The 72,089-nt window shown below is 42.3% G+C and overlaps 2 protein-coding genes across 3 annotated transcripts; one reads left to right on the forward strand and one right to left on the reverse strand.

Annotated features, from left to right (window-relative positions):
* Positions 1-1,356: 1,356 nt before the first annotated feature.
* POMP (proteasome maturation protein) lies at positions 1,357-13,376 on the forward strand. 2 transcript variants are annotated; one of them, XM_006138920.5, is made up of 6 exons: positions 1,357-1,483; positions 5,177-5,274; positions 8,987-9,047; positions 10,555-10,656; positions 11,946-12,039; positions 12,840-13,376. In XM_006138920.5, exons 1-6 carry the CDS (start codon positions 1,481-1,483, stop codon positions 12,905-12,907), a joined length of 426 nt encoding a protein of 141 aa, XP_006138982.2. In that variant the 5' UTR covers positions 1,357-1,480; the 3' UTR covers positions 12,908-13,376. The 2 variants fall into 2 exon arrangements, with proteins under 2 accessions (XP_006138982.2, XP_089631650.1); XM_089775524.1 differs by lacking the exon at positions 1,357-1,483 and adding an exon at positions 2,220-2,286.
* A 584-nt stretch (positions 13,377-13,960) lies between these two features.
* On the reverse strand, positions 13,961-46,840 carry SLC46A3 (solute carrier family 46 member 3). Its single transcript, XM_075919212.2, has 6 exons — positions 46,693-46,840; positions 45,237-45,450; positions 31,038-31,911; positions 29,337-29,420; positions 26,723-26,879; positions 13,961-24,024 (listed from the first exon to the last, which is right to left on the reverse strand). Exons 2-6 carry the CDS (start codon positions 45,426-45,428, stop codon positions 23,937-23,939), a joined length of 1,395 nt encoding a protein of 464 aa, XP_075775327.1. The 5' UTR covers positions 45,429-45,450; positions 46,693-46,840; the 3' UTR covers positions 13,961-23,936.
* Positions 46,841-72,089: the final 25,249 nt, after the last annotated feature.

Consider the following 72,089-nt stretch of genomic DNA (forward strand, 5'->3'; position numbering starts at 1 on the left):
GAGTTCCTAAAGATGTGTACATCTTAGTTGGAACTGGTCCTGCCTAGAGCAGGGGGCTGGACTTGATGACCTTCTGAGGTCTCTTCCAGTTCTATGATTCTATGAACCTTTCCTGACCATCCCACATTGATATCGGTAAAATGGCCCTTGTAATCCACCAGTGCCTGTAGCACCATGGAGAAGTACCCCATGCAGTTGAGGTACTGCCTGGCAAGATGGTCGGGGACCAAGATGGGGATGTGTGTTCCATCTAGCGCTCCACCAGTTAGGGAACCCCATAGTGGCAAAGCCCTCCACCATGGTATCCACGTTTCCCAGTGTCACAACTCTCTGTAGCAGAGTAGTATTGATCACCTTGGCTACTTGTATGTCTGCCTGTACTATAGATTTCTCCACTCTGAATTAATTCCCTACTGAATGGTAGCAGTCCAGCACTGTAAACTTTGAGAGCTATTGCCACACACTTCCCCAGGGTCAGTGGGGGGCCTCATTCACACATTCTGGCGCCTCAGGGCAGGGGCAAGCCATTCCCAAAGTTCAAGGAATGACCCGTATTCAGAAGTTCTGCAGCCACTACTGATCATCCCATCTCTGCATCACAGTGCAGTCCCACCAGTCTATGCTTGTCCCACAGGGCCAGAACCGGCCTTCCACTATGTCCATAAGATTGACTGGCAGCTGAGCTTCTGAGTGCTACGGCTTGCATGAGCAGCAACGCCACACTGAGCCAAGATTCATACTTCTCCTGGAGGAGCAACATGTGCATGCTCTCAGAGTACTGTGCATGAGGCTCACCATGGCACACATCAGCATCACTCTGGGTTGCTGCAAACCAGGATCCATGCTTGCACTGCTCTGGCATCTTCACGGCAATGAGGGCACAAAAAAGGCACAAACACACTGCTTCCCCTCGAGCTCATCCAAGGGGGGGACGGACTAGATGACGGCATTATCGGACACCGACCGCATGAGTCCATAACCGTCTGCTGCACAGTCCCGGTCCCAGCGCGCACTGGGAGCAAAGCTACCTGCGGGGCCTGGCTCTGGGGGAGGGGGCCACGCGCTAGTGCGCCCTGTATTCCAAGCTTCCCCGCAATGAGGCCACGGACCTTTGCAAAATCGGGTGGCCAGGAATCGACCCTATTAGATTTCACCTGCTCTCCTAGCGTAGGCAGGGCCTCTGGCCCCGGCACCCACAGGGCGGCGCCAACAGCTCCCAGCATAGAGCTTAGGCGGCTGCGTGGCTCTCCCCGCCCCGGGGCCGGCCACCGGCGCTCTGCCGGCTCCCCCCGCCACCGCTCGCCGCCACGGCCGTTAGCGCGCGCGACGCTCCCAACAGGCGCAGAGCGTCTAGGGCACAGCCGCGCGCACCCAACACCACCGTCCTGGCCCCGCCCTGCTCTCCCGCGGATTCTTGGGAGCGGAAGTGAGGTCATAGCGCAGGCGGAAGTAGTGGTGGCTCGTGGGTGAGGGGGTCGAGATGGTAAGTTGAGGGCCGGAGGACGTTGGGGGCTGCGTCCGGGACCCGGTCGGGGGAGGGGGGAATGTTGGGGCCCGCGCTGAGTTATGGGGGCGTCCGGGCCTCGTTTTCGCGGCGGGGGCTGGGGGAGAGGCGGCTTGTGCCCGGCGGTTCTGTGCCGCGGGGGGAGGGGGAATGAATCAGCAGCACGAAGCGACCCCGCTTGCCTCGCCGCCCCCGTAGTGCCACGGCCCCCGTGGCTCCTGAACGCCCCTCCCCCCCATACTCACACCCCCGGTGGGGTGAGTGTCCTAGGCGCGGAGTGTGTCATTCTGGCTCCCCTCCCCCGCTGCCTGTGGATCGTTTCCTGCTCAGCATCGCTAAGCACCGGCTGGGACACGAGTGCGGCTTCACGTCGTTAGTGCTTCCTTGCCGGGGGGAGGGATTTTTCTCAGCTTGTAGGGTACATTTGAGGGCATTTTAAAGCTTGGCTCTGCTGTCGTGGGGACTGGGTAATTACTTCCAGAAAACCGAAACCTGAGGTTAAGTTGGGGCTTGAAGGAGGACGCCTAATATTGCAAGGCTTGAGGCAGAAGTTGATAATGCTGCTGCTCTCCCTTTTCCTGGACTTTACAAAGATTCACATTAGGTATTTGGGCTTGCCATTTGTTCAAGGTCATGTGGCTTGGGGACTAACAACAGGAATTTGGGTTGAAAATTGGAGATGACAGAAAAAGATGATTATGTTGATCTATCACAGGATGACTATGAGCTGCATGCAGGATATGGGTCTGAAAAAGGGCTCCTGCAATCGTAGGATGTATCAGGCAAGTTATTTCTAGAAGAAGTAGGAAAGTGTTATTACCTTTGTAGGAGGGCTCTCGTGAGATCTGGAATACTGTGTTAGTTCTGCCATCCCTCCCATCTTCAAGTTTGAATTTATTTTCCTTAAACAAGTGCAGAGAATGGTCTTAGAGAGTCAGTAAAGTAGAGCACAGGGTGAAGCAAGTTGTCAATATTCCAGTCGACTACCCAATAAGCAAAGGACTGGTTGACTACTTGCTTACATCCTTAATCTGTTAACTATTCCTCCTGTATTTTCATATTCCACATATGTGTGATAGTAGTGCACGGATATTCCATTGTGCTAAACACTGTGGCTGCGTCTAGACTGGCAAGTTTATCCGCAAAAGCAACTGCTTTTGTGGGAAAACTTGCCAGCTGTCTACACAAAAACACTGACATTCTACTGTCCGAAATCAGTGCTTCTTGCGCATATGCTTTGACGTTCCCGTTCGGGCAAAAGCCCTTTTCCGGAAATGTTTTTGTGCAAGAGGGCCAGTGTAGACCGCTAAAAACTGTTTTGCGCAAAAAAGCCCCAATGGCAAAAATGGTGATCAGGGCTTTCTTGCACAAAACCGCGTCTAGATTGGCACAGATGCTTTTCTGCAAAAAGTGCTTTTGTGGAAAAGCGTCCGTGCCAATCTAGACGCTCTTTTCCACAAATGCTTTTAACGGAAAAACTTTTCTGTTAAAAGCATTTGCGGAAAATCATGCCAGTCTAGACGTAGCCTGTATGTTCTCATAGTAGGAAATAGTCTCTGTCCAAACCACTGACTGTTTAAATAGACAAGAAAGGAAGCATGAGAGAGAGAGAGGGGAAACTGAGGCAGAGAGAGATGAAGTGGCTTATCCAAGGTCTCTGTAGCTGAATGGCACAGCTGGAAATAGAGCCCAGATCTCCTGAGTGCTGTCCAGTTCTCTCCAAACATTCATTTGACTGTTTTATGTTTCCTGAAAAATCAGTGCCTTTAATCCCATTCCAGTAAATAAATAAAAATGTACATACATTTTGTCGATCTTCCCGGAGCTCTCTGTAATTTGTCATTCTGTTTCTGAGGTATGAAAATGTTCAAAACTGAATTAAATACAAAAATCTGCAGACAGCTGTCCTAGTCAAGCCCTATGAAGTGAAAATATCTTCTTTATTACTCTGGCTTTGCATATAGAAAAAATCACAATTGCCATGTCAGATCAATAGTCCAGTTTCCTCCGTCTGATTGGCTAGTACCAGATGCTTCAGAGAAGCGTGTGAGGAACTTTGTAGAGGACAATTGTGGAATAATCTACTCGAAGTTTCTTGCTAAACCCTAGTTCAGTGTTTCTCAAACTGCGCTCCGTAAGGTTGACAAAGTGGAAACATCGATAGGTACAACACATACAATCAGTGGACCGCTGGGGCTCTACATACATTTTTATGCATGTAAAGGGCTCCAGAGTCCAGAAAGTTTGAGAACTGCTGCCCTAGTTGATTGTATGTGTTATAATAATGCCCAGAAACCCCAGTCAGGATTGGGACCCAGTTTTTGTAAGTACTACCATACACATAGTAAAAGACAATTAAGTTCTTTTTGTTCTGCCGTAGCAAGTTTTAGAGGAGAAGACAGCAGACTGCACTTTTCCAAGCGGTCTAAGCACTGCTAAATCATCTCAAGCTAAGTTTTCTGTAGTCTGTGAGGCCACACAGCTGCCTAGTTAGTGTCATGCAGTCTGTCCTGGCTGGGGAAGAGTTGACCTGAACCTTGTGCCCCCCCACCCCCCATGCAAATGTGGCTGAAGCAGCTCAGCCGCAGAGCTGCCCCCTCTCCCACCTTTACTGCAGCTGGAACGACCTGGCTCTGGAACTGCCACCACCCCCACCATGTCTGGAGTGGCTCAGCCCCTGAGGCCTCCCCGATTTGCTGTAGTTGCCCTCCTCGAGTTCCAGCTGGCCACACCCTAGAGCTTGGAACCTGCCGGCACCAGGGGAGGACCACCTGTTATACAACCCCAGTCGTGGAGCTGCCTTAGAGAGGAGAGGTGATTTTCCCTCCTAGCCCAAGTGTTGCTGTGAGGGGAGAAAGATGGGACGAGTTCTCTCCTTGCTGCAGTAGCTCTGGAGCACCCTCCTTCGTGCCAAATCTTTCAGCCTGGCTTCACCCCAGAGTCTGCACTTCTACCCAGAGCCTTCACACTCCTACATCCCAACCCTTTACCCTAGACCTGAGCCCCCTCCTTTACTCTGTAGCCCTTGGTGCCACCCCCACCACATGAATTTTGTAATATACCCCAATATGAAGTAGGGATGTGAAAGTGTAACTGTATACCTGGGCTCATCGGTTAATGTGAATGGTTACACACAGCCTCCCTGTATGTGCTGATGCAGCAGCACTCAGAGGAGGAAGGAGCCAGTGTGTGCAGAGAGCATGGAGCAGCCTGAATTCCTCCCTCCATGCTCCTGTAGCCAGCTTAAAAACTGGCTTTCCACATAAGTCTCTGGGGAGCTGCCTGCCCCTGCATGTAATTTTCACTGGTTACACAATTACTTAATTATTAAATGCATTTTAGCATCCCTAATATAAAGGTAATGTATCAAACATCACCCCCATCTTGGTGCACATAACAAAATTCATTTCACTGAGGGGTGGGAAAAATTAGAGGGAATGCTGGTCTCAAGGTGTCCTAATTAAATGGCATTTATAGTCTCAGTTAAAAAGCCTTCATTCTGAAGATTAAGGTTTGTGCATATGTAATTTTAAAGAGACATGAAACAACTCATTGGTTAACTGTTTTTTGGTATAAAGGGCCAAGAGATTAATCTAAATTTCCATTTATCATTTAACAGAAGCACTGAATGGGACCTAATTCTGTAAAAGTAATCCTTACTTTTTGTTTCAGAATTCCAGAGGAGTTGGCTCTCAGCTGAAGGATAGTATCCCAATTGCTGAATTTTCAGCTAGTGGAGCATTTGGAGGTCATGATATTCTACGCAAAGGGTATGTATGCCTTGTCTGCTTGCTAATATACTAACAGCCACATTGAAATTCGAAAGGACGTAGGAAGAAAGTTTATATGTATTATGAACCTATTGTAGAATATATACTTCTTGGGTAATTTACTTTATACCAAAAGATATGCCTAGTCCAATGATTCTCAGCCTATTTACCAGTGAGGGCTACATAAGCAGCTTTCTGAGTGGTAAGTGGGTCACATCCAAACAATATATATATAACCAGTAAATCTACATCGGACACAGCTATGTGCTTATTGGGCTGTGGGTTGAGAAGCACAAAGTGACTAGACCAGTGAATAGTTATAGTAGGAGCATTATGTGTCAAGAGCTTATTTCCTATGAAACTTACTCTTAGAAGAAAATAATAAATACAGCCATGTAATTAGTGGTCTGTAAAGAATGCACCTTAATTTACATCCCATGAACTTTGTCTTTAAAAAATGTAGTTGCTTGTGCTATTTTAACATTGGCCAAAATGATAGACTTCACCTGTGAATGGCACATTTAATAGTATTAATAATGTGGAAAATGGTTTAATATACATCTAGAATCTAAGCGTGAATACTTTGGTTGAAATTTTAAAATGTTTATCAAATGCTGGCCACCACAAACAGACTCTGCTGTGGCACCAGCCCCTGTTCGTGGCAGCCAGGGCTGGCCATGCACAGGGGCCACTGCAAACAGGGGCTGCTTGGTGGCAACAGCCTCTCATAGAGGCAGCAGGGGGGCGGCACCAAAGAGAGCACAGGGTGAGTAGGGACTGAAGCGGTCCCCATTTGTGCCGTTTGTTTGCTATCCCTCTGTCCCCCATGGAGATAGTGCTGGGAGGAACCAGCTCCTGCTCCCCCTCTTGCTTAGTTGAGTTTCTATTCGACTGTCCGATAAGCATTTGTTATCAATCAACTAGTCGCTAACGTCCCAAAGTCTGACCCCAATACTTTCCCAGTCCTGAATTTCCAGAGAACCACCTACTATTAAGACAATCTGCTGAGGTCCAGAATTGTAAGTTACTATGTTACTCCTTTCAGCCTCAGCAAATTGTTTTGCTACTCCTAAGATGTACCACAACTCCCTGTACACCTGCTTGTCTGCCTTGCCAGCTAACTCTTCAGGCCTCTGTTTCCAAACCTTGCTTTGCCGGGGAAAAAAAAAGCAGTGAATTTCCAAGTTCCCCAGAAACATCACTCTGCTGTGTCCAGCCCTCTGAAACATTTGCAGAAGTAGTTCTTTGTTACTTCTTTAAAGAGACAATACACTACAATTCATTAATACAGGGGACATGGGGTTTGATAAAAGTTCTTATTTCAATCACAGCACTGAATTGATTTACTGTAAAATTAAAACAAGGTGATTTAAGCAAAACACCATGGCTGCGTCTAGACTGGCAAGTTTTTCCTCAAAAGCAGCTGCTTTTGCAGAAAAACTTGCCAACTGTCTACACTGGCCGCTTGAATTTCCGCAAGAACACTGACGATTTCATGTAAGATTGTCAGTGTTCTTGCGGAAATACTATGCTGCTCCCGTTCGGGCAAAAGCCGTCTTGCGCAAAAGCTTTTGCGCAACATGGCCAGTGTAGACAACGTGGTATTGTTTTGCGCAAAAAAGCCCCAATCGTGAAAATGGCGATCGGGGCTTTCTTGCGCAAAACCACGTCTAGATTGGCACGGACGCTTTTCCGCAAAAAGTGCTTTTGCAGAAAAGCGTCCGTGCCAATCTAGACGCTGTTTTCCGCAAATGCTTTTAACGGAAAAACTTTTCTGTGAAAAGCATTTACGGAAAATCATGCTAGTCTAGACGTAGCCCATAGGTTTAAGTGATTTCAAGAATAAGGAATAAAGATAGAAAGGATTACAAGGAAATAAAAGTGAAAACCCTTCTAAGAATAAAATTTTGTTTAAGTGTCTTGTTCAAAGAAGTGTTTTTCACCAAAGATATGTTTACACTTCAGTGTGTATTCAGTGTTTGCACTAACACACAACTTACAGTACTAGTTCTGGGGGAGTTCAAATGCAACAATTGCAGGAGTCATAGTAAAAATTGTAGCACTCCCCCAGAACTAACTAACTAAGGGCTCAGGCCCAGGGTCCCAAAACCAGACTAGGGTGCAAAGTCTGAGTCTGAGTCAAGTTGTGACCCAGAGTTCAAGTTCTATTGCTTTGCAGCATAGCTGTAGGCCAAGTGGACTTGTGCTCTGGGAGTCTTCCAGAAGTATCCCACAGACAGACTTTTTTATCCTTCAAACAGTCAAGTTGAGTGATCAGTCAAATTTTCCCATGCTGCACCATAAACAAAGGGCTATAGTGGCCACATTTTGGGAAGGTGCTAAGGATATAGGTGGTTGGACTTGGACCTGTATAATGCAGTGTAAACACAGGAACCCCAGGTTAAGGCCCAGGGTTCAACAATTTTTAACCTGTGATTATAAATGTGCATAGGTGCTCAAGTTAAGGTTAACAAATTCTTGTAATTCTGGGTTTACATTGTAGTGTGGACGTACTCAATATGGACAAGCAGACTTTAAATTCCATGAAGAGTCCTCACCAAAAAATGCTTGGTTCCTTTGCTTCCTCAACTGAAAGTTAATTTAGGGGTTTGCACGCACCTGTCCCCGCCCCCCCCCCCCCCCCCCCCCCCCCCAATAGTCTGGTAAAATTTTGAAATGTATTCTTCTCAAGTGTATCCCGAGATAAATTTCCTTTTCCCCTGCTGAGTGTGGATGCCATGCTGTAGTCTCTGTGCTGTGTTCTCCTCCACTGGTGACTTTTACAGTGTAAATGATCTCTTCCTGCTGTTTCTCATACAAATGAATATCCCATTGAATTTGTCCACACCTGGTCTTTTTCTGTTGTTTGGGGAAAGCTGTTTACAGCCAGGCTAGAAAAACATGACTAAAAGGTGCTTATCAAACCCTCTTACATGACTGGTTTAAAGTTCTTCATGTACACATATAACACACAAATATTAATGATAAGTGAAAGATTGATTAGTTTTTCAATGACATACCACATTAGATCCTTTAGATACTGACTGTAATTTAGTGAGTGGGGGTACACTGAGTTGGTCAGGGCAGGTGAAACTCATTGTTGGATACTAAGCAGGCCCCTGTCCTTTGGAACAAGGATCATACTTGTTGGGAACCACTGATCTACCTTTTCCAGCATATGGACCCCTATTCAATCTGTTAACATTGTGCAGACCCCTCCTCCCAAACAGTATAGCTGTGCCTGCAGCCTGCACTGATTCCCAAGCTGTGTCCCTCAGCCCGCTTAGGAAGCAGTGCGGGCTGAGGGACTTGCTGGCTGCTGGCACGGAGCCTCTCAGTTCCCAACTTTCTGCAGACCCCCTACAGTACCGTCTCGGACCACCAGGGGTCTGCAGACCACAGGTTGGGAACCACTAGTGTAATTATCCATAAGTGAACCAATAATAGCAAGAAATAGTCAAGTATTCAAGCTTAAGGTGTCTTGTCATTGGGAGCTAGAACTAGGGGAAGAGAAACTATGACTGTTTTTATGTGAAGCTTGAAACTGAAGCAGAAAAAAGCTGAAGTCCTTTACAGGTTTTTCCTTGTTCTAAATGAGAAATAATTATAGTGGCTTGATGTTTGTATCTAGAATTAGTGTCATCCTAGAAATGGATGGATTAATTTTTGGTTCTCATGTGACTATTTTAAAAACTTTGGTTTGCATTTCTAGCTTTACAAGTGTGAAAAATGAACTTCTGCCCAGCCATCCATTGGAACTGTCAGAAAAAAATGTAAGTGCAGTGCTCATTTTGGGAACCTCTTAATGCTTTCTTACCAGCAGCCAGTTACAAAGTTTAATTATAGGCCATTGTTACTGTTAACTTCTTGACAAGTACATTTTCAGTGCATCTCAGTGGTTAATAGGATCCTAACATTAATGGAATGAAAGTGCCTCACAGCTGTATTGTTTTGATATCATGCTAATAGTATTTCATTATGAATTTTTGGTAGGTGGCACTTGGATAATAGTTGAAAGAACAGGTAGGGCTTATTTCAGCACAGGAGATTTGATGCGGTAGAACTAAACATTTTCAGGAGATATATTTTTGAGTTCATTCTAATAATATTCCAAAATATGATTCCTGTATTATGCTGAAATTATTGTTCTTTTTGCTGTAGAAGGTTATAAATTGTACAAAAAGCATTGATAGCAAAGAAACCTAAGTATCTGTGTATGATATTGATGTATAATAAGACCCACTTTTAAATAGCAAAAGATACTGACAAGACTAATGTAAGCTATGAGAAGTTAATATTTTTCTTCTGAACTTATGATGAAAATTACAGAGACTGACTAAACCTTTGATGCTTTGCTTAGAGAGGATTTCCTGCCCGGTAACATATATTTCTGCTTACTCGTGTTAAATATCTTTTTTGGAAACATAACTGGCTACTACATCAGTGTATTGTTATCATACGCATTATCGATATAACTTCTAAATATTACAAATTTTTTTAAAAATGAGGCAAAACACTATCTTTTGTCACTGTATGTGCTGCTGTCAGTAGCATCAGGGCAAATATGGAGCCAAAAAATACGTGCAAAATGTATACTGCAAATACGTGCAAAATGATTTTTTAGTTGATGCTTGAAAAGTTTATTTAACAAAAAAAGCATTTTGACTGGATATCTGAAACCAGTACCTGTTACACATATGCTGTATTTTTTATTATAGCTTAGTGCCAGAGTACCCCATAAGGAGTCAAGACTCAACACTTGCTTTCCTAAATGTTTTAAAACATTAGAACTTGTGTATAAGGTATTTAACAAAAATAAATATCTGCTGAAATCATATAAAGTGATTTCATTATATTAGAGATAGGAGAAGTTTGCCAAACACGAACTTCTTACTTTTTTCAATGATGGCGATGATGACTCTTCCTGTCCGTTCAAAAGACCTACCATGGCTTCTTTTAGACCAGGTTTTATTGAAATTGCTTAGTGATACACAACTATACCACTTGGTGGAGTCCAATGTATCCTGCTTGCCAAAAATAACCAAGTGCTGTTTTAGCCAGTAGCAAGCAGCATGTATAGTAATGCATGATTTTAAAATTAGATTTTCTTTCTCAGTTGCTTAAAACAATTGCACAAAGGTTAATAAAGCTAGCAATCTAGCAACCTATTTACTGCTTCGTCTTTTTTCCTGAGGATTTAGCTGTTCTTTGAAGTATATATTTTTTACAAATATATGTTCTATAGGTGTAACTAAATGCAGTTTTTTAATTTTTTGATAGTTTCAGCTAAACCAAGATAAAATGAATTTATCGACTCTGAGAAATATTCAAGGACTCCATGCTCCTCTGAAGTTGCAAATGGAATTCAAAGCAGCAAAGCAGGTAGGTAATTTTTACCTATTCTAGTAATATGAATTGCCTTACCTAAGTTATAGACATACACATAAACATGCTTTTTTAAAAGCATTTGTTTATTTCAAAATACATTAGATAATATCATCTTCAATACATTTTTCAAGCAAACTCTAAGCAGAACTGGCTTTACTGCATATGATAAAACCTAATGCTGCTTATTTGAAACATTCAGAGTTCTGTTGTTTCAGAAAATTCCAGGTGAAATGATGCTGACCCTCTTAAGTCATATGTGGAATTCTTGCATCCTTCAGGCCTTGGGAAGAGGGCTGCAGAATTGAAGTAATGGCCCTGATTTCTTTCTGCAAAACCTCTTGAGAAACACAGGAAAGGAGCTCTGCTCCTGCAGCCTAAAAGTGTTTGGTGGACTGGAGTGAACAAGGAGGTGGGAAAGAGATCAGGACATTGAAACTCTACGTACATCTCCTCTTTATTCCCTCATCTCCCATCAGCCCTTTTTTGTAAGCCAGGGAAGTTAACTGTGAGTCAGCCCCCCAAATCAAGTTATTTGGGAGATTGAGGCCACCACCCCATTCTGAGTTCACTGGGGATAATCTTTATATTATGGATAATTATAAATTCAGTATGTCCACAGGCATACTTTGTTATATACAAACAAGTATTATAAGTAACTTACCAGCTAAGTGTTTCTATGTCAAAGACAGTTACGAATACAGGTATGCTGCTGGCTGTTACGCATCTGGTGATCTGATTTTTTTACATGCCATTTTAATCAGTTTCCTTACTACAGGTTGGACCTCCCTGGTTCAGCACCCTTGGGACCTAACCAGTCCCACATGAGGGATTTTGCCAAAATCAGTGGAGGTCGTTTCTGGCCCCCCAGCCACCAGCTCCCATCTCGGCTGTCTCCGGCTGCCCTACCAGGCAGCCTCACCACCTCCGTGTGCTGGGCTGCTGTGCCTTGCTCCTGATGCCGTGCTGGGTAGCTCTGCTGCCTTCACATACTGGGCTCCCGCTGCCTTACTGGACAGCCCCACTACCGCGCATTAGGATCCCACTGTCCTGCCAGGAAGTTCTGCTGTCCTGCCAGCCTGCATGGCTCCCAGTTGCTAGCCTTCCACTGGGACTCTCTGATCCTAGAACCAGACCATAAATGTTGCCAGATTAAAGAGTCCTGGTTTAGTGAGTTTCAACCTGTACAAACTCAGTGACATGCACAGACCTTTTCTTTTTTCCCCAATCAAGCCTGAATATGGAGAAACCTGCATTTATTTCTCACTCTTGCTGTGTTTTCATAGATCCAACGCCTTCCGTTTCTGCATAGCTCAAATATAGCATTGGATACACTGAGAGGAAATGATGAATGCATTGGTTTTGAGGATATTCTTAATGGTAAATATATTTTCTTTCAAAGGTTTTCTGAGCTGTCAAAACTTTCTCAAGACTATTAGGGGAAGGTGAGATTTGGAAGCTCTCAAATTCTCTCTGTCCCCAAAAGTTAGGTTTTTTACATTATTATTTTTTTAATTAATGTAAGTTTAGAGGCTAGAAAGGGGATGTATCAGGAAAAAAATAAATATAGTGAAGCCCCCACTTCAGTGGCATATGTGAAGGGGGAATCTGTCTGCCTCCTTGTTTAATCTTGTTCCATGAAGCCCCTATTTAAATGTAGAACCATGTGTGGTATTTGTTTCATTCCAAATAATTGCTGGGATTTTTAATGTATTCTGTTTAAACTGATTCTGGTATTTTTCTTTGGATATACTATCTTACCTCTTAGATTTGGGCTCTGTGTCTTTCTGTACACACTCACCCACTTGAAACTAACATTCACTGTTGCTTTTTAAAGTACAATGATTCTCTAACTTCTTTAAAACTTTTTTTTTTAAACTGGGCTTTGATCACCGTTGTGTAAAACTTTCTTTTGTCACACTCGTGTGACAACTTAAAACAAAGCTTAAAACTTGTTTTTCTAGGTCACATATGATGTATACCTTTTTGATGCTGGATAATGAAGCTCCTACTGGGCCATGGGATGGTTGTGGGTCAGATCCAGCAGTTAGGCAGACCGGATGTCGCCAGTGGGCCTTATTTTTCTCGCCCCTGACTTAGAGGATATATAGTCATGTCTTATGATTGTTTCTGTTTCAAACTGTTACTAACTTGGCAAATATTTTACTATTTTTTTCTAGACCCCTCACAGAGTGAAGTTATGGGAGAACCACATGTGATGGTCGAGTACAAGCTTGGTTTATTGTAACACAAATGTAATCCAAACCTGCTGTTCATGAAAACATTTCTTTATGTATCTTTATAGTATACTACAGGTTCAGTGTATAATATTAATATGACATTGACACAATGTTTTTGTTAACTTACCCGCAGGAGATCTCTTGCCTTACTTGATGAATAGGCACATTAAATGTTTAAAGTCTATTATGATTTGTTCTCTGCTTACTGTCAGTATAAATGTCCTATGATGGTATTTTAAAACTGTACAAGAAGAAAACTCTTCATATATTGCTCAGGACAACAGCTGCTTAGTTTTTGAAATATACATATACAAGAAGTACAAAAATTGATGTGCATTTTAAAATTGATTACTGTAGGTAAATGCAGGGAATGGATATTCTTGCAAAAGAACTTTTTGAATATAAAACAGGCATTTTCCACTGAATCACTTTCTGTTCTTAAACTCTTTTAAGCATTGAATAAAAATTTGCTATAAATGCTGTGGTTTCCAAAATATATTTAATTGTAACTCAAGTCTCTATCCTCCAACCTAAGCAATGCTCCTCTCACGATTTGCAGCCCCTTTAAGGAACTTCAGTAGCTCACTGGTAGAAAAGAACTGCTCCACATGCTTTTTTCCCCTCATGCTAAGGTGTCAGAGATGCTCATTCACTAGAACTCAGTTGCCTCATTGAATAGAATTAGACACTTATACGTAATGAAAGTTGGGAGCTGAATTTGGTTTACTTAGCTACTTTTGATAGGAGAACTCCTTGGGATTTCACAGCAGCCTGCCTGAGCTCCACTGCTTTGTGGAATTAAAGCTTCTGTAGCCCTATTTTGGACTGACTCTGTTCCAGCTTACATGGAAACTTAAAATAACCACCTAGTAATATTTAAATGTTAAGGGGGAAATACCTCTATTGAGAGAGGAAAATATACAATTAAAAATGACAGACTGCATAACAAAGGGTCCCGGCAAGAACATTCATTGTTACATAACTGCAGAACCTGACATTAAAACTGAACTGACTTGGTTGTAAGTAAACTCTCAGGTGATAGCCAAAGAGAGATCTCAAAATTAAAAAGTATAAAAGGTATTTTTTTTAAACAAATAGATTTAACGCGGTTTAAAAACACCGTTTAAACTTACTAATTTAATTTACACAGGTTGTGTTAAATTTAATTTTGAATAGCTTTTAGCATGACATTTATTATTAATTATTGTAGAAAGTTTAGAACAATTCCCCTGTCTAATCTCATACTTCATACAATTGTCAATGTGTATTATGTACACTTTGAGAATGTTACCAACCTAAATGTTAGGGACTGCTGCATCTTTTATAAGCAGGGTCCTATCTTAAGGAGTATACTCCAGTATCTGAACTTTCTTCTTTAAAAAAAAAAAAAAAAAAAAAATCATTCTCCAGGTCCCATGCTTGCAAAGAAAACTGCCAAAAATAAGCTCCATGCAACTAATATAGTGAAGTCTGCCTACATCTCTAAATGGCCTGAAACAGTAATTCTAAGACATGGTTTACTGCATCCATTGAGCAGATTTGCGTGTTAACTCATAGAATAATGCTGAGAACTTAAATGTTAGGGTACGTCTAGACTACAGGGTTTTGTCGACAGAAGTTTTGTCGACAGATACTGTCGACAAAGCTTCTGTCAACAAAGAGCGTCTACACTACATTCAGTTCTGTCGACAAAGCAAGGTGCTTTGTCGACATGGCAGTGTAGACGCAAGGACAGTTTACATGCAATAACACCTTCTGTCGACAGAGTTCTGTCGACAGAAGGCGTTATGCCTCGTAAAATGAGGTTTACCAGCATCGACAAAACTGCTGAGTTCTGTTGACGTTATGTCGACAGAACTCAGCGGTAGTGTAGACGCAAGTATAGTTTTGTCGACAAAAGTCCACTTTTGTCGACAAAACTCTGTAGTCTAGACACACCCTTAGTGTTGTTCACTACTGTATCATTGCTGATCATTTCCTCAGAAACCATCAGGCACAAGTTCATTCCACAATCCTATGACTGTGCACTAAAAGCCCCAACTGTTCCCTGTGCCTGTGGGCCAAAACAACCTGTTTCCCTTCCTGCCAATTCTTTGGTGCAGTTATGCATTTTTAATATAAAATCTTGCAGTGAATTGAACAATGTTGAGGCAGTACGTTATGGTCCAGAAGGGATACTTTCCTGATATGTCATTTTTATATTTAAATTAGTAAAAAGAAATTTAAATTTAAATTAGTAAAAAGAAAAAACCCTAAGGTGGCTGTAGAATTTCCTGTCTGCTTCCCTGGAGAGCTGTGAAAGTTGGGAGTCTTGTTATAAAACCAAATTTAGGTCAAGTTTGCTGTCGAGTATGTAGGGCCTTTTATCTTCGCTTAAGTGAAGTTAGACAAATTAGTGAACAAAAATAGGTCTATTAATTTCTTGCTCTTTAGAGTGGTTTACTTGGCCTTTGCTGTGGGCAGCCAGTAATTAGTATTATTTGCTGCAAATGTCTGATGCAACTATTAAGTAACTAGAATTCATGGTGAGACCTTGGCATAAAGAAGAGTAGAAGGAAAAATTCTTACCATCAAATCACATTGGCTGGCAAACAAGCTTAATCTCAGGCTATGTCTAGACTACAAAAAAAAGTCGGAAAAAGATACACACATTTGTGGTTCACATCTTTTTCCACTTTTCTTTCAAAAGAGGCTTTTCCTGCCAAATTTCAGAAAAACCTGCTCTTTTGAGCCATCCCTTCTTCCTCATACAATGAGATTTACAGGCATGGCAAAAACACATCTGATTTTCCAAAACAATTTTTGGAAAAGGGGATGCATTCCTTGGAGGCGGCATTGCTTTTCCAGGATACCTCTAGTATCCTGGAAAAGCGCTACAGTCTAGACATAGCCTCATTCTCTTTATGGTTTCTGTGGCTATGTCTGCAGGCTTTTTTCAGAAGAAGCTTTTCCGGAAGAGATCTCCCAAAAAAACTTCTTCCGAAAGAGAGCATCCACACTGCCAAAGCACATCGAAAAAGTGATCTGCTTTTTCAAAAGATAGCATCCATTCAGTGTGGATGCTATCTCACATTTAAGCTGTGATTGCTAAGGACAGAGTGGCCACCAGGGCACCTGTGCTTTTTCCTCTTTCCTCTTCTTTTGAAAAAACTTCCTCTTCCCCGTCCACACGCGCCTTTTTTCGACAGAGCTCTTTCTCCAAAAGACGGCTTCCTCATAGAAAGGAGTTTACCAACGTAGGAAAACCCCTAAGGTCTTTTTTTTCCCGAAAGAATGCAGTTGCAGCGTGGATGTAAGTGAAGTTTTAAAACTCTGTAGTGTAGACATAGTCTAAGATTAGCTAGCCTTTTACTGTCCATGTAAAGAATCACAAAATATCCCAAAATGCTGTTTTGTTTAGGTAAAGATGTTTGCATACAATGTGATCTCCAGTCATTTAACTTGAGTCATGCACATACTATTTTGTATCACTGTAGCTGCATCACTGGAGATATTTAAGAGCAGGTTAGACAGACTCCTGTCAGGGATGATCTAGATAATGCTTGATCCTGCCGTGAGGGCAGGGGACTGGACTCAATGACCTCTTGAAGTCCCTTCCACTTCTAGTGTCTTATGATTCTATGAAATTAAGTATGTTGGTGGCCTGAGCTGCTTCAAAATATTACTCCAGCATAAGAACGGCCGTACTGGGTCAGTCCAAAGGTCCATCTAGCCCAGCATCCTGTCTGCCAACAGTGGCCAACACCAGGTGCCCCAGAGAGGATGGACCGAAGACAATGATCAAGTGATTTGTCTCCTGCCATCCCTCTCCAGCCTCTGACAGACAGAGGCCAAGGACACCATTTTATCCCCTGGCTAATAGCCTTTTATGGACCTAACCTTCATGAATTTATCCAGCTTCTCTTTAAACTCTATTATAGTCCTAGCCTTCACAGCCTCCTCTGGCAAGGAGTTCCACAGGTTGACAACACGCTGTGTGAAGAAGAACTTCCTTTTATTAGTTTTAAACCTGCTACCCATTAATTTCATTTGGTGTCCTCTAGTTCTTCTATTATGGGAACTAATAAATAACTTTTCTTTATCAGCCCTCTCCACACCACTCATGATTTTATAGACCTCTATCATATTCCCCCCTCAGTCTCCTCTTTTCTAAACTGAAAAGTCCCAGTCGCTTTAACCTCTCCTCATATGGGACCCGTTCCAAACCCCTAATCATTTTAGTTGCCCTTTTCTGAACCCTTTCCAAGGCCAAAATATCTTTTTTGAGGTGAGGAGACCACATCTGTACACAGTATTCAAGATGTGGGCGTACCATAGTTTTATACAGGGGCAGTAAGATATTCTGGGTCTTATTTTCTATCCCTTTCCTAATAATTCCTAGCATCCTATTTGCCTTTTTGACTGCTGCTGCACTCTGTGTGGAAGTTTTCAGAGAACTGTCCACGATAAACAAGATCTCTTTCCTGATTTGTCGTAGCCAAATTAGCCCCCATCATACTGTACGTATAGTTGGGGTTATTTTTCCCGATGTACATTACTTTACACTTATCCACATTAAATTTCATTTGCCATTTTGTTGCCCAATCACTCAGTTTGGTGAGATCTTCTTGGAGTCCTCACAGTCTGCTTCTGTCTTGACTATCCTAAACAGTTTGGTATCATCTGCAAACTTTACTACCTCACTGCTTACCCCTTTCTCCAGATCATTTATGAATAAGTTGAAATTGTATTGCTTTGTGTATGGTTATTTGTCAAAAGAACAATATCCAAACATTTAGAAGACTAGACAGATATCTACTTTATTATATCAAAAGGTTGTTTGAATTTATACAAAAGTATAAATATTTCACTTGTCAAATCACTCAATTGCTACAAATTTAAGGTTTTATCAAAACTGCAGAGTACAGTAATGCCAGGAGGCTTCATGCAACAGTCTAGATAAATGTATAAATAATGCATTATCTACTTGTTTCAATCTAAGTGCTATATTTACCAGAAACATTTTGCACCTCTATACAGACACAAGTCTACAAAACCTGGTAATATACATTGTGTGCTGCAAGACTGACCTAATACGTTCTATTTTCCCACCCATGTAATATGGTCAGCTATGAAAATTCTCATTTGGACCAATGAAATGACCTTGTTGCAGAACTGGGGTTTTCGGATTACTGGCAGATACTGCCAGGGACAATGACAGAACAACTATAAAGAATGGGAAATATGACGGCAAAAATTTCTCCTTTTTGAATTGCTGCATTTTCCAGGAACTAGACAAGGCAGCTTCATTCTACATAGTTAATATCAGAAAATATTTTATAACCTGTTCAGATTAGATTGTGTGTGGCCTAGCTGAAGGGCCTAAAAACTTCACATCACACTTATGAAAAAGTGTCTTGTTTTCTCATTAAATACTGTGCACATCTCTGAAGCAAAAAGTTATTTACAATTCACGTTTTTTTCAGTGTGTTAAAGAGCCTTTAGACTCAAGGAAATCATATGCAAACACTTGGAAGGTAATAAAGTGATAGGGAATAGCCAGCATGGGTTTGTGAAGAACAAGTCATGCCAAACTAATCTGATAGCTTTCTTTGATAGGATAACGAGCCTTGTGGATAAGGGAGAAGCGGTGGATGTCATATACCTAGACTTTAGTAAGGCATTTGATACGGTCTTGCATGATATTCTTATTGATAAACTAGGCAAATATAACTTAGATAGGGCCACAATAAGGTGGGTGCATAATTGGCTGGATAACCGTAGTCAGAGAGTTGTTGTTAACGGTTCTAAATCCTGCTGGAAAGGGATAACAAGTGGAGTTCCTCAAGGGTCTGTTTTGGGACCCGTACTGTTTAATATCTTCATCAATGATGTAGATATTGGGATAGAGAGTACGCTTATTAAGTTTGCAGATGATACCAAAGTGGGTGGGGTTGCAACTTCTTTGGAGGATAGGGACATAATTCAAAATGACCTTAGCAAGTTAGAGAAATGGTCAGAGGTAAACAGGATGAGGTTTAATAAAGAGAAATGCAAAGTGCTCCACTTAGGAAGGAACAATCAGTTCCATACATACAAGATGGGAAGCGACTGTCTAGGAAGGAGCATGGCGGAAAGGGATCTAGGGGTCATAGTGGACCACAAGTTGAATATGAGTCAACAGTGTGATGCTGTTGCAAAAAAAGCAAATATGATTCTAGGTTGTATCAACCGGTGTGTTGTAACCAAAACTCGTGAAGTCATTTTGCCACTCTACTCTGCACTAGTTAGGCCTCAGCTGGAGTACTGTGTCCAGTTCTGGGCGCCACATTTCAAGAAAGATGTGGAGAAATTGGAAAGGGTACAGAGAAGAGCGACAAGAATGATTAAAGGTTTAGAGAACATGACTTATGAAGCCAGGCTTCATGAACTGGGCTTGTTTAGTTTGGAAAAAAGAAGATTAAGGGGGGACATGATAGCGGTTTTCAAATATCTAAAAGGGTGTCACAAGGAAGAAGGAGAAAATTTGTTCCTCTTGGTTTCTGAGGACAGGACAAGGAGTAATGGGCTTAAAGTGCAGCAAGGGAGGTTTAGATTGGACATTAGGAAAAAATTCCTAACTGTCAGGGTGGTCAAATATTGGAATAAATTGCCAAGGGTGGTGGTGGAATCTCCCTCTCTGGAGATATTTAAGAACAGGTTAGATAGACATCTGTCAGGGATGGTGTAGACGGAGCTTGGTCCTGCCTTGAGGGCGGGGGGCTGGACTCGATGACCTCTTGAGGTCCCTTCCAGTCCTATTATTCTATGATTCTATGATTCAATGTGAACTGATGCTTTCTACTTAGTGAGTATCATAAGTGTGTTGGTGGTATACAAATGTAAAGGAAGAAAAAGACCTTGGCCTGAAGAGTTTGCCGTCTAGATCATACACATCCGTTTACAGCATTCATCTTGATATGTCAAAGACTTTGCTAAATCTAAGTAGGATGTTCTTAGTGTGACTGACTGAAAAGAGGAAGGTCATTTGAGTTGCACATGCAGATTTGTGGTCTCCCCCATATGATGACAAAGATGTTTATCTTACCAGAGTTCTGCCCTTTTGCTGTTAAAAGTACACGCACAAAGTTACTTTACATGCAGCAGCCAATTTCCTAACATAATAGTCCTAAGAAGGTGGCTAAAGTGAATTCCAACCAATTTACTTTAATCTAATTGCGGCACCAAATATCTGCTTCATAAAAACAGCAATTTGGAGCCTCTCTTTGCTTATTGATAGATTAAGGCAATCGTAGTTGTAAAAATGACATGGATTTTTCTTTTAAAAGAGCAAGGAGGGCATGCAGAGTTGTGCATTATATAATTGCAATTGCCTGCTGTGATTTGTGCACAAAGGTGTCATAGTGCAAGGCTAAGGATCCAGGAACTGAGTCTGAACTTCTGTTCTGGTGTTAACTTGTTTTGTGGCCCAGAGCAAGTCACTTAACCACTCTGTTTCCTCATCCCAAAACATGTGGTATCTACCTCAGAATTACTTAAATAAGTATTTGTAAAGTGCTTAAAAGATTAAAAGTGCTACACAAGTTTAATTACAATTAGAGTGCATTCAGTGCAAAACAATGAGATGTGTGGATTAAATTGGACATGTCTACATTGTTGGGAAGATCGATGCTGTGATGGTCGATCTTCTAGCGTTTGGTTTAGTGGAGACATGCTAAATCGAACACTGGGGGCACCCACAGTTGAAGCTGGTACTCCTTTCTGTTGAGGATTAAGGAAGTTGATGGGGAAAATGTTTACATCTCCCATCAACCTCCCACAGTGAGGATGGTGCCCTAGCTCAGCTTAAGGCAAGTCAACTCCAGCTATGTTATTTACATAGAACTGTGTATCTTAAGCCAACCTTCCCCCATAGTGTAGACCTGTCCTTAGGCATATCAAGGATATAAAAAAAATCCACAGAAGAAAAAGATATAAGTGGAGCTACATTACTGATAAATGAATGGTATATTGATAGGAGGGGAAAAAAGGAATACTGATTGAAATTAAAAGGCAGTAGATTTAAAACTGATTTTAAAAAAATCTTTTACACAATCTGGCTTATGCACATGCTTAAGTTTATACACTGCAACTAATATTTGAAGTCAGACTATTTGCTGCATAACATGCATGTGCTTCAGTTTTTGCAAAATTGGGGTGTTTATAATTAGCCTGTATTATTGAAACAAATGATTTAGCATATTTTTACAAAGATTTAAAACATTTAGGGCCAAACCTTGGTTCAGTTGAAATTAATGACAAAACTCCCAGAACAGGTTGAACCTCTCTAGTCTGGTACCCTTAGAATCTAAATGGTGCCGAACCAGATAATTTTCTGAACCAGAGGAGGTCAATATTGTCTATCAACATTACCCACAGTTCTACTGCTTACTGGACTCTTAGAAGACATCTAGGGGTAAATTAGAGCTAAATAAAAGCACAGAACACTGAGCCAGGACTGGTGGCTGTAAACAGACTTTATGGGACCCTAGGAAACTTGGCCACACCCATGGTAAGTGGACATCTGGCTACTAAAATCATGCCAGACCACAGATGTTGCTGGCCAGAGAGTGCACAGCACAGACCGGTCACTAGGTAAGGCGGTATAAAGCGTAGTCTGTGTGGCTTTCTACTCTGCAGGCAGGGGGAAGGCTTTGTCTAATCTCTTTGTCTAATCTCCCTGCCCCCAGCCCATTCTCAGCTGCTATTGGCTGGAAACAACCAGCAAATAAGAGCTGAGAGATTGGCTGGCAGATGAGGGCAACGCAAGTCTCTTTCTCCTGGCGCTGAGACACATGGGCTGCGTCTAGACTGGCATGATTTTCCGGAAATGCTTTTAACGGAAAAGTTTTCCGTTAAAAGCATTTTCGGAAAAGAGCATCTAGATTGGCACGGACGCTTTTCCGTAAAAGCACTTTTTGCAGAAAAGCGTCCGTGCCAATCTAGATGCGCTTTTCCGCAAAAAAGCCCTGATGGCCATTTTTTGCGGAAAACAAATCTCAGCTGTCTACACTGGCCCTTTTGCGCAAAAGGACTTTTGCCTGAACGGGAGCAGCATAGTATTTCCACAAGAAGCAGTGATTTCTTACAGTAGGAAGTCAGTGCTTTTGCGGAAATTCAAGCGGCCAGTGTAGACAGCTGGCAAGTTTTTCCGGAAAAGCAGCTTATTTTCCGAAAAAACTAGCCAGTCTAGACACAGCCCTCGAGGGTGCAGCCTAGAGTTTGAAGTGGTCTGGGGTTGCAGCAGGCAGGGAGTCCAGCCTTTCTTGGGGACGCTGCAGTGCTGCTGGCCAGGAGACACTTAGGTAAGCACGTCCCAGCTACAGCTTCCCTCTGGAACCCCTGCCCCTCCCCCAGGTCACCAACCAAATCCACTGTACCCCCTCTTACACCCCTCCCTCAGGCCAGAATCCTCTCCTGCATCCAAACACCTACACAGACTCTGCATCCCATTCTCCTGACCCAACTCACCCCCCTCCTTCACTCCAAACTCCTCACACCATCTCCTGCACCCTAGTCCCTCACCCTGTGCACCCTTCTGTACCCAACCTCCATCCTCTCCACAGAAAAGTTCGGCCCTTGACCACTTTCCAAAAATTTGGAATGGTCCCCCTCCCACCAAAAATTGCCCACTCCTGAGCTAGGGTCAGGAACAGATACCTCTTCTCACTTTTGTCACTGCCATATACAAGACGGGGGATGGATATACTGTGTTCTGGCACAACAATTTCTATGTAAAATTAATAACTTAACTTATGAGTGAGATTATGTCCGTATCCATCCAATGACTGTAGGAATACAATTAGAGATTAGAGTGTACACTGAAGGCGATGAGCAAAAGTCATCACAATATTGCAGCTGGTTGATGTGTATGAAACAAGCTGGCCTCAGCGGTGTTTCAACAAGCTGAGTGTCCATATCAAGAATCCAAAACAATGGAGCTGGATGGTTGGCGTACCTAAGAACACATTGTCTTCTGCTTAAAAATTCACACAGCTTAATCTGGGACAATGCTGGTTGTGTACCCTATGTATCTTGTGAACTTTGTAACCGATACTTGTAATTTTTCATAACCCAAGCTTAACCCCAGATGTACACTGCTTTCTTTTAAACCTGTGTAACATGAATTTGATTTCAAGTATTTGCTCATTTTAAACTGTCCTATAGGCTCTACAGTAACACAAAAATCCTTTGAGATGCACACTGTGGGCCAGATCCTCAGATGGTGCAAACTGGCATAGCTCCATTAGCGTCAATAGAACTACAGTGATTTATACAAGCTGATAATTAAGAAAACTCTCACTGTCACACAAATTAAGATGACAAAGCTGCACCATATCACTTCAAATCCATTTCAGACCTGAGAGAGAACAAAATATGGCTCTGACATTTTTTTCTTAATTCTGAAAGAGACATTTGCAAATCCTAGAGCAGTGTTTCTCAACCAATGGTACGAGTACCCTTACGGATACTCAAGAGAAGTCTGGGGGGTATGTCAACACAACTGAAATTTAGAGAAAACTGAATGTTTGTTTTAAGATTTACAGCGCTTTATTATTTTTGTACATTTTACACCCCAAAATTTCATCGCCCGGCCAGCTACAATTAAGTTGCTTAAACAAATGTGTTACAATGGTAGAAAAAAATGTGTGACTGAAAAGTGTAGGTAGTGGGGTACTTACAATTTTTTTTAAAGGGGTACTTTATAAAAAAAAGGTTGAGAAACACTATCCTAAATCATAGCCTATAAAAAGTCATTCTAAATTCTGATTCATAAATGGATAATTTAAATTGTTTTTGCTATACTTTAAAACTGATAGACTTTCTACACTTACCCTTTTTGCATAGTTAAATATAAGGATTATACTAATTCTAGCATCAAATAGGAAGACTGGAAATGCTAGCAGTTATATGGTCATTGTTGAAGATTTACTGTCCAGTTTTCATCTACAACTGTCAGACTCTCTCCCCAGTTTGTGCCACTACACATCAGAAACCCCGAGTAGGTGAATTCTTTGTTCATCTCTCATTACTTTCTTCACTGGATACTTCTTCATATTCACGTGATGCCAAGTCCTCTTCGTGCCAGCTGGTGCACATAAGCCAGCTGGAACAGAGAGATAAGCCACAAAGACATTTTTAGCTAAGATAGTAATGTATAGTATATGCTGAATCAGCACCAACAATATACCCAATGACTTTCTGCACAGAAAGGTCCAGGTGGCTTAATAAATAAAGCAATGATAATACTTGCTCTGTGTAACATGAGTTAGACAATCTCATTTCAATTCTCTGTGAAAAGCACTAAGTCACCATGCCTGATTTAGCACAAATTGGAACAAGCTGCAGTTTCTACTCTGCGATAATACCATTGCATGACATCCTCAAAAAGGATGTTTTCTCAGCATTAGAGTGAGTTTATTCTCAGGGCAGTGTACCATAGATGATAAGGCACTAATCTGGAGTGGAGAGGGATGTGATGATCTTCAGAACTAACTGTCATACTATTCTATAGTCCTTGAATCCAAGATGGATTAATTTACTGGTATGTGCCTATGACCATTTGTTCAGAAACGTTGTTCTGAAAGGAACTGTCCTTGTTATACCTGAAATTATAGATTGTGTTATAGCTCTCTGTATCTGAGGTACTCATTTGGCCTCCATTATCACAGTATCTAAGAACCTCAGTGTCTTTATTTTACTATTTTATTCTAAAATACTCTCCACTTCCATGACGAGACCCATTCTCTTCCAGCCCCATTAAACCTATTAGGTCAGCATCAATGATACATTACTCCAGTTTAAAGACAGGGCAATTCAATTTAATTAGAGTGGCATAAAACTGGAGTGATGTAGTAATGAATCAGGTCCAAGGTTTGGAAAGGTTGAAAGGCACTCAAATCTGCAGTGTTCTTAATGTCTCACTGTTCTGATCTGCAAGTCCAGAACAAAAGGCATTTGAGGTAAAGTCTAGGTTTGAGGTTAAAAGGTTAATACTGTACTATCCCTGTTAGTAAATATTTAACTTTCTGTGAACTGGGAGAGTGGCTTTGTCAATTCCATTCATTTTCATTGATGTTTCAAATGTTTCAGATGCGTTGTTTATATTAGAGAGAATATCAAGTATCTTCATACAGGAAGATCTGGATGATCTTGTAAATTGGAGTGATAGCAATAGGATGAAATTTAATAGTGAGAAGTGTAAGGTTATGCATTTAGGGATTAATAACAAGAATTTTAGTTATAAGCTGGGGACACATCAGTTGGAAGTAACGGAGGAGGAGAAGGACCTCGGAGTCCTGGTTGATTATAAAATGACTATGAGCCGCCATTGTGACATGGCCGTGAAAAAGGCTAATACGATCTTGGGATGTATTAGGCGAGGTATTTCCAGTAGGGATAAGAAGGTGTTAGTGCCATTATACAAGGCATTGGTGAGACCCCATTTGGAATACTGTGTGCAGTTCTGGTCTCCCATGTTTAAGAAGGATGAATTCAAACTGGAACAGGTACAAAGAAGGGCCACTAGGATGATCCGAGGAATGGAAAACCTGTCTTATGAAAGGAGACTCAAGGAGCTTGGCTTGTTTACCTTAACCAAAAGAAGGCTGAGGGGGGACATGATTGCACTTTTTAAATATATTAGAGGGATAAATACCAGGGAGGGAGAGGAATTATTGAAGCTTAATACCAATGTGGACACAAGAACAAATGGATATAAGCTGGCTAGTAGGAAGTTTAGACTTGAGATTAGACGAAGGTTTCTAACCATTAGAGGAGTGAGGTTCTGGAACGGCCTTCCAAAGGAAGTAGTGGGGGCAAAAGATCTATCTGGTTTCAAGATTAAACTAGATGGGTTTATGAAGGGGATGGTTTGATGAGATAACAGGATCTTGGTAACTAATTGTCCATTCATTATCAGTGGGAATAGGTCAATGGAGGGATGATAGGAGTTACTATAGAGAACTTTCTGGATGTCTGGCTGATGAGTCTTGCCCACATGCTCAGGGTTTAGCTGATCGCCATATTTGGGGTCGGGAAGGAATTTTCCTCCAGGGTAGATTGGCAGAGGCCCTGGAGGTTTTTCGCCTTCCTCTGTAGCATGGGGTACAGATCACAGCTAGAGGATTCTCTGCATCTTGGGGTCTTCAAAGTATTTGAAGGCTTCAATATCTGAGATATAAGTGAGAGGATTATTCTGGGAGGAGTAGGTAAGATTCTGTGGCCTGCACTGTGCAGGGGGTCAGATTAGATGATCATAATGGTCCCTTCTGACCTTAAAATCTATGAGTCTAAGTGAATTTAGATATTCTGAACACCCAAGGAATTTGTCCTGAATGTTACTGAAATATAGCTGGTTGAGTGTGGGCAAATATTATATAACTGTCCTTTAACCCCAACTTTTCTTATATGCATGGAGATTTACCCACATAGGGCTTCATCCCACACTATTCATTTTTAATGCTGCAGGATCAAGGCCAAAGGACCTGGATGAAAATGCTCCCATTATTTTCAATGGGATAACTCTCATTAGCAAGACTATACTATACAATTGGGCTCCCTGCATTCATACAGCTTGATAACCCTCATTTTATCCCCAATTTTGCCCTCACATGCACCAGACTCACTCACACGCATCCAGGGATAGAATTTAATCCAACATTAGGAAACTCAGGTTGGACTTAAATATGGAGCCAAGTCAGCTAACAAGTGAGAGGCAACATATATCCAATAAGCCACTCAACTTCACTTCATACATAAATATATTTCTACTGCAGTAAAAAATCCGTATTATATATACTTACCACAGGACAGCCAGTGGAATTATACAAAGACCAGCTGAGAAGAGGAAACTGAAGCCTGGAAACCAAGCTACAGTGGCTGCATAGAGACTATTAAAGACTGCATATGAACAGGCACCAGTCATAACTTCTAAGCAGGCAATGCAAGCAAACACAGCACCTGTTAACATAAAAATATCTGGATAACAATACAGTGTTCTCCAAGTATTGAAACAAAAGTCATTCACTTTGATCAGAGAAAAGGATTAATAAAAAAACAAAAGATCCACGACACTTGCAGTTCCACATCCTACAATTACTATACAGCATCACAGTTAGAATGATTTACAGGGCACTATCTTCAAAATTGTTACGTGACCAAAGCAGGTTGTCAATGGAGATTATCTTTACTACCACTCTTCCCCTGTAACTCCTTTCTGTTCTTTCATATCAAGTCCAAACAACTGATTTTCACTTGCAGAGTTCTGTGCAACTCCACCTGCTACCTTATCTACTTTTTTCTTTATATCTATCTTTTCCCAATTTTGTTGTTTTTTCATGCGAACCCTTTATATGTTGAACAGCTTCCAGCAAATGTTCAACAAGGGTCTGTTCAAAGCAGATGCCTCTATCCTCCTTCTGCCTTTCCAAAAATAAAATTAAAAAAAAATCCCACACTACCTCAGTCTATACTTTTTGTATTATATTACCTCCACAACATCCCTTTAGATTGTATACTCTTTAGGAAAGGAAGTCTTCTTTCGGCATGCTTGCCCATGGCACAGCATTATGAATGCACCAATATAGCTAAAATAACCATAATAATTAAGCTAAAGAGGTCACAAATTCATAAATTCCTAGTTCAGAAAGCCAGAAGGGACCACTGTGGTTAACTAGTTCGATGCCCTGTATAACACAGAATTTCCCCCCGAATAATTCCTAGAACAGATCTTTTAGCAAAAACATCTAGTCTTGATTTAAAAATTGCCAGTGATGGAGAATCCACCATGACCCTTGGCAAGTTATTCCAATGGTTAAAAGGTTTTCCACTGTTAAAAAGGTAGGCTTAATTTCCAGACTGAATCATCTAACTTCAACTTCCAGCCATTGGATTTTGTTATACCTTTTTCAGTCAATAATAGACTGAAGAGTCTATTATTAAATATTTGTTCCCCATGTAGATACAACTAGACTGCAATCAAGTCAACCCTTAATCATCTCTTTGTTAAGCTAAATAGAATGAGCTTTTTGAGCCAATCACTACAAGGCATATTGTCTCCTGCATCAAGCCATTCAAGTACAGGCAATCCCTGAAAGAAAGTTCCTCATTTGTTGTTTCTTGCCAATTAGAATGATTAGAAAGAGTACAAATAAAAACACCTTTGTTTTGCTAAATATATTATAAATATTTAATAGCTCAAGAGAACTCTTGTGCTATAAATGAACTGGCACTTTCAAGCTCATCTTTGTCTCTTGGTAGGGAGATTATTTACAGGGATAGCTGAGAGATGTTGGACTTGTGTTTTGGAGTTCGGAACTGAATATTGCTTCTGTTTGCATTTCTTACTTATTCTACACTTCCAACTGCATTTCTGATTGATTTTGTGCCCTTGTTTTTGGTGGAGTTTCTGCTTCTGACTTGGTGTTACTCTGTGCTATGCTGTTTTATCTTGGATCCAATCTTTTAATAAATGCAAAATCACAGATTATGGTGCACACATATTTCAAACAATAAGCCATTCCTTACCATCTTTAAACTAAACATCAATGAAAACCTTGCAGAATAGCAAGCTTGGTTTTTGTACCTCTCTATACAAAGTGGCTACGTCTAAGAACAGCTCTTGTGCAAGGGGGGGTTGTGGAAAAGGAGCCATCTACTCAGCTCCTCTTTGTGCAAAAGCCTCTTGCGCAAAAATAACCCCTAATTAATTATTCAAATGAAGCATGGCAATATGCTAATCTGCACTTCATTTGCATAGGCTTTTGTGCAAGAAGGAAGCAATATAGCTGTAGCCAGTGGTTTCCATTTGAAATCTAAACATACATAATTTCATATAGGTAAGAATTAGTGTCTTGTCATTTGGGAAACTTACTACTTACCGTAAGGTAGTGGTGAACAACTCTCTATCAGTGTTCTTGATTCTTTTCAGTCTTTCAAGTGTTTTGAACTTTGACCATTCATTTTTTACCAATCTAAATATAACTTGTAAAGGCTAACTAAAGACAAGATGTATTTTTTTTTCTGAATGTGAAAACTTGCACTTGTCAAATGCTATAACAAAACTGTATAACAGATCTTCACTTTTAACCTCACTTCAAGTTTCCAGGGGGTCACTGTTTTTGAACTCAAGTGCCAACCAATATTTTTCCATAGAGAAATTCTGACCAGGTGTTAACATCTAATCTTGCTTATGTTAACTTTTAAACAAAACAAAAGCTACTAGAATTCTATTAAAATAAAGTATTGTGATAATAGATAGAATCTGAAATTAAAATATTACTTTAAAAAGCTAGTACAAGCAAAGAAATGTAACCTCTGCACACATATATGTTATAAACATTTTATAAGTTAGAGCCCATTTGTTCTAAATAGGCCTATTTGCCTAATGACTTCATTTATTTAACAAATTCAACTCACCTTGTTCACTAGCCAGAACCACTTTCGACAACATAGACCGTAGAACTGGAATGGGCATAAAACATAGGAGAGAGGGCACCCTCACTGCAAAACAATATAATTATCATGAATCACTCAAATAATAGCATTTTTAGAATTTAAAGGTGAACTACAATGTTTTTTAAATGTTCTAATAGCATTTTTATGTGTCAAATGTCCCAAATAGTAAAAGTGATAGATGATTCAAACTATAATTACTATTATACTGAAGCTTCAAGGGGTAGCTGAGTTAGTCTGTACAGGATAAACTTAAAAAACAACAAATGGTCTGGTAGCACTTTATAGACTAACAAAACTTGTAGATGGTATCATGAGCTTTTATGGGCACAGCCCACTTCTTCAGATGCCCACGAAAGCTCATGATACCATCTACATGTTTTGCTAGTTTATACTGTACTATTATACTATAACACAATTATCTTAAATGATCTTAGCAGAGAAACATTCATAAACCCAGTGTATATACATGATATTAAAAGCAAAAAAGCCATAAAGCAGTATTTTCATTCGTCACATTTTTCATTTTTGAATTCACATTTAAAATCTAATACAAATTTGATAGAACATTACTTTTTTTGTTGTTTTTAAAATATCTTTAGCTTCTTTTAAAGGATAAGATGGCTTAATTATATAGTATACTAGCCAATTAGCCCGTCATAAGACGGGATTTTCTCCTGAGCTCGCTCTCTCTCCTCCTACTGCCTCCCCCTCTCTCTCTCAGGTTTCCTCCGCCTCCTTCCTCATTCTCCGTCTCGTTCTTTCTCTTCTCCCCTTTTCTCTTCTCCTCCTCCTCCTGCCTCTCTCTCCCCTCCATCTCTCCCTGCTCCCCTTCCCCTTCCCCCTGGGCTGCCGGGAGGGAGGGATGTGGGACAGTGACGTACACGGCCAGGGGGCGGGGCCGTGTACGTCACCGCCCCACCCCCCCCTTCCCCTCCTCCCGCCATGGGGGAGCCCAAACGGCCCCTTGTGCTGCTGGCTTCCCCGGCAGCCCAGCTGAGATGCACAGCACACAGCTGAGCACTGCAGCAGAAGGGGAAGGGGGGGAGCGGTGATGTACACCACCCCGCCCCCTGGCCATGTACATCACCGCCTCCCCCCTTCCCCTCCCTCCGTGGTGGCTCTGCTGAGTGTTGCGCGCTCAGCTGGGCCGCCACAGGGGAGGAGGGGCGGGGCCGTGATATACACGGCCCAGCCCCCTGGCCATGTACATCACCGCCCCTTCTTCTCCTCCCCCACAGCGGCCCGGCTGAGGAGCGCAGCACTCAGCGCCATGGCAGGAGGAGAAGGGGGGGCGGTGATGTACACGGTCACACCCCCTGGCTGTGTACGTCGGCGCCCCGGCCCCCTTCTCCTCCTGCCGGGGCCCAGTTGAGCGGCGCAGCACAAGCGCCGCTCAGCTAGGCCCCAGCGGGGAGAGCGCGGACCACAAACGGCCACTTGCCTCTACTTGTTCCCTCGCTGGGGCCCAGTTGAGCGGCGCTCGCGCTGTGCCGCTCAGCTGGGTCCCGGCGGGAAGGGAAGGGGAGCAGGGCGCTGACATACACAGTCAGGGAGCATGGCTGTGTACGTCTGGGTTACAGACTCACAGACACTGGGCTACTATATATATGATAACAATTTTCACATATTTCATGAATCAAAAGGACCTGCTTTTGAACTCACCTAAAAACATGAGCAGTGTAGTTTTGGCAAAAGCAGCCATGACTATTCCTCCAATGTAAGAAAACATCCCAATGAAGACAATATAGATGTCCCTGAGACAATGTGAAAACAAATAAACTCCTAAAAAACTGGTCAGAGAAATAGAAGTGAATGTAGCCGCTCCATATCCTATATAGATTTCATTCCAGCAGAGTGGTTCATCCAATTCATACAACGTAAAAAGAGAACTCCCACCAATCCAGGTAAAAAAATACATCATGAAGGTAAAAAGCAAGACAATGATTAAAGTTCGTTTTTTACAAGTGGAAGCTTTAAAAAGCATGTACACTCCAGAAAATGTTTCTTTAAGACCTTCTATACAAGATACTGATGTGTTTTGCTGGAATTCTGATACACGTACTGTTTCCTCTAGCCAAAATATAATATAGAAAATATTAATAAGGTGAAGCAGAGAAGCAACCCCAAATGTCCATGGAAAGCCTAATCCCCTTATGAAGTAGCCAGAAGTCAGTCCTGCTAATCCAGAAGAAAGTCCAAAAATCAAATCAACCGCAGCTATGCGTATAGTTTTCTGCTTCTCTTCCTTACATAGGTCAGCTATAAAGGCAAAGCCTCCTCCAATGAAAGTTGCAAGGCTTCCAAACAGTGAACCAAAAAATGAAATTGCAAAAAAAATAGAGTGGGACAGGGAGAAATATGATAATGCACTGAGGAGAATGTTGGATATAAGACCTCCCACTGAAGGCAGAACTAAAGATTTTTTGCGTCCATGGCGATCCCCATCAGCTACAAGGATAATGGCAACCAAAATGCTGGGAACTGTGCTAGTTAAGTCCATCTCCATGAGAAAAAGAGAGGTCTTTTCTTGGACTTCCTGCAAATGGAAAAAAAATGAAGTAGTTATGTGCCCAAAAAATTCTACTGGTTAACCTTTGTGCTCCCTTTCCCTTCCCTCAATATTTGTCACACCTCTTGTTGTATTTTGACTTAGGGCACCATCCTGAACACTATCATTTAGGCAACTAGTCCTTACATGATGAGTAGTCCCAATGTAGTCAACAAGCCTACTTTTGTGCGTATGCATTTGCAAATTCAGGCCTCTATTCTGTGATACCTTCAGCAAATGGACATTGGATCTGCTTCCACTCTTAGTGAAGTTGTGATAAAATTACTACTTCTTTATGGCCAGATGCTGATTCCATTACTCAAAAGAAGTAGCATCTTACTCCACAAATAATTCTATTGAAATATGAAATTTAGTGCAGAGAAGCAGGATCAGAATCTGGCTCTGAACTGTTATTTTATTTATCTATGCTACCTCAATAAATAATGATGCATATAAAAGAGAGACAGTAGGTCTTCAGAATTACAAACACCTCAGGAATGGAGATTGTTCGTGACTCTGAACTATTCATAACTTGGAAAAATGTTATGGTTGTTTTTTTAGAATTTTACAACTGAACATTGATTTAATACAGCTTTGGAAATGTATTATGCAGAAGAAAAATGTGTCTTTTAACTGTCTGAATCTAAATTAAATAAGCACAGAAACCATTTCCCTACCTTGTCAATTTTTAAAAAAATTCTCTTTATATTTTAGAAGTTTGTGTTTAACGCAGTACTGTACTGTATTTTCTTTCTTAAATTTTGATTCTGCTCTGCCTGATTCCTTACTTCCAGTTCCAAATGAGGTGTATAGTTTACTAGTCAGTTTGCAATTGTGATGTTCGTAAATCTGAGTACGATTAGTTTTATGCTATACAGTATAACCTGGCACATCTATCTTCTTTTTACTATATATTTTAGAAATGTGTGTCTGTCTATCTGTCTGTCCATCCACGAGTCTGTTTGTTCAAGAACTCCTCTTAAATGGTAAGAGCTAGGACTACCACATCTGGATGTAGCTTCCTCTTATCATAACTTAAAGCTAGGTAAGAATTTAGTCATGCCAGGACAATGGGCTAGACCTGGAATTTGATTGTTTGTCATAAAATGAAAAGGGAGGGGTCTGGCAGGAAGGAGTTATATTGCAGAATGAGCAGCAAGGGGACCAGGACAGCTATAACTCCATTAAGCCAGCAGCAGACGGGGTGGAGGAAAGGGAAGTTATCTACTATGTATTTCAATGAGTTCGTCTGTTTGTGTGTCTGTCTGTCTGTCTGCCTCCATACCTCTGGGGATATGCACCCCTATACTAACTGTGCCTACTACAGCTGAAGTGGCCATGGACAGGTGCTTCTCACCTGGCCTCAAGCTGCTATGGTGAGAGAGGGCTGGGGTTGTCTTCTCTCCCCAGGGCAGCCTGCATACTGAACCCCTCAGCCCCAGAGACAACCCAGAAAAATTATTTAAATGAAGAAAAATAAAACTTATTTCAGTTAAGGACCCAAGCAATGTTGGGTAAATCTTCTAGTACTTCATATTATCACATAGTATCATATGACCCAAGAAGCAAGACCCAAGAAATCATTTCCTCCACTCTACTCTGTGCTGATAAGGCCTCAGTTGAAATACTGTGTCCCGGTCTGGGTTTTCAGGACCGATGTGGACAAATGGGAGAAAGTCCAGAGGAGAGGAACAAAAATTATTAAAGGCCTATAAAACATGACCTATGAAGAAAGACTGACAAAAATGGACTTGCTTAGTATGGAGAAGAGAAACTGGAGGGGGGGGGGGACATAAAAAATTTCCAGTACTCATAGGTATAAGAACTGGGAGTACATAGGGTGCGACAGCACCCTCAGCCCATGCCCACGACTCCACTTCTGCCCCCGCATAGAGTCCCAGCTGCTGGCCTGGCCTGCACCCGGAGTTCCTGCTCCTGACCCCATGCCCAAAGTCCCAGCAGCCTGTCATATAAGAAGCCATATGCAGGGCCTGCAGCCCAGAGAGCCGGGATGAAAGCTTTCATCCTTGGAGTACAGCGCCTCGTACAGTCTTGATCCCTGCAAATGCAAACACCAGATGGCCCTTATCGACCGGAGCCCATGCAGCTGAGCTGGGAATGTAGTGAGGAATAAATCACATCAACCTCAATTTCAACTTCATGCAAATGCTAAGAGTGGCATGGGACCAGTACTTGCACACCCAGTAAACAACTGTGATATAAATAGTGAGGGAATTCCTGTACCTAGACCTCGGAGGGTGCCCTGAATTCCCCTTCTCCCAGCTGGAGCCACGTCAACCGTGGCCTTTGAAGTGAGGATCAGGAATGGGACTCCCCACAGTAGAAGGGACATAAGCATTCCAAGTGCCTTTTACTCTTATATGCATTGCATTGCTCTATAGTGCTTGCTAATGTGCACCCTGTAATATCTGTATAACAACAATTCAGCATCCTTAACTCTGTAGTAGCAGTGACATAGTGAGACTAATAAAACAAACTATCCCTGTTGAAGCAAATCCATTATCCTGTTCGTCCATGGCCCTGTGAGTTGACACAGCCCTGTGCCCAGCAACTCTAGTGTAAAAAAGGACTAAAATAACTCTGAAAGTTCACTTGGAGCTTCCAAAGTATCATGAAGTGGTGGTGCTGGCCTTTGTTTACTTGCAGAGTGGGTAAGATGGATGGTGCTTCAAGCCCACTCAGGATAGTCTAAGATCCTGAAGAAAATTCAGTAGATCTTAAGACAACCAAGGCTCAGGTGTTCACAGGAAAGGCAAGCCCCCTATTCTATTCTCTGGCCTGCCTTATCCCATGCCCTTATGGCAGCCCAGCTGTCTCCGAAGTCATATTGTCATGGCCTTTCTGCCTACATTACTGCTACTCTGAGGGGCTTTGATAACCTGGATCTGTAACCAGGTCAAAATGTAGGCTCATGCTTTGGTCCTTAATAAATTCCCCCTAACAGGTTTTGAGCCAGAGAAATGGGTTTTCTGCTGTTTCCATCTAGTTTCTGTTTGAGAACAGAGAGCAAGCTGGGGCCTAGAGAGTGAGGAAGGAAGCCACCTGATAAGCACAAAAAAAGGGTCAAGGGATGAAAGGGCCCTGTGTACAGAGTGCAGCGGTGCAAAGGAAAGACAGGCATCCTGAAAGGGGAGAAGGGATTATCCTAAAGAGGAAAAGAGGAGCATGGATAGGGAAACTACTTGTTCTGCAAAGACAGCAGCAAGGGGATGGGAATCAACAGCCTGAGTCAAAAGGGGATAACAAACAACACAGGCATCCTGTGAGAGAAGGATTAACTGCAGTTATGAAGGCAGAATAATAAATTAATGAGTAGCACATTTGGCACAGTTAAGAAGCTAACGGGACCCTATGATGCATGATGCTCCATCTTGTATACAACGTTTCTTCACGACAGCTGGCACTCCAGTAACATAGTGATGAGCATAATAGAAATAAATGCCAATACAGGTAATAAAATGGTACTTTACAAGATTGCCCCATGTCATCCATCTCACACAGGACTGCTCAGAATATTGAGTAATCCATAACATAAAACAGTCTAAAACTCATACAGGTATGACAGCCCAAACCTCAACACCCTTAATAACATTAAATAAGAAAAGAAAAATGATGTGTGTGTGTGTGAGTGCATGCATGTGTGCGTGTCCAACACAAGTGAAAAAGGAGGCCAGATGCTCAGGTCCTGTAAATTACGCATCTCCATTAATTTCGCTGGACTTGCCCTGGTTTGCACAAGCGGATCTACTCCAAGCACAGAGGGCAAGGGGGAACATATGTCATTCATATTTAGAATGCATAAACATGATCAATGGCCAGTTTGTAAAGTAAATGAAAATGAACATAAAAAATTATGGGCCAACTCCTCAGCTTGTTTCACCCAACACAGCTCCATTGAAATAAATGAACAACACAGATTTAGAGTAGCTGAGAATCTGGCCCTATTTTGTTAATCTGCAAATCCTCTGTACTCTAAATTATGATTACACAGAAAAAACAAATCATAGGATACAAAATTAAATGAATGAAAATGAAAAAACCCTTGACTTAAATAAAGATTAAGTCAAGTGAGGAATGTTGTGCCTAAAGCTGAATAACGGCCAGTATAGGACAAATTGATAGTGGATAATATAATTAAAGAACGTTACATACTAGCAAAGGATACTGCATGCATTGGATGATAAATAATGTTTCAATGGAACGCCTCTGCACTCAGTTAAAAGAGGTTTTGTTCAGTCCAGTAATCAGAAAGCACCAGCTTTCATTCAAGTGAATTCTGAATCTCTTTTTAATTAATTATAAAATGAATGCATTTTCCCAAAGCTTATAAGATAATGAATCCAAATGCCAGAAAGGCCTTATCTATCTTTGACGATATCTTATGTATTTTTATAGAACCCAAATGCTCTCCTGTCATCTTACATTTTTCTCATTTTGCCCTGACATTATTGAGATTGTGGGGCCAGAAGAGGCTTTTCAAAGGAACTGCACAAGATGAACAGAGAGAATAATTTGTCTCTTCCCTGAGAGGATGATAGAAACAGAATTTGAGGAACACAACAGCAAAATTGAGGGCATCTGTGTGTAAAAGTCACTAATACTTGGACTCTCTAGGAAAATTCACAACACATGGTGCAAATGTAATCTCAGCTAAGTCTCTGGAGTTTAAATTTCTCAGCCAACTATTTTCACACACTTGTAGATAGAATTCTCTCTCATTGTGGAATCTTGGCTCTACTGAAGCCAATGGGGATTTTGCCCTTTACATCAATGGAGCAAGGATTTCATGCTCAGATGCTACGGTGATAAATGTGGTATAAAACACAAGCAGACAGACAAAACCATGATTATTTCAGAGTTTACCTGTAGTACTGGAATAATGAAAATCGAAAACCAGTAGGGCCTACGCAACAGAAAAATTCTTTAAGACAAGATTCTGCTTGCTGGAGACCCATTGTCCTGAAAGGAGTTATCCAAGTACAGTGAATATAAACTTCAGGGGGTAACTGAGTTAGTCTATACAGGATAAACTTAAAAAACAAAAACTGGTCTGATAGCTCTTTATAGACTAACAAAACATGTAGATGCTATCATGAGCTTCCGTGGGCACCGCCCACTTCTTCAGATGACTGGAGTTTTGAGTTTAGGATGTGCAGACCCAAAATAAGTAGGGGAAAAGGGGGAAGAAAAAAAGAAAGGGGGGGGGCAGGAAACAAGGAGCAGAGGTTATGAAAAAAAATCAAAGGGAAAAACAGGAAGGCAGAAGGGTCATCAGTAACACCTGAAGATTGGCCAGTTAAAATGAAGCAGAGACTCTTGAAGAATTTCACAAGGATTCCATCCCACCATCAACCTCAGCCTGGACCAGTCCACACAATAAAGCCACTTCCTGGACACTACCGTACATTAAATAATGGACAAATCTCCACCACTCTATACCAGAAACCCTCCGATCGCTACACTGACCTTCATGCTCCAGCTTCCATCCCAGACACGTTTTTCAATCTATTGTATACAGCCAAGCCCTAAGATACAATCAGATTTGCTCTAATCCCAAAGACAAACACTTACAGGATCTTTATAAAGTATTCGTATAACTGAAATACCCACCTGGAGAAGTGAAACAACAGATTGACAGAGCCAAAAAAGTACCCAGACATGAACTACTTCAAGGCAGACTCAAAAGGGAGAACAGAATTCCATGTGTTATTACCTATAGTCCACAACTCAAACCCATCCAACACATTATACACAATCTGCAACCCATTTTGGAAAATGATCCCTCACTCTCAGAAATCTTTGGGGAAAAGCCTATTCTTGCTTACAGACAAGCCCCCAACCTGAAACAAATTATTTCCAGTAATCATGCTACACAACCACATCATAAGCCTCCAGGAACCAAGCCCTGCAATCAGCAGCAGTGCCAACTCTGCCCACTGCCAAGCGAATTCATTACTGGAGCCAACAACGTAAGCCACCAAATCAAGGGATCATTCAACTGCACATCCAGTAATTTGATCTATGCCATCAAATGTCAACAATGCCCCACTGCTATGTATAGTGGACAGACTGGACAGTCCCTACGAGAAAGAATCAATGGACATAAATCAGATATATGTAAAGGGAACATACACAAACCTGTTGGACATCACTTCAATCTACCTAATCACTCTTTAAAAGATCTCTAGGTGGCCGTCTTGTCACAAACAAACTCTACCAGCCAAATACACAGGGAAATGTTGGAATTACAGTTCATCTGCAAGTTCAAGTGTCATGCTAATGGACTCAATGGGGATAAAGGGTGGCTGGGCCATTACCAATCTAACATTCAATGAAGGTGCAAACAGCTCTTTGTGTAGATTCCTGTGTTAGTAACCCCCCCATCTAAAGGCTTTGATCCTTATCTGCTTTATTTTAACTAGCCAATCTTCAGGTGCTTACTGATGACCCTTTTGTTTTCCTGTTTTACCTTTGATTTTTTCACAACCTCTGCTCCTTGTTTCCCACCCCCAAATATTAAAGTTTTACTTTTCTAAGCATGTACTATAATATTTTGAAAATCAGACTGGATTTCAGGGGCTCTCCATCAAATGTCAACTACAAAAAGACTCAAACTAAGTTTTTGTGAAGTTTAAATGTTCATATTAGAAATCTGTAGCAAGAAGATTTTTCTTCACGTGTGGGTTTTGTAGCGGCTCTAATGAAAACAATATGACAGAATATAGCTATGTCTACACTCGCACTTTTGTCAGTAAAACTTTTGTCTTTTTTTGTGAAGAGAAGCCCAGACCCTGACGAACATACGTTTTACTGACAAAAGCAACAATATGGACAGTGCCATGTCAGCAGATGCTCTCCCATCAACATAGCTACTGCCGCTCACGGGGACGGGGGCTTAATTATGTCAACAGGAAAGTTATCTCCTGTGGGCATAGAGCTTCTATGTGGGAGCCAGAACAGCAGTGAAGCTGCAGAGATACACCTGTGCCAGTGTAAGGTATGTAGTATAGCTATACCCTACATGTGACACTAAGAACCCCTCAATGTCAACTGGCAAAGAGTTCACTGTTCCAATTTCAGCAACTCTAATTAGGGCTCACACACTCACTACACCTAACATATTGATGAAACAGTAATTATACATAAAGAATATTGTATGATGTATGACATGAAGCGAGTGGCACACTGGCCTTTAATATCATTGTGAAGTGTGCAAAGTAATACTTTGAGAAACAATATATATCCACTGATAATATACTTTAAAGTCTGTAATCAAACAAAAGGAGAAAGAGGTTTCTTCTAGGAGGGAAGATTTACGTATGACAGAAATGGCTATTAAGCATGCTGAAACAAAAACAATGGGAGCTATATTTGCATGTGAAGTCAACAGGAAAAACAGGTTGACTGGGGACAAGAGAGATATAAAACAAGTGGAGAACAAACCCCAAGAATGTTTTCAAAGTTTTACTGGACTGTAAAGGGGGTGCAAGGACCATTCCCATTATTCTTTTCATTGGGGAACACTCTTAGTGCAGGGGGTGATTTGTGAAGGAATAGATTTTAGACTGACTAAAAATCAGCAAGCACTGTAGAAAGACTTTGAGGGTGAGAAATTACTTTAGACAAGGGTTGTAGACTGTTACATTTTAATCTCTATAAAGTGTGTTATACTTCTGTTTGTAACCATTTTTGTTTCCATTAGTATTTCTCAAGACTCATTTGAATCTGGGAATCTCTGTTCTTTGTTAACAAACAATTACAGTGCTATGTTGCTATATAGGACCTGATCTGGTGCAACCATCCAGCTGTGTGCACACTATCTCTTACCTACCCAGTAATTACTTATTTACCCAGTAATAATTACTACTGTGGCTGTACACTATGGGGGGGATGCTTGCTGAGAATTTGGGAATGGAGGTGCACTAAGACTTAACCTGCAGGCAAAGTTCTGAGGAGTTTATTTTGGTGGCTAACTGACCATGTGTACTAGGAAACTGAAAGACAGATAGCATCTGCAAGTCTATTTCTGACTGAGGCAGGGGTAATATGGTTCTGGACATCTTGAGAAAGTGTCACAAGATGCCAAAATTCACCTACCTAAAACACAGCATGCAGCAAGAGATCACACTCAACGAAATACCTCTTATGAGTGATATATAAAGACTATTAGGACAAAAAGCCCAGATCTACAAACCTACTTTTTAGGTGCCTTGGAAAAAAACTACTGGAATTCACAAACACTGAATTAGGAGCCTACATTCCCTATTCAATTTATGAGGAGCGGTAGGTACCTGTAATATGATTCACAAAAGTCAGTACATTCTCACACTGTCTTTAGCCCCATTAATACTTCACTGTTAAATACAAAGTAGAATAGCTTCAGCAAAAAAGACCCACCTCAGAATATCCCATAGCTCAGTGAGAGACCTCTATTCAAATCCTCTCTCCTCACAAAGCAGAGGGGAGGAATTGAAAGAATCTCCGGTTCCTGGAGTTAGTACCCTAGCCACTGAGCTAAAGGCTATAAAGAGAGGCCTCCTCCTCCTCCTGGCTATTTTGTGCAGAGTTAAGAATGCTCAGAGCATGCTAGTTGGCAGGGGAACACCTACCTTCACTTGGTTTGAAAATTACTCTGGGGCTTAGGCATAAAATAGGTGTCAGGTCACCTGCCTGAGGAATCAATGTACAGACCAGAGGAAAAAACTTCAACACCTAGGAAGCTTTTACAGTGAAAATGTAGGTGCTTTGAGATTAGCTGTCTACAGTGTTGGGCTGCAGCTGAACAAATGGGTTTGTAGATCACAGTAGGACATGAATTTCTTTACAGATGTGGGTCAAAACACCTTGATTTAGCCAAAAGCAATCACAACCTTCCACTTCACAAGAACCTCAGGAGGCCATGCATTCTGATTCAGGTTAAGCTATTTAAATATCAGATGGACTTGCAGTGGAAGCCTCTCTTCCCCCTCAGAAAAGGACTCTCTTCCTCCCTCAGCCACATGTTGCACTCTTGAGTGGAGAATTCATGTGTTCTCTCCCTCCTGTGTGCTAAAAGTTATTCCAGCTCAGCCCCTAGCTCTCCTGCTGTATGATGCTGCAAGAGAAATGTGTGCTAGGTCTTAATAGCCCCATGTCAGGTTTTTTGAGTGTATTTGTATTCAGTTATATGCTGTAGAGCTAGTGATCAGTGCCTACTAGTATCTCTACACTGATAAACAGATTGCTTAAAAGTGCTTCCTACTCCAAATCACCAGGAAGCTGCAGGGGTCTCTTCTATTTGCAACTGTGGATCATGCACAGCTGCTTTCTGCTATTTGAAAGTCCATATGTGGAGTTAGCCAGGAAGAACTATTTATGCTTCTACTGGACTCTGACTCCCATAGGATTGTATTTGGGAGGTAGAAGCCAAGTAAGCAATACTAAACGGGATTAATGGGTGGTATAAGTGGCCTACATTAGCTGATCTGACTAAGAAAAAAAGAGTCCTATGGCAAAAATTCACCTTTGCCATCTTTTAACTATTTCCTTAGCTGACTAGTCTCCTATCAAATGAGGAAGAACTCATTGTCATGGTAGGAAGTCTGAGCTATTCTTCTGAGCAAGTCCAATGGAGTTAACATTGACAACAATGTGCTATATGGTGTAGTAAGGTGAGGACCTGAAACATAAGTCTATGTAGCACAGGCCTGGTTGGAGGCCTATCGAAAAATGGACAAAACATTGTTATATAATATACTAATATAAAGCAAATATAAAGCAAAGCTAAGCTATGAGCAAGAGGCTGGCCCCTACTCTCAGAACTTGACACAAACAGGCTGAGAGTGTAAAACATTAATGGGTAATAGGCCCAGATGTAGAAAGGGCTGCCAGATGGTTGAAACAAAAATACTTAACCCCCCCCCCCACCCCCCACCCCCCAAAAAAAAACATTGGGAAAAAATTCTGTTGAAGGGAAAAAAAAAGGCGGAGAGGGGAGAGAGACCAAAGTTGTAGGGGAGGGGGGGGGAAGGACTCCAAGGACTTATTAAGCCAAAAAAATTAAAATAAAACAGCATTAAAACAGCATGTCCCCTTTAAGTGCAGGGATAGGAACAGGGGAGCGGTTGAGTACTAAGACCCAGGGGAAGCATTGCTTCCCCTAGGTCAGGGGTTCCCAACCTTTTTTGGTCCCCGTACCTCCTTGGCTTTTAGTAAACCTTCCCGTACCCCCTATTCAATATGAAAGGAAATAAATTCTAGACTCTAGAATCCACAACATTTTTCACTAACACTACTACTTTTGGAATATTTCAATTAGGATAATCTAGTTATTTTCCAAATATTCCCCGTATTCCCTTGACAAGCTTCTCGTACCCCCTGGGGGTACATGTACCCCAGGTTTGGAACCCCTGCCCTAGGTCTTTTTGGCCGGCAGCCATTTTGTGCCGGCAGCCTTGGGGAACCAGGTAAGCATGGGAGCTGTGGTCGGAGGTGTTAGGGGCCAGAGGGAAGCTCAGGGGGGGTGAAGCCAGACACTGAGTGTTTGTAGGGTTGCCAGGTGCCCGGCATTTTCGCATCCTGGCAGGGAAAAATTCAGAAAATACCAGACATTTTAGGTGTCCAGTATTCTCTGAATTTTTTTAGCGGACAGGAGCCGAAAATACCGGACTGTCTGGGTGAATACTGGACACTTAGCAACTCTAGATGTAGAAAAGTAATTGGTACTGGTCATAAGTTGAAAGCACATGGTACCACCAGCTCATCAAAAAAGACCTTGTTCCCCACACACAGATACAGACCCAGGTTCAGGAAATGGTCTAAAATGACAGCATGATGAATAGAGATGATCTAATCTAGGGGTGTCCAAACTTTTTTCAAAGAGGGCCAGATTTGATGAAGTGAACATGCGTGAGGGCCGACCATTTTGCCTGACATTCTTTGAACCATTAAAATTAAACACAAATTAACTATTTTATGCAAAGTTTATTGCAAACGGCATACTTTTCATTTCGTCACATGGATGACAAATCTAAACAGGTGTTAAATCACTCTGCCTTTCATATCTGAAGGCCAGATAAAAAAAAATCCAGGAAGCTGAAATATATGTCAGGAACATTGTAAAGTATATTACATATTATTGGTAATAGAGGTTGTCTGTCAACTTTTAAGTTCAAAAAATATGAACAGGAACATAACACCAAGTATACATGTTGTGTCCAAATATATTTATAACTGATTTAGACCAACTGACATTAACTGAGATTTTACAATGTATTCATCTCAATACATATGGATTCGTTGGGGGCCATAAAAGATAGATATTGCCAAATTACCTGGGGGGTCGTATTAAACCGGAACACGGGCCGCAATTGGCCCGCGGGCCGGACTTTGGACATGCCTGATCTAATCAAACCACTACATACAGGGTGATGGATGGCATCTAAGTAGCGTCAGAGGGTGTCAGCAGTGATGTGTAACTTGTTTGTACCTGTATATAAAGTGGTGTCTGGGGGAGAGGGAACAGTCTTAGTCCAGCTTGGGAGGGGGGATAGTGTGGTTTCCCACTGGTTGAGCTGAGGCCATTGCTACAAATATATGTGAGTAGTGACTTGATAGTGTCTGCTGACAACTATTTCTGTACTTTAACAATAAACTTGGCCAGGCACCTTTGATCCTTAACTGATGTGTGATGTTGGGGGGGGGGGGCTCCCTTGAGGTCTGCTGAATAAGTCAACAGGCCACACATCATTGAACACACATACAAGCAGCCTTCTGGTTATTATCATTGATGGAGCCAGAGACCTATTACCTCAACAGTAAATCCTGACCCAACACCATATAGCCAGTGGGCTAGGTACACTTGGATGATCTACTCTTAAGCAGGGAGAATACACAATATCTAATTAATAATTTCATGGTAGCACCCCAGAGATTCAAATCTGGGATTGAGCAAAATCCCTCACATCAAGTGCTACTTATAGTTTTGCAACATTCCCTTTGCCTGGTTTAGGAGCATTGTTCCCTGTAATTTTTTTCCTTTCATGTGTGGAATAAATTTTATTGTGTGTATCAAGGCATATGCAGCAGCCATGAAAGCTGTGGGCACTTAGCTAATCAGCACCTGAATCTCCCCTGGGTGGCTGCCCAAATATTCACCTTAGAGGGAACATTGTTTAGAACCCCTAAACCAGCAGCCCAATCAGTACACAACCAAGGTCAATGTGACATCCTCAGGGCTATATATATTATGTGGATGCAGCGCACATAACACAGAGAGCTGCATATACAGCCAACAACGGTAAACAGGTTGAGAACCGCTACTCTAAGGTAATGTGCACCTTCAACTTCTAATGGCTAAAGAGGAAACTGAACATCCTTCTGAGTTGATTTTTTGTAAAGCACTATACACACCTTTGGCACCATATGTTAATGAAATCATCATTTTATAAAATTAAGCCACTGTTAATTAAATACTTGTTTAGTACTCTTTACAAATTTTCCTTTGTAATATGTTTTAATTGGTCCTTTTCCCACCCCCTAATAGGGTTGCCAGGTGTCCGGTTTTCTACCAGACAGTCCAGTATTTTGGGGCTCTGTCCGGTAAAAAAATCCAAAAAATACCGGACATGTGCAATGCCCAGTATTTCCTGGTTTTCCGGCTGGGCGACGAACAGAAGCCTGGCGGGAGTGGGGTGAGTGGCTGGGAGCCCTGGTCGCATGTGAGGAGGAGGAGGGGCAGCCCGGTCCGTGCTCCTGCATGCTGGACAAGCACGTGGTGGAGCCGTAGCTGGACTGACTCGCGCTTTCCCTGGACTGTGCAGGGGACAGCAGCGCCCTGGGATCTGTACTGCCCGAGTCAGTCCTGCTCCCCGCCAGCCGATTCGCTCCCCTACCCCGTCCTGGCCGGCCGGTTGGTTCTCTTCCCTGTCTTCCCTGGCCAGCCCCACTGTATCCAATGCCCTCCCCCGCCTGTTCTACCTTCTGCTGGCTGGTTGATCTTCCCAGCAGCTTTGCTGGACCACCCGCCAGCACTGCTTCCGGTGGCCAGTTCTCCCCTCCTCCGTCTGAGTTCCCCCGGCCAGCCCCACTCCCGCCGGCTGCCCTCCCTTCCCCCAATTTTCCTCGGCCATCCCTGCTCCACCCTCCCCCCTCTGACCAACTCTGCTTCTCGTTGGCCGCCTCCCCCCCTCGATCTCCGGCCAACCCACGCCAGCTCTGCTTCCCGACCCCCACCCCGCTGCTTCCTCCCGGTCAGCCGGTGTGTCCGGTTTTTTGTTTGAGCCTACCTGGTAACCCTACCCCCTAACCCTTACCTTCTGTTTGATATAGGCTGGATTACTTTTGTTTAGTTCACAGTAAGTAGTAGTAGTATTTTCCATTAAACTGGAGTTGCTTGTTTCTTCCCATATCCTCCGATAAATATACTGCTGAATCACCGGTACAGTCAAGAAGAAAGCAAAAGCATAAATGGCAATGGCAGGTTCCACTAACAAAACCTTCCTCATGTCTGGATTTCTCTTTATTTCTCTGTTCAGAAAGAAAGAGCATGTATTAGCTGTCAGATAGAAAAGGAACACACATACTGGTGTTTCAATAGACTAAAATTCAGGCGAGGGGTTTTGCACACTGAAGAGCAGTGACAGGCAACTTGTGGCCTATATGTAACCCACAACACATTTTTTTTTTACTGTTGCCTATGCTGGAGACCGTATTGGTCATGACAATCTTGTGACCCACTGAGATGAAGAAGGACCACTCAGGCGGCCCATGCACTAGCTTATGTTGTCCATCGCCGCCGTAGAGAAAAAGGAGGTGCCAGCATTTCTGCCAGTCAGGGAAGAGTTCACACTTTGTTTTGAACCAAACTCAGGTGACTCTTGTGCAATTTATGTTGCAAAAAATCTGATTCACATTTGAGTTTCACATTTGATTCAGATCCTGTTTTAGCCTGTCAACTATTTAACTGATTAAAAAGAACTGAATGTTTTAGAGTTGGTGATGTCCTCTTTTCCCCTCATTATTGCGCACCTTGTTTATGTTTTGCCATGTTTCATGGCAGTACTGGTTTCATAAGAATAAGTATTTTTATAAAATTCAAAGAGTAGTTAATCAGCAAAAGATCATTTCAAAACTTGTATATCCTACCATTTTAGAGACTCCAAAGGTGGATACTTTCCCTCCCCAAATAAAACGTCAGGTGTTGCTACTTTCTTGGAGAGTGTTATGCAAGGCCCAGGTGTGCAAAATGACCAAAATTACAAGGCCCAGGTGTGCAAAATGACCAAAATTACAAGCAGTGGTAGCAATATCACTCTCTGCCCTGTGTGATACCACCCCCGCCCCACCCCCAAACAAAACTATTTTCAGTGTTAACAAAGATTTATGTTTGTGTGCATCTAAGCATTCAGATACCAGAGTACAACTGAGTGCCTAAGTGGCATGTCTTGGTCTGATAATGTGTGTGTCCTTATCTTAAATATGCCTGAGCACCTCTGGGGAATGAAAATAGCAGCCAGGGCAAGGCAGGAGTGCTTTAAACTGGGGCTCAGAGTCCTCCCCCCCCCCCCCCCCGTAGGTGCTGTAGGCTCAGTGTGTCCCCCTGTGGGTGCTATAGGCTCAGTGTGTGTCTCCCGGCGGGGGCTCCGGAGCGCTGCTGACTCAGTGTGTACCTGCCCGAGCTGTCAGTGTGGGGACGCACAGCTTGGCTGGGGGAATAGGAGCGATGCCCCTCCCGCCCAACCCACAGCGCGGCGGCGCTCTCCCCCTCACCTCCTGTGCAGCGCCCCGCTCCCCCGCAGCTCGCTGTCGCGAATCCCCCGCCGGCTGGCACGCCAGGGCTCCAGCCCAGGCAGCGGCAGGGACGCCGACAGCCCCCAAACATTGACACGTCAAACCGGGCCCCGCTCATTGGGTGCCGGCTCCCGGAGCCCGTCCCACGGAGAGCGGCGATTGCTCAAGCCCAGTGCCATTCGCCCTGGCCCGCCCCACGCGGCTCAGCCTGCTGGAGACGAGACAGCAGCCACCTGCCAGCCCCGCAGCCCGCCCCGGCCGCCTTTCCTCGCCCGGCCAGGGAGCGCGTGCGCCCTGCCCCGTCCCCTCCGCAGCTTCCAAGGGCAGCCCGCTGCGCGCGGAGAACTGCGCTCAGCAGGCGACAGGGGAAGCCCGGCGGCGGCCGCGCTGCTCAGAGCCCGGGGCGGCTCCCGGCCTGCTACGGGAGCTCAGGCTGGATCCGCGCCCGGGCACTCCGTTCCCCGAGGGGGGCGATGGGCAGTGGGATGCGGCGGGGGAGGGTCAATCTCTGGCCTCAAGCCGCGCTTAAGCGCATGAGAGTTAGACAGCTGCTCTGCATGTGGGGTTGGAAACGTGTCAGTGAGGGAGCTGCTTGCGGGGGTACAAAAAATCAGACTCGGCCATTTTGTCCCTTTATCTAGTAGCCGTTGTCTGAGGAAGAAAACTTGCTCTCCAGTTTGGGCTTGGCCTGCGTCTGCCAATGGACTTTGGTTTGTCTAATCATGCAATGATGCAGTGAGTATCTTATCTCTGTGGTAAATGTAGGGGCTAGACTAGGTTAACCTCAGCTGTAAAACTATGGGTTTACTCTAACTCTGTTCTCAGATAAACTTAAAAAACAACAAATGGTCTGGTAGCACTTTAAAGATTAACACAACATGTAGATGGTATCGTGGGCTGTGCCCACCAAAGCTCATGATACCATCTACATTTTTGTTAGTCTATAAAGTGCTACCAGACCATTTGTTGTTTTTTAAGTTTATCCTGTACAGACTAACTGGGCTACCCCATGAAGCTTCTGTTCCTAGAGGTAGAAATCACTTGATTTTAGTGACACGGGATCAAATCCTGAACTGTCCAGAACAGCAATATCGGAGACAACAAAAATTGGTGTCGGTTTTGATTTTTCTACTAGACCCTACCTTTCTCTCACAGACACTAAAATTAATGTCAGATAATAAAAGTAAAATACTAAAATAATCTAAGATTCAGGGGAGCTGGAAGCTCATTTAAAATACTTTATTGAATAAATCTGTATTGAGTTAAAAAAGGGACAGGCAATTCACCATTTAGACATATCATCAAATGGGGACATGTATTATGCAGAAAACCCTGTTCCAAACTGGGATAGGCAGTTAGGGGCTCCCAAAGAGCAGCAGGATCTGCTTTGAGGATGGAGTCAAATGACTTTCTCTGTGGTGGTAGTGGCATCTTGTCTGGTGTATGTTTTCTACAAAATCAAATAGGCATTATACTTGGATGAAGTTTTTCTTTGTATCTATGAATCAAGGAACACAACAAACCTGAAATTATGACAGCACCCCATGGGATTATTTCTGGGAGTTGAGTCCCTATGCCTGTAGGATTTACACCTATGTCTTAATCTGGTGATTACAGTCTGGTTGTGTAGTGGTTCCAGCCAGGACTGGGGCATGGTTCTGTTAGGCATTGCACAATCAAAGGGTAAGAGGTGTTTCTTTCTTGTGGAGTTTGCAATATAATATGAAAAAAGTGACAAGAATGAGAAAAACAATAGGAAACTAGAAAGGGTAATGGAAATACGATCACATGGTTACTTAGCCAATGCGTAATGCAGTAGTTAAGATGATTCCAAACAATCTCAATTTTTTCCCAATAAATGAAATTTCCTCTTGAACTGGTGTACAGCCAAACCATAATTGAAAAATTAATTTGATGCAGACATCACATGAGACTTGAGCTGGGATCTGTAACTGCCTTTCCTGTTATTGTATCATCCATACTTAATAATATCCTGATCATAAATTTCACTTTACCCCAGTTTTAGGGGAGACAGTAATTATTGTCTCATTTATCCTGATAAACTAGATACTCAAATAATTGCACATTCCAAATATTCATCTTTATATTATAGAATGTGTTTGCACATCACTGAAATTTAAGGATTGTAACAGGAATGGCAGGCCACGGAAGCTAAGCACAAGCTTGTCATTTGGAAGTGAGCTGGTGCTTTTGTCTTCAAAGTTGCTTCTTCTGTTCTCCTCTCCCCAGCAGTTTCAGACTGCAGGATCTTTGCATAAAAGGATTTTATTTACTATACTTATTATCTCACCTCAGTTTGGGATATTAATGTCAATTTGTGCTGTAATCAACTATACTGTTCCCAGCCTGGGGAACTGGAAGCTGTGTCACGCTCTTGAGAGCTGTAGGATTAGTTCCCCTTTCACCAGTCCAGTAGGCAGTGCTTTTTTTGGAAGCACTCACCACTTTCCCCTGGCACAGCCCTCAGCCGGCCCTGGGAAGCCCGCTTGTGACACACGGCAACTAAAGTGGCTGCGACCACATTTTGGCCCCGACCTCCCAGGTCTCCCTGGCTACTCCCTGGCTTTTTTTTTTCCAACAAATTTCCCCCAGCCTTTTTTGTTTTGTTTTGATTGAAAAATTTTTATCAAAATTTTTTTGAAACCATCTTTTTTTTTTAAACAAAAAAAGCACTGCCGGTAGGGATGCATCTACTCAGCACCCTTACTTTGAAATTGCATAACTTATTTCGAGTTAATTTTGAAATTTGACGCTGTCTACATAGTACCAAATTTTGAAATAAAACTCTGTTCCGAAATGTCCCTTCTCCCTCATGCAATGAGGTTTACAGGGATGTCAGAATAGCGAGCCCGTTATATTTCGATATAATGGGCTTGTTCTTAAGATGCAGAAGAGCTATTTCAGGATACCGGACGACTGAGACTTCCGCTGCCCTGTGCACAGATGCATATAGGGTGTTCTTTGCACACTGCTGTGCATGCCACACTATCCTTGTGGACTCCTGCCAGTCAAGCAACATACCAGCCTAAAAGGTATCTTAAAAAATGTATCACTTTATGCTCCATGAGATCTAGGATTATAGGGAGCCAGTTTATTCAGAGGCTGCAAGGGGGAGGGAGGGAGTCATTTGGATTAACAGATAAACCCAGGTTTATCAGTTAATCGTTTACATGACTATACACTAACATCCCTAATTAGAATAATCAGAATCAAAAGATTGAAAGGGACCTCGAGAGGTCATCTAGTTCAGTCCCCTGAACTCATGACAGGACCAAGCACCATCTAGATCATCCCAGATAAGTGTTTGTCTTGCCTTTAAAAATCATCACTGATGAAGATATCACAACCTCCCTAGGCAATTTATTCCAGTATTTAACCACCCTGACAGGAAGTTTATCCTAATACCCAGCCTAAATCACTCTTGTTGCATTTAAAGCACATTGCTTCCTGTCATATCTTCAGAGGTTAAGAAGAACAATTTTTCTCCCCTGTAACTAGCTTTTATGCACTTTTAACTTTAAAGCCATCCACTAGGCTTGTTAGGTCAAAGAAAGCTGTCAAAGAAAGCTGTTAGGTTGATGTGATGTGATTTGTTCTTGACAAATCCATGCTGATTCACTTATCACCTTATTATCTTCCAGATGTTTGCAAATGGATTCCTTAATTATTTGCTCCATTATCTTTCCTGACACAGAAGTTAAGGAGACTGGTCTGTAAATCCCCTTGTTGTCCTTATCTCCCTTTTTGTAGCTGGACATTATATTTGTCTCTTTCTACTCCTCTGGAATCTCTCTGGTCTTCAATGACTTTTCAAAGATAATTGATAATAGCCATGGGTGCCAGGTTTGTGTAATTTTTGGTGGTGCCCAGACTGGGGCAGAGCTGTCCCTTCTGAGGCAGGACCAGGGCAACTGGCCCACACCCTGTGCTTTTTTGCAGGGAGACGGGGGGCTCTGTGTTTCAGGAAGATGCAGGATCCAGAGGAGTCTGGAAGTTAGCAGGGGGCCTGGTGCTGTCAGCAGTGAGCAACCTGGCCCCAGTCCAGTCTACCCCATCTTGCTGGCTCCCAGCTTTGCTCAGGGGAGGGAGCAAAAGCTTGAAAGAGGCAGGGTGGAGGCAGGGGCTTAGGGAAGGGGTTGGAGTGGGGGCAGAGTAGGAGTGGGAAAAGGGAGGGCAGGACAGCTTCCCTAATAATCCCCCAGGCTCCCATGAACTGAATGCCCCTCATGAAGTGTGGGGTCCTCCCCAAAGCACGGGTTCTGGTTGTTCTAGTCTGTCCTATGGACAGGACAGGTATAAGCCCAAACATCTAATTTGCTGCCTATACTAATGTCTCAGATATTTTCTCATATAACTTGCTGATACCTCCTCAGCTCCTTAAGTATTCTAGGATGCATTTCATCAGGTCCTGGCAACTTGAAGACTTTTAACTTCTCTAAATAATTTTAACTTGTTCTTTCTCAGTTTTAGCCTCTGATTCTACCTCATTTCCAATGGCATTCCCTATGTTGGACATCCAATTGCTACTGAAAAATGGAACATATTTTGCAATTCCACTGTTTGCATGTTTTCTGTTATTGTTTTTTCCTCCTATTTGAATAACAGGCCTACCCTCTCCTCTTTCTTTCTCCTGTTTCTAACGTATTTGCAGAATGTAGTAGTGACTTGTTGTCTTCTTTATTTACTGCTCTGACAATTTTTTTCATCTCTTTTCTCTTGTGTGCAATTCCTCTTTCTGAGTTTCCCCATTTCTATCCACTTGCTCTCCCACAAAATGTATTGCAGCTAACTATCTCTTCTTAATCATGCATCACAAGTGGGGGAAATTTATAAAGCACAGCTAAATGTTTCTCTCTTCTTTTGCTAATTTAATCTACTGTCCTCTGGAGTTTTCCTGTGAAGCTCCCTTTCTTACAGGACAAGATTTTCTTTGAGCTCTGTTGATCATTATATAACTAGTGTTTGTTCAGGAAACTGTGTTCTTTTCAACCTTTGCTTCCATGTCAGCTGTGGAAGTTCAGCCCTGTCTTGACTAAACTCCATTATGTCTGCTTTACCCAAAGTACTGATCTCTAACAAAGCCAAACTCTGGAGTGTCTCAAGTCTGGTGCATGTTGCATGCGGGTAAGGCTGGGGCTTTGAGTGTCAGGAATGTTTTTGCACAATCATGCATATCCAGTATAGTACAGTGTGATCATGCCAAGAAAACTGGGAGTAAACTGGTACATTTTATGTCTGATAAGCAAAAAGGAGAGTCAGTCATAGAACTGTTAACTAAGCATAAAATTTTGCAGGATGTACCCCAAATAAGGGTATCATATAAAATACAGTATTTTATACAAGATGTCATTAATTGGTAGATATTACTAGAATGACCAAGTCTCGCTTTGCTATAAAATGGGCTTAATAAGGAGAATTGATGGAAAGTAGTGAGCCTGGAGCACAGGTCCTGCTCGTTGTAACTGCTGTTGTAACTTCACACAGACTACAGCACTGCATGACATCCCAAAGCATGGAAGTCAAAGAGACCATGAACCTCATGCCTGCTACAGTAGGTGGCATACGGGTGAAGTGTAAGTGAACTAGGCTTAATTATTGTAGTATAATAAATTGTCTATTAATTGCTTTTGTATTGTTTTGTTATACTAATTTATTTAAAAATTTATAGTGTTTAAGGTTTAAATTGTGTAGTAATAGTTTTTAAGGCTTGTAAAACTTAAACAACTATATTAACTGCTCAAAGCTTTCAATAAATAAGAAAGTGGTTAAATCTCTCTGGAGTGTCCTGGTTTCCTTTGGACCTAAAATAAATAGAACCACACAATAAGCTGTTTGCAGAACCTTTCTGCCTTATTGGGACTTCTGTGTAAATCTAGTTTAAACAATTATCAGTATAAGCCACTCCTCCCATGAGAGATGAGGAAGTGAAACTAAGTAGTTGTTCTGTAGACTGAGAAGTTGTATAGCTGAGGCATACTCTTTCCTGTTGGAGGAAGGATCTTGTAAAACATGTCCTGCATTTGCTAAGGTGTCTCTTGTTTGTTTGTCCTTGAATCAATGTCCCTTGCCTCAATTAAACAGAACCTAATTAAGTATTCCCTCTCAGAGAAGTTCATTTCCAGTGTACCATACATATTTTTTGTTTACCAGTGAAAAAAGTTGCCTTTTCACTTCTGAGATGTAATGCTGGCTTATCAAATAACTCTTTTCCTTCCCCAAACTGAAAGTGGAAAGGAGGCAGACTTTGCTCTTTAATTTTGCTTCATATGTCAATTTTTACCCAGCTCTGTTGAAATTCTCCTTTCAGATACTAGTCCAATTATATCTGCTATCAGCATGAAAGAGAGCAGTTATATTTTGTTTCAGTGTACAACAATGGTCCTTCTAATCATTTCCATCCATGTGCAAAATATATGTTTATGTGCATGGAAGCATGTGCCAATGTGCAGCCCCAGTATAAACAAAAAACCTAGGGCATTGTGCTAATCAGCTGGGCAGCATTTGAATCTCTCCTGGGCAGCCACACAAGCACACAGCTCACAGGAAACATGGGTAAACAACTGTTGGTGAGCAGAAAAAGCAACATAGTGTTTAGAGTGCTACAAATTAACGAGATAATCAGATGAACATTTAGGATAAATATTAGCAGGAAAAAATCTTGGTAATGAGATCCTCTTGAAAACATTTGGGAGATTCCTATTGATTTCATTCAATGGAGTTTGGATCAGGCCCCAACAGGCAGTAGCACAAACCTGAAAGGAAATTATAAAAACATTTTCTAGTCAATTCTCGTTTAAAATGATAATATACCATTGGCAGAGGTTGATTTCACATGTCTTTCCTTAATGACTTGGCAAAATTCTTGTTGACTTCAACAGAGCCAGAATTTTATTCTGCCTTTCTGTGGTTTGGATGCTAATAGCATTTCCGACAGAGGAGCTACATGAGCTATTCATTGTAGCTGAAACAGGAATTAATTATTACTGATGATCACTCTTCCTTCCTGTCTACCCAGAAAAAAATATTTATTAATGGTAACATTTCCTCACTTTTCAAATGATTGTCGTAGTCTCTTGGGAACCCTGAGGAGTGGCATTATTTAATGTGACCTGCTTAATAATCTAGAGAAAGGAGTAAACAGTGAGGTGGCAAAATTTGAAGATGATACCAAACTGCTCAAGGTAGTTAAGACCAGAGCAGGCTGTGAAGAGCTTTAAAAAGATCTCACCAAACTAAGTCAGTGGCAGGCAACAAAATGGCAAATGAATTTTAATGTTGATAAATGTAAAGTAATGCACATTGGAAAAAATAATTCCAACGATACGTACAATATGATGGGGACTAATATGGTTATAACTACTCGAGAGAGATCTTGGTGTCATTGTGGATAGTTCTCTGAAAACATCCACTAAGTGTGCAGTGGCAGTCAAAAAAGCAAATAGAATGTTAGGAATCATTTAAAAAGGGATAGAGAATAATACAGAGAATATTTTATTGCCTCTATACAAAACCATGATACACCCACATCATGACTACTGCATGCAGATTTGGTTGCCTATCTCAAAAAAGATATAGTGGCACTGGAAAAGATTCAGAAAAGGGCAACAGAAATGATTAGGGGTTTGGAATGGGTCCAAAATTAAAGAGACTTAGACTTTCCAGCTTAGAAAAGAGGAGACTAAGGGGAGATATGATAGAGGTCTATAAAATCATGACTGGTGTGGAAAAAGTGAATAAGGAAAAGTTATTTATTCTACAATATAAGAAGTAGGGGTCACCAAATGAAATTAATAGGCAGCAGATTTAAAACAAACAAAAGGAAGTTTTTCTTCACTCAGCACACAGTCAGCCTGTGGAAATCCTTGCCAGAGGATGTGGCAAAGACTAGGACTTTAACAGGGTTCAAAAAAGAGCTAGTTAGATTCATGGAGATTAGGTCCATCAATGGCTATTAGCCAGGATAGATAGGAATGGTATCCCTAGCCTCTGTTTGTCTGGAAATGAGTGACAGGAGAGGGATCACGTGACGATTACCTGTTGTATTCCCTACCTCTGGGACATCTGGTACTGGCCACTGTCAGCAGACAGGATACTGGGCTAGATGGACCTTTAGTCTGACCCAGTATGGCCGTTCTTATGTTCTTAAGTATTGTCATTGTTCTGCTCTGTTTAAGTGCACTTAGACATTATAGATACATGTAGCCTATTACTACAATTTTGTTTTAAAAACATTGCAGAATGAAGTTCCCTATGTTCCCTCTGAAGCGACAGTGTAACAGTCAGACAGTAAATACACTCCAGGTAACTTGTTATATTTGAAATAGCAGGGTGACTAAATGAACCTTTGTACAGTCCTGAACTACTTGCATGAAAATACCCCATGATTACTCCTCAGAGAGAGAAAGGTGAAGATACTATTTTGTGGGGAATGTTTCAATATGTGTCCAAAAGTACCATACTCTGAGTACCCAAATCCATACTGAGGCACGTAAATACAAGTGCCTTGATTAAATGCCTACCATTCCCATAGGGAGATAAAACCATCAGGATCTTTAAATAAATGGCCTGATTTCAAGTATTATGCTTAAATTTCAAGCATTCAGGTATCAACCCTTTGCCTATGTAATTAAAAGATTCACTTGAGCAGGACTGTAGATGGGGGAAGAGGAGGCAATTACCCATGGGTCCAGGCAATTTAAAAAGGCCTAAGGGATGCAGTTAGTAGTAATACAACTCAGGCAGGTTTTCTGCCCACCTGCACTCCACACCACTCCCAGAAGGGGCTAGCATGTCCCGCTCTGCCCCAGCCCCAAGTGCCAACTCCACAGCTCCCATTGGCTGGGAAATGAAGCCAATGGGAGCCCTGCCTAGAAGCTGTTGCCCGAGGGGTTTGCCACTCACTTTCAGGAGCTACTTGAGGTAAGCACCATCTCCCTGACTCCCTCCTGCACCCTAATCCCCAGGTTACAGCCCGCATCCCCACCTGCATTCCCACCTACACCCCAACCTCCTGCCACTGTCCAGACCCCACATCCTGCACCCAAACTCCCTTCCAGAGTCTGCACCCTGCATCCTCTTCTGTACCCCGACTTCTTCCCCAGACCAGAGCCTGCACCCAAATTCTCTCCTGGAGCCCAAACCCTTACCCCTCCATACCCCAACCCCTTGCCTGCTCATTGAAAGTGAGAGAGGGGAGGGTAGAGTGAACTATGGAGGGATGGGTGGGCAGGCAGGGACAGAGCCTCAGAATGGATGGGGCAGAGGTGGGGGGAGCAAGTCTTTTAGGGTCCACAATTAGTTGGCAACCCTACTGGGCAGGCATGTTGAAGTGCTGGCCATGACAAAAGAGTGCGCCCAACAAAACAGATGACAGCTAGCTGGGCACGAGCCAGTGCAGGCGCAGCACCACTCAGGTATCAGGCAGATCACATCTGTGTGGGTGCAGTCCATTGACTGTTCTGTTCTGGGGCCCAGAACTGCTGTTAGCGAGCTTGCACTTAAGAATTTCATTGAGCAGCAACTTTACCCTTTACTTTCCTTTAGTAAGGGAGGAATGAGAGACCCTGGCTATGGGAAAGAAGGTGGGGGGCACACAGAGCCTGTGACAGATGGGGAGCACACAAAGTCTCTGGGATAGAGTTGCAGGAAGACCCTGAAATGGAGGCAGATGTAGTGTGTGGGAGGGGTAGGGGGCAGAGGGACACAGGGAATGTGTAGGGGAAGGGGGTGAAGGACATACCGGGTGTGAATAGCACTGGAGGAAGAGGGATGGGATATGGAGCCTGTGATTGGTAGGATCTTCTAGGGGAGAGAGGTAGAGGTAAACTTTTGAGTTTCACAAAGGTGTGGCCATGGGGAGGAGGGAATATAATGAAGGCTGAAAGAAAAAAAGCAAGGAGAAGGAATGAAAACAATGGAGCCATGTCAATGTACGTTGCGTTATTTGTTTATAAAACCCGCTGTCACTCCTCACAAAGACTTTTGGCGGGTTGTTCAGGGTAAAGCTGAGGTATAAATGCATGGCAGGATGTTGCTGGGAGCCTGCTGGGCATAAAGGGGCAGAGGTTGTCTGTGAATCCAACACTTTGTCTTCTCCCTTCCCCCCACTACCAATGTTTAGATCAGAATTACTCCACTGCTGGCAGCCTCAAGTGCCTATGACACTGATACACCTGTCTGTAGATGATGGATGAGGTTGGTTAGTTGTGGCATGTGGCTACCTAACGTGCAAAGGCTCATGCTGTTAAAAAAAACCGCACACTTGCTATTATCTCAACGTTCATTTTATTTCACACCCCAGATGGGTTTTTTGTTTTGTTGTTCATGAAGGCAAACTTGTGTTGCAACAATCTAATGCTTTTCTAGTATTACTCATGCGCACTCCTCCTGTCTCTTTGTTCCGTATCTCTCCCTCCCATCTGTTCTCCTCCTCTGCTTTCCTCTGCATGCTTTGTTACCACCTGGTGATTTCCTCATTCTCCTTTACTCATAATTGTTTGTGACCTGATGTTCCTCGCCCATACAGTAGCTGCCTGTCTCACTTCTCCCCTCACCATTTCTCTCTTGCTGAAATCCTGTGATGGTGTTTAGTGGCTCCCCTGTGGTGGGTGCTTCTGACTGTGAGGGTAGCACCTGTTTCCTCTCCTCTTTACCTGTCAAGCACTGGATCCTTGCAGAGGCAACAGGCCATCTTGTTTTCAGCTGCTTGTTCATATGCCAGGCAACACAAAATCTAGGTGCTGGCAAAGCAGCTGGAAACAAAGTGGATGAGCTGACATGGTGAGATCTGGCTTCTCTTTCTGAGTCACTCTGTGAGAATGACTGTTGTGATTACTTTCACTTTTGTTTCTGGTCAGTTTCAATTTCTAGATTGTCATGCCATGACTACAAATGCTGCAGAGTTTGGACTGTAACCATTGAAGGTGATGGTTAAATGTAATGTATTTTCTTTTCAATTACCTCAGAATAATTCTATTAATATTATACTCGTAAAATCACTGTACAAAAACTAAGTTTTGGGCCTGAACTATGACACTTTCTGTGGGACATTCCTGCTCCCTTGGGCATTAGTGGAAATGTAGCTGCTTTTATTATGACCCTTGTAGTAATTTAAGACATTCCAAGGATGGTAAAATAACATTGCCAGAAGCTGATTGTTGTTTTAAAAACAGTCAGTGCTCTAAGAGGTATCTAAATACATATTCATTCAGAAAAATCACAGCTTGAAGTTTTGTCTCTTCTATTGTGTATTTCCTGAGTATGTTTTTTGTTTAGTCTTAAATGATGTATAACCATTCCTGAGTGGTTACCGTTCTTGTGCCTGGGTCTGCTTTTTTTGAGCACCCAGTATTCTTCTTCACTTCAAAGAGAGTTCTGGGTGTGCAACAATCACTGGTCTGAGCTCTGTATGTTCAATTAAACTATCGAAATTCTTATCTGTGATCTGTTATATGGTTATACTGTTTTCTTTAAATGGATGGATCTCACATTGTTTTGCATATGGAACATGTGCAAAGTATACAAAGGAGAGATCCACACGAAAAGAGAAGAACATTTTACCCTACCAGAAAGATATCAATGACAATTGTAACTATTTATGCAGTCTCCTCTTCATCTGACTTCAGAATCAAAGGGTACGGAATGGATTCTACCTTAACTTCTTGCATCTTTTTTCTTTATGGCTTTTCTTTCTTATGTCTCATCACCTCTAGCAGTTCGAACCTTGCACAGAGCTTGTGCTCAGTTAAAATGAAAGGACTGCAGCTTTGCCTGGCCTCTATGCAGGCTTCAAGTGAGAATCCAGGTTAGGAACAGACACTACCAAAAAGCTTTAGCAATTCCTCAGATCATATAGCACAGTAATTCCCCTAAGGAGTGCCAAGAATTAGCTGTTGAATATAGACAGCCTGTCTAATTATTCTCCAGAGTCTCAGTTCTTATTTAAATACGTAATAATTCTTGAGCTATTACAGTTGTGAAGAAGACCTAAAAATCTGACCCTAGTATGACTGGGACAGCACTGTCTACCTGAATTTGCAGACACCCAGAAAGGATAGTTTGAAGGTGTGAATTGTCTCATTTATTGCAAAAGTGAGGCAATATATTATAAAGTTTTGCACAATCTAGTAGGAGTGGCCACTCTGTTGGCTGTGTCTACACTTGTACTTGATCCACAAAACTTTTGTCGTTCACAGTACTTAATCCCTCTCCCTCCCCCCCCCCATACTACAAAGAGCAACAAAGTTTTACTACAGCAAGTGAAAACGTGAGTGCTGCTTTGCTGGCAGGAGTGCTCTCCCAGCCTGGTAGGTAAACCACCTCTATGAGCTAACAGCCCTGGGAGCCTGTTTACACTGGCATTTTACAGCTCTGTAATTTGCTGCACTCAGGGTGTGTGTTTTTTCACACTCCTGAGCAAGAAAGTTACAGCACAGTAAAGTGGCAGTGTAGACAAGTCTGTATTAAAGGACCTGAAATCTATGATCAAACACACCTAAGTTCGAGGGCACAGTGGGTGCAATTGTGTGGAAAAAAAAAATTGAATAGTTTTCATATACAGATGGCCCTTTAGACATCTGAAAGGTCTACAAATACTCTATTTTTAGGAAAACACAACAAGAAGTCCTGTGGCATCTTAAAGACTATAGTACGTCTACACTGCACGCTTATTTTGAAATAAGCTATTCCAGAAGGAATACTCCAAAATAGCTTATTTTGAAATAGCATGTCTACACTACAAGGAAGCCTCAAAATTAATTCAAGCAGGCTTCCCTAATGTGGATGTGCTACCTCTATTTAGAGCCTCAGGAGACACTGGAGAGTAACTAGTTTAAATGGCCCTGGGGAGGAGCTATTTTGAATCAGCAGCAGTGGAGAATCCACCCTACTGCTATTCCAAAATAGCTGTTTTGGAATAGGTGTAATTCCTCATAGAATGAGGTTTACAGAAGTCAGAATAATCTGTCTGTTATTTCAAATTTATTTCAAAATAATGGAGTTGTTGTATAGATGCTCGCATTGCTATTTCAGAATAATGGCCATGTAGATGCACCCTAACAGATTTATCTGGGCATGAGCTTTCATGGGATGCATCTGACAAAGTGTTTTTTACTCACAAGAACTTATGCCCTAATAAATCTGTTAGTCTTTAAGATTCCACCAGACTCCTTCTTCCTTTTGCAGATACAGACCTACAGACTTGTCTCTATTTTTATGGACATTCAGGCTATGTCTACACTGCCATTTTTTTTCTGGCGGAAGATATGCAAATCGTGCTCTCATTTGCCTATCTTCTGCTGATCCTTTTTGTGGAAGAGGTTTTGCGGATAAAAAGCCCCATGTAGACAAGGCCATTTGTCGGGGGGAAAAAACCCCTTTTTTCGCAAGATCCCTTATTCCACAAAAAATAAGATTTACAGGATCTTGCGAAAAAAGTTTTTTGTCCAACAAATGGCTCTGCCTACACAGGGCTTTCTATCAGCAAAACTTCTTCCACAAAAAGGATCAGCAGAATATATGCAAATGAGAGCACAATTTGCATATCTTCTGCAGAAAAAAACAGTAATTTGGCAGTTTCCCACCCATCAGGCCTGCCCTGATTCCCCCACTGCTACCTCTGCCTCTTCTCAAACCAGTTCACCATATGACCTTTTCCTCCTCATTTAGATTGTTCCTAAATTGAGAGGAGAGCTGCCAAAGTGAGTTCAGTGAGGCAGGGACTTTGCTGGCTTTGTAATTTTTGGAAAGTGCTTAGCGCATGGTAGGCAATATTGGAAGCAGGTCATAGATAATAAACATGGCATGTTAAGTGGCTTCTTATGCAATAGACAAGTAATTTCAGCAAACCATCAGGCTGCCAGGCTGTGTAATCAATGTTAATTAATACTATGAACATATAGAATAAGTGCACAGGTTGTCAGGGCAGAAGTAGAAGTCTCTAGTGAATGCACCATTCTTTAATATTGTGTGCAGATTTCATAAAGAAACAAGGAAGATTTGCAAGTTAAGAGCTAAACTGTACTTGCCACAAGCTTTGTGTAAAGGGCATCACCTGAGGTGCAGCACAGGTGAAGAACTGAGTCTCTGAGAGAGACAATTTCCTCTGGCTTCCCTCTTGTTCTGGGACAGGGAGGCATAATACGTTACTAAACAGTGCCAGTGGCAAATTACAACATTACTCCCTTCACTGGCTCACCTCCACTGTGCATAAACTCGTTGTGTTAGACCACAGTGTGGGGGTCTGATGTTATCAGATTTTGAGCTCTATCTAGTACAGCAGTTCTCAAGCAGACTGCAAACAGCTGGCTCCCTGCAGCCATCCTGCTGTGCAGCGAACCGTTCTTCTGCTGCCAGGAGGAGACCCCACCCCTGTCCAGCACTGTGGCTACGTCTACACTACAAGATAGGCAAACCTTCTTTTTTGGGGCATAAGGATCTTGCAGGAAAAGGAGGTTTTGCGCAAAAAAAAAAAGTCCACACTGCTTGTTTTTGCACAAAAACCCTAGCGAAAAACTGGATCAGCAGAACATATGCTGTCATGATTATGAGGGTTAGCCAGCAGCCTGGGGATTAAGGGGTAACTACACCTAGCCAGGTGGAGTGACCAATAAGAATGTAGGTGGGACTTTTCAAACTGGGACAAAGGAATTTGGGTTTTTTTCTCTTCTCCCTTTTGTCTCACAGGGAGTTCTCTGCAGCTACAGAGAGGGACACGCATGTCTCTCTCTCTCTCTCCAAGACACCATTGTTCATTTTCTGTAAGTAGGGTAAAGTTTAGGTAGTTTCGTTAGGTTTTATTGTTTTAAGGATTGGGTATGGGATCTGAGATCTGGCATTGCTTAAAAGATGTTTTGGCTTTTCTTTGTAACTAAGTTCTAGGCCCATGGAGTTTCTCCATGAGTATATTTTGTTACCTTCCTCTCTAGTCATTATACTTGCAACCGGAATATTGTTGTAATAATAAAAGTTCTTTCTTTTCTTTTTATTAACCTGGCAGTGGTTAATGGTGTGCCCTGATTTTTGTTTTAGGGGTAAGATTTCCCAAATGATCTTTCCCCTGATTTCTTTATCAACATTTGGGTGGTGGCAGCGGAAGTTTTATTCCCAAGATCTAGGGTTTTAAGATCTTGGGGGGAAGTTTTATACCAAAGCCTGGTAGATAAGGCTTTGGGGTACACTTGCTGGCCCCCACTTCTGCATTTATCATGCCAGAGTGGGGAAGGAGCCATGACATATGCAAAGGACAGGGTCGTGGTTCAAATCCCGGGTCTGGTTGGCCAAAACCGGTCAGCCCTGGGGCAGGAGGGATAAGGGTCGCCCTGATGGTAAGGTGGTGGGGCAGGTTCCTGCGTGGCCTAGGGGATCAGGCATTGGCCTGGGAAGGACAGGGTCATGGGTTCAAATCCCTGCTATGAGTTTGCTGGTCTCCAGTATCAAAAAGGTTGGGAAACACTGCTCTAGTAGACTGCTGATGGAAGCCCAAAATCACAATCTACAGTTAAATGCTCAAAACACCCTTCTGATAAAAGGGATCATGAGCAAGTCTGTTTGGCAGGAACCAGTAGAGATCAGCACAAAAATCCTGTGATGCACATACACACAAACCTGCAAGAGCTACCTGTCATCCATAACTGAGTGCTCAATAGCCCTTAAAAGGCAGCAGTAGATGTAAACAAAGAAGAATACAAAGAGGGACAGAGAAATTAGCAGGATAACTATAGAATAATGATTGGGCCAGGACCAAGAGCAGGACTGTGCACCTGGGTAGGGGAGAGGTAATGCTTACTATAAAGAGAAAACAAAAATGAACATCTGGGCTCACTCATCAGAGTTAGGGAGAAGGGGAAAGGGTGGTACAGCTAGTAAGCTTGTAACAATTCTTGTGCAATAAACAGAAATTTAGACTGAACCATTCAGCCCCTAGAGTTGATCCTTCTCTCTCTCCCAGTATTTCCCTCCAACACAAGATTCTGCCTCCTCTTTGCCCAACTATTCAGGTGAAGGAATAGGGTCTGCACACAGGTCCACCAATGGGGGGGGAAGACGCAAAGGGGCCAACTGACCCAGGGCCAAGTGATTCAAAAGGACTAGGGACTCCCTGCTGTGGCCAACATTTCTGTGGCGATGGTGGAGTCCTAGGCCCTTTAAATTGCCACCAGAGCCCTTTGAGGTACACTCTGGGCAACTCTGAAGGATGATGTGATGAAGGGAAGTGGTGAGGCCCCCAGATCTGCCCTTTCTGCTTGAGACTCCGCCTCTTTCAGGAGCCCAGAACTCCCCCCCCCCCACACACACACATCTTGCTCAAGAGCTCAGCAAGGCTGTTGGTCTCCCTGTTGGCCTCCCTGTCTGCACAGCATCCACTCACTTACGTGTGCATGGACACACAGTTCAGATGCTATGCTAAAGCGAACTGGTGAGAGAATCTTGCTCCCTATTACATGCCTGCAAGGTGGGGCACAATGTTAGGAGGGGAATCAAATGCTGAGTATTTCTGAACTTCACTGAAAATTAAAAATTTGCCCTGCACTTATGGAAAACATTATGGATAACTGACCTATTTTGGGGTAGAAGTAAACATATTAAAAAATAGGATGAGATGTTTTTTCCCCCTCAGAAGTAGATTTGCAGTGGAGGAAAAAAAAACCCAAAATATTAGGTTTGGGGTGGTGTTGTTTTCCATGCAAACATTTGTTTTGCAGAATTTCACAAGACACAATCTTACCATAATAAAGTACTGAATCCTATCTGTGTGGTGCTCTGGATATGATGGATGGAATGGGACAGGAACAGGTTGGGGTCATGAATGTGTCGATTATAATAAATTAGTGTGCTTCATGGTGATAACAGAATCATAGGAAGACTAAAGAGGTGATTCAAAATAGGTGCCTGTGAATTTGCTTACAATCTATTACACATTCTTTTTCAGTAGCAAACATCTTGCTCTAACATAAAAAGCATCTGGCTCTCAGTAAGGTGAGGTGGTTGCAGGTGGAGAGTGAAAGCCCTTGTTTCTGCAAGGTGAAAATTAATGGTCGTCTTAAAGTCCCCTGAGTCCACATCAAGTGTGGATTGACTGACTAATGCATGCAGTTACATTATTGTCCCAATATTGGTTACAAGTCAGTGACTTGTACCAGCTGGGGTCTGCTAGAAGTTCCCTCGCATTTTTAAGCAATCTCGAAAAATTAACTGTGGTACCTATCTTGTGAGACAATCAGCATTTTCACTGAAAGCCTGACTAAGCTACCAAGTCTGACCCTTAATAATTACAGGATAAACAACAACTGTAAAACCAGCTCCCCCCCCCCCCCCCCCAAAAAAAAACCAATCATGTAGCACTTTAAAAACTAAACAAGATGGTTTTTTAGGTGATGAGCTTTCGTGGGGCAGATCCACTTCTCAAAAGCTCATCACCTAATAAACCATCTTGTTAGTCTTTAAAGTGCTACATGACTGCTTTTTTTGTTTTACCAAGATCAGACAAACACAGCTACCTCTCTATTACTGTAAAACCAAAGTATAACAATTAAGAAAAACACAGTCAATTTCCCTCTGTGCATTAGAGATTCACACAGTTGGCAAAACTGTCAGAGAATGATGCCTTGTTTTCTAATTATACCTTAAATTTCTTGTGTTCCAAAAAATTGAAGGTGATTTTTTTCCACAGTGAAAAATCCCATATTATTTATGGTCAGAATGTAATCAATTTTGCCAGAACAGTTTATGTAAAAATGATGGAAATGCAAATATTTGAGGCATGACTAAATTTGTAAATTTCTATTAAACTGGGTGTTTTTTCACATTTGTAACACTTATCGACTTTCTGGAATGCCAGGCCCTATTATATAGCATGTGAAATTGTTATTAGGAAGAGTGAGTTATCATTTCAACCATACCTGATGTGCATCACTAATGTGATAGCTGGCAACATTTGATTTTGTGGTTATCATAATGCTCTGTCTTCCCTGGAGGCTATCATTACTCTCTTGAATGATTTGCAAGCAGCCTGACATCTGAGGGAGCCAGATAGCTCTAGGAATTCTTTGCCTGTTCTTGCTTAGAAGTTTTGCTTGTGATAGTTCAGCTTTTATCCCTCTGTTCTGAGTGCAGCTGTCAGATATCATTTTCACTACTAGAAGTTGATGCTATGATGCAAAGGACTTCTCCAGCTTTTTCTTTTCATTGCTCTGACTAAAGTTCTAGCAGTCTGGAAGCCTGTCCTCTCAATGATAGAATCCCATTAGCATTTCATTCTATCTACTTGCTTATTGCTTTCCCAGTACTTAGCCAGGAGGGTGATGATAGCAGACATTGTACAAGCTTTCCTGCACTGCTCTACCAGTGCAGCTAAATTCTGGCCTGCAGTAGCTTTGCTGTCTTATATTCTCAGCCTGCCATGAACACAAACCACTGAGGGTGCGTAGTTATGAGGTAGCCTAGAGCGAGACATGCACAAGCATTTGCGAAAGGTGATGGTACACACTGGCTCTGCATATCTCTGCGTGCAAAACCCACCACCCATGTTTATGTACATCCTCAGTGATCGCACCATTGGCCTATGCACAAAACTGCAGTCTCTGCACTCCCAGGCTCCTAGTGTTCCCACTACCCAGGGGATGTGGAGAAAGCAGGGCCATGGCCTTATTGTCTTCTACTCTACATTAGCCAAAAGAACTGACCAGGTGCATAGGGGTAACATACTCTGCACCCTTTTGAATGCCTGAACCAGGGCCAGCCCAAAGGCTTTTGCCCCCCTAGGTGAAATATAACTTTAGTGTCCCTCCATTGAATCTATTTCATGTTCTATCAATTTGGTGGCCACTAGTTCAACAAGTCTCTCTTTCAGCAGGGAAGAACAAAAGCATGTGTCTATCAATTTTAACTTGGAAAATCTGCCCTCCCCACTAGCAATAGAACTGGAAGAGTAAAGAGAATTCAAAGAACAAGGAAGATGCAGGGAAAACTGTTTGTGAATCTGTGTTCAGAAATAAACGTCAGTACATCTTGAGGCATAAGACATCTCGGAAGCCATCATGAAATAGCCTTCAGTTCACTGCACAAATCTACTGCATCCATATCTTTTGAAATTCCATGTTGTAATGTTGATTCTAGCTGCAAGCAATGTTCAAATATCTGTTTTGAAGTCTTATTTTGCAAACTGTGCACATTGTTGAGGAGTCCAATTAAATATTGAATCAAGCTACTGTATCTGCTCAAATCATTCTTTGACTGGCTGGATAGTTTTTGGTTTGGATCCTGAACTGATTCATCTTTTGCCTCATATGTGAACTGTTGCTACTGTCTCCAAATACATGCTGGTTCTGGTTCTGGTTCTGAGTTCAAATGCCTCAGCAAGCTCACGGGCAACTACTTGTGTTTTTTCAAACACAATTGTTTCTAATACATTATCAAAATAGAGAACAATGATAGTAAAGTAGAATATTATTTATATTAAAAGATAAATGAATCAAAGTGATTACTAGGGATGATTAAGTGAGGAGTAAATAATGCATGGAAAGAGAAAAATGATGAATGTGCAATGCCATGGAACAACAGACCTCTCTACTTATTGAAACCTTTCCTGGTGAGTTACTGTGTATGCGGTGACATAGTAACGTATATCTGGTCAATTTTAATTTCTCTTATAATTTTAATGTTCACTTAAAACTATTTAAAAATTAAACAAAAGGCCAGGATTTCTATTATTATTAAACATTATTGCAATTAGAACTGAAAGGAATGTATTTATTAAGTTAATATCAGCAGTCAGGTGTTCGAAAAGCAGGGCTTTGCTATTACTTTAACAGTAATAATGTACAATAAATATACATTCTTAATCTTACAAGTATTTATGAATCTCCTTTTCCAATCTTGGTAAAGTCTCTTGCTAAATTCTTCAAGTCCAACACAAGACAAATTCTTCGTGGGTTCAGCGGCTGTGGGATCACAGCTTATAACACAACAGAATAGCTGTTATGGGTCGCTCATTGAGTGGTGAGCAACACAGACTCAACTGCATGACTGGTCAACACTGGATTCCTGAGAGTGACTGAACTGTCAGACCCCACCCTCAGGCAGCAAAGCAAGACGGCGCTCTTTTGAAGTTCTGCTGTGACACATTTTAACTGGACTTACATACCCAGCCATGCGCCTCAAGCGTGAAACAAATATTACTCAACTTCTGACATGGAAACGAGGTATGGTTTTACAAGTAGATTATTTGATATTTCATTTATAAAAATAACATATTAATATGTTTTAAATAGAGGAATAATTCACTTCCATCTAATTTGGTGCCCCTTTAAGCCCTGTGTCCTAGATGACTGCCTAGTTCGCCTATACGGTCAGGCCAGTCCTGGCTTCAATCGACCCAGCATGCCAACCCCCTCTAATCAATGCCGCCTGGGGCAGCCGAACCTATCCTGAGGTCACAAAGCTCCTTCCACTTTCGGCATAAGCCAGACTTCCTAGATGAAAAGTGGACAAACAAATCGGAGCTGAATTCCTTGAGACTCTGGAGATCTAGTCTTGAACTTGCCCTTGGCTCAGTTTGACCCTAAGTGAGCCATTTAGGTCAACATTTTCCAATGTGGACACTTAAAGTCAGGCATCTAAATAACTGGCTTGGTTTTCAAAGATGACTAGCACCCACAGCTCCCAATATCTCCAGAAGCAGTGGGGGTTCAGCACCTCTGAGAACCTGGATGACTATTTAAGTGCTTAAAAGTGGATTTGCGTGACTGACTTGAGGCTTGTATACTCAATTTTTCAGTGTTTCTCCACCCATAAAATGAGACACTGTTAATACTTGGCCTGAAGAGCTATTGTGAGGGTTTAATCAAACAAAGCAAAATTGTGCTGTGCATGCATAAATATCACTGAAGTCAATGGAAAATGAGGTGAAAGCAGAATTTTGTCAATGTCTGTATAGTGCTTTGATGTCCTTGGATACTAGGTAATAAAGGGCTGTAAAATATTAGACTCGCTTCCTGGTTAATCACTAAAGATAATATCTTTTTGCCTCCTTTGCAATATCTCACTGACAAGAAATTGTTCTACACACGTGGGGCATGGAGTTGCATTCCGATCATCTTGGCTAACAGTGATTGGCGGAGCTGTCCTCCATTAACTTATTTAATTCTTTTTTAACCCAGTTATGTTTTTGTCCATCACAACATCCACTGGCAAGGAGCTCCACATGTTTACTGTGTGATATATGAAGAAGTGCTTCCTTATGCTTTTTTAAAACCTGTTGCCTATTAATTTCATTGAGTGACCCTGATTCTTGTGTTATGGGAAGGTGTAAATAACCCTTTCCTATTCACTATTTCCATATCTTTCATATTATAGAGTTGACTCATCTCCCTCCTTAGTCATCTCTTTTCTAAGCTAAAAAGTCCTAGTCTTTTCAATGTCTCCTCACATGGAAGCTGTTCCATAACCCTAATAATTTTTGTTGTTCTTCTTGGTACCTTCTAACTAGAACAAACCAATCTAAAGCATCAAATATGGAACACGATGATGGATATATTTAAGATACTCCTTAAAAATTTCCATGCCAATTGATAATAGACACCACCGAGAAAGACAAAAAGAGTGTGACCTAAAGAACAATTATGCAGAAAAATAGAGAGAAGAAAAACCATCATTCAAAATGACTCTTGGAAGCTTGAACACACCACCACAAGACCAAAACAAACAGCAGAAAACTGATGGATGCTCTACTCCCCCGCATGTGTGGGAGGATTAAAAAAAGACTACATAGACTGCAGCCAAAGCGTATAAATATTTTAAAAGAAGCCACAAGGTCCCAATCTGGTTCTTTCACTACACAGCATTTTCAGACATAATTAACAGGTTCAAACTGTGGCCCAAAGAATCAAGGCATTTTAGCTAAGGAAATGCTCTTGATCAAAATCCAGATTTTTAGTAGTGATAGTCCAGCTAAATAAGCCATTATCAACTTCCTACAGATCTTCTAAGAGCAATTTTCAGTCATTATATAGAACCCAAATTACGGAAGCAATCTTCATAAGGGCCACTTCCCCAGCTATAACGCCTGCTGTGCTATGAGTCATGCCTTTTGTGTTTGGCCTGGAATTGGGGGATGTTTATAAAAGGCTGTTATAAATACTACTTGTAATTCCTCTTCTCACAAGACTCTTTATTCATGAAAAATGAGAAGTGCAACACATATGTACGTCAGATCATTTCCATTCTCATTGCCAGCTGGTGCTATTCTCATTACCACCTTTGTACAAATATTAAAAGGCTACGAGACCAGTAGCATGCAGCATTCTAGAGAACCTGCTTTCCAATTATGGCTATTAACGTTTTATGGTACAAGATGGACGACAGCAGCAGTACAATTTGTGAGTGCGGACCTGTAGTTGAGCAATAAATGTTTCTGAGGAGGAGAGTGAGGAGAAGTGCGTATGAATAATTCACATTCTTCATGTGGCGCATTATTAGTGATCTTACAAAATAATTGTCAGAAGTAGCATTATAAGCACTTTGTGTGTTATTTTTAGACTTCATAGTTTAAAGGAATCCACTTGTGTTTGGAAAGTGTGCGGCATGCTGCAGGCATGGCTTCTTTCTAAATCACAATACCCTGGAACATCTTTAATCTGGCAACAGGATATGCCCACTGAAAGATGTTGCCAAGCCATAGAGGGTGCAGTGGTGTCTGGGCATGAAGGGATGGGGGTGGGGCACTTACCTGCTGCAATACTCCTGGGGTTATATGTATCTTCGCACTCCTTGCTGCTTTTAGGCACCCCCTTCCTTTTGTCCCTCCCGATTACTATGGGAGTGATGGGCACAGGCCTCAGGAGAAGCAGCTCTGCATGCTGCCATTGAGTGGCAGTGCACGGAGCCACTTCCTGCCCTGCACCACGTGTGTACCCGGATTAGGGAGTATAGAGGCTTAAGTGTACTTTCTAAACAAGTCACATCTCACTGTAAGCTGTCTGGAGCAGGGAACATCTTTTCACAAGGTAAGTGTGGCAGAGTGCCTAACAACAATAGTGGAGAGTTACCACTACCACTCATTGTCGTCATCATCATGGATCATCCTGCAGCCCTTTCTCAGGCAAACTTCCCTAGAAGCCTGTCTGAGAAAAACTGAGTAAGGGCCTGAGGATCTAGCCCAGAGCTGGCTGGTTTGTTTTTTCTCCAGGGAAACAGCTAGCAAAAAACTGTGATAACCATGGGAGGGATGTATTAATTGTGAATTGTTACTTGTTCTGAGTGCTATAAAAGATACGAGAAAGAGGTGGACTCTGCCAGTTTTAAAATCTAGCCGTAGTGTGTGTTTGTCACTTCTGTGCAATTCATTTTGGTAGTGGTTCAGGATATACAGCCATTGTTCCTTATAGGGTACACACACCCAAAATAACATGCTGCCAAAATGGTTGCGTGTAAGTGCACTCACGTACACACACTGCACAGCAGCTGCAGCCCTGCAAAAGGAATGAAGACACCCAGAGTTGTGTGAGAGTTCCTCTAGGGGAGGAAGAAGTCACAAATGAGCATCTGATCCTGTAGGAACTGGCATTTGATTCTGTAGGCAGGGGTGACCCGTGCCTATAGGCAAACTAGGCAGCCGCCTAGGGTGCCAAGTTGCATGAGGCACCAAATTCCAAACCCTACCCCTTCCATTTCCCGTGTCTTACCTGGAGCACGGCTTCCCTGCGGCCAGGAGGGGGGTAAGTCCTAGGAGAGGCAGCGTGCAGGGGGGTTCCCCTGTGGTGTGGGAGGGGGGGTGGCCCCGGGGGAAGAGGAACGCGGGGGGGGTTCCCCTGCCCCGCAGGAGGGTGGATCAGCCCAGGAGAGGTTCATGTTGGCTTCTCTCTGGGGGGTGGGATCTTGGGAGGAGGCGGGTGCAGGGGAATCTCTCCCCCAACTGGCACCCTGTTCCCTCTCCCCGGCCCCCAGCCACAGAACTCCATCCCCAGCCCTCCTCTCCCCAGCACAGAACCAAAACCCTCTTCGTATTGCATAGATTGTTTAAATCAGCCATTTGAACCTTTATTCTAATACAAGATATGGTTACTGATTCCTGATTTCAGCAAGGCTTCCTTTTGTGTTACCAAGCATTCAAGGCCATATGCAGAAGAGAGGTGGCATGAAGACTGGGGGCTCTTGCACTTGTCTAGAGGCAGTCAGAGTGCAAGGAAGTCTTGCCAAGGAGTTCAACAGCCAGCTGATCCTGTTATAAAAAGGCATATACTCCCAAAGAGATTAGTTGAGGTTATCCCAGGTCTTTCTCTATTTCTGTTCCCAGCCTGGAGTCCAAATTTTTCTGACTCCCGGAAACTGTTGTAGTATAATATGTCACTAACAGACCATGTCTGGATGCTGATTTTTCCAGCAGGACATGGACTGAAGAAAGTTGACTTGGAAAAATGGTACAGTGGCAAAAGACAACCTCAGTTCCCACTCAGCCAGAGGTCCAGAGCCAATGGCTGTACCAGGATAGTCAGAGAGAGAACAGTGCATCTTGAAGAAGCATCAGTTCAGCACATGTCCTTGGGAGCCTCAGCTAGTGGAATAATTATAGAGCACAGGTTGGCATTTAAAGAAGTTTACTTCTGGCAGAGACCAGCAGCTGCATCATCATCTGCCCTCACATCAGAGGTGAATCATGTTTAAATAAAGGGGAGGGAAATTACAACATCTGAACCTTCAGGGAGAAACCAGGCTTAGTAATACTAATATTTATAGCACTAAATTTGTGGCTACTTGGTAAAAAAAAAATTGCTGCCACTCAGTGATGATGGTTTTCCAAGTTGCATGAAAAAATTAGAGAGATTGTTGTGGTTTTGTGTTCTGGCAGTAAAAGATCCCCAAAAGATGTTTAAAATGATATAATTTTGTGAAGAGTAATTGTTATTAGTTGACTGCCAGTTGGCCAAACTGCAAAAAGTGCAGAATGTTAGTGAAGTAAAGTCTGGGTTCTCATCTCTGCGCTTCCCATTTCTACAAAATCCGATAAATAGGGTGCTGCTGGGCAAACCTGCGGGTATCTGAGCTGTTTGTCGCATTGATATGTCAAAGGTTGTGTGCTAGTTCTCAAATGCAGGGCAAAGCTGGGCAATCTCAAAATAATAAAGTATAGCAAAGGGGCTGCATTTCCAATGTCCTTGCAGCAGAATTTCATTTTTTTAACTGAAAATGAAAAATTACTAGTAACAACCTGACAACCAGTACTCAGCATGTTCAGTCAGGAGAGTCTCCAAAGTTCAGACTTAACTGCATAATTCAAACATTTTGATTGACACATTGTCAAGGCATGGGGGTGCAGCATGAAAGTGCAGCATGTGTGGCAGCAAAACAATTCCAGTGACTGT

Source organism: Pelodiscus sinensis, chromosome 1 (assembly GCF_052426305.1).
Source record: "Pelodiscus sinensis isolate ZL-2025 chromosome 1, ASM5242630v1, whole genome shotgun sequence".
Lineage (NCBI taxonomy): Eukaryota > Metazoa > Chordata > Testudines > Trionychidae > Pelodiscus > Pelodiscus sinensis.

Excerpts from the sequence above, each read along its gene's own strand:
- POMP (XM_089775524.1), top strand. The coding sequence starts at position 2,221 with ATGACTATGAGCTGCATGCAGGATATGGGTCTGAAAAAGGGCTCCTGC. Across the intron at positions 5,275-8,986 it reads CATGATATTCTACGCAAAGG|CTTTACAAGTGTGAAAAATG; the intron begins GTATGTATGCCT and ends TTGCATTTCTAG. Across the intron at positions 10,657-11,945 it reads AATTCAAAGCAGCAAAGCAG|ATCCAACGCCTTCCGTTTCT; the intron begins GTAGGTAATTTT and ends GTGTTTTCATAG.
- SLC46A3 (XM_075919212.2), bottom strand. The coding sequence starts at position 45,428 with ATGAGGAAGGTTTTGTTAGTGGAACCTGCCATTGCCATTTATGCTTTT. Across the intron at positions 26,880-29,336 it reads GGTTCTGGCTAGTGAACAAG|GTGCTGTGTTTGCTTGCATT; the intron begins GTGAGTTGAATT and ends TTATGTTAACAG. Across the intron at positions 24,025-26,722 it reads ATTCCACTGGCTGTCCTGTG|CTGGCTTATGTGCACCAGCT; the intron begins GTAAGTATATAT and ends TCTCTGTTCCAG.